Here is a 72,089-nt window from a genome sequence, read left to right as displayed (position 1 = left end):
TTCCATCTACCTGTTCCTGAGTTACATCCTTTTATAGTAAACCAGTAATCTAGTCAGTAAAATGTCTCTCTGAGCTCTGTGAGCACTCCAGCAAGTTAGTTGAACACAAGGAGGATGTCATGGAAACTTCCTATCCATAGCCAGTCAGTCAGAAGCACAGGTAACAACCTGGCCTTGTGATTGGCATCTGAAGCTGAGGGCAGTCTTATAGGACTGAACCCGTAACTCGTGGGATCTGACTCTATTGCCAGGTAGATAGTGTCAGGATTGAGCTGAATTGTAGGACACCCAGCTGGTGCTGGAGAATTGCTTGGATGTGGGGAAACAATGCCCTCCCTACCACCACAGTGGAACTGAGGCAAGAGATAGATGGGCCCCAGGCTGAGCAGCTGGAGTTTGTCCCCTGTGTGGGGACAGGAGAGAGGAAGAGCTGAGCCCCATCCAGATAAAAGATAAAGAGACCACATATTTCTCATTCTTGAGGTCAAGGAGACCTTACTGACTAAGCATGCAGAGAAAGAGTCCTCGGGGGTCAAAAAGAGATGGGGTGCCACCCCATAGTAGGTGATATCAACCTACCCATGGACCTCTTCACTAGGATCCATCTTGCCTAAGAGATGCATGCGCACGCAGGGAAGGACCCTGAGATAAACCAGGCAAAGCAAGATGATTGGCCAGAGGAAACCCAGAAGAAATGCAGCATATAAGAGATTCAAGCTACCACGAGGGCACGACTCTTTCTCTGAGCTCACCTGTGTGAGTCTATTCACATGTACTCTTTTTCCTCCTAATAAACACTTCAGTTGTTTCACTACTTTCCCCCTCTTTGTGGAAATTCATTTCTACAAAGCCAACAGGCCAAGTTCTTGTCATTGGCCACTGGTCCCTGGTGGTTTAGTGGCTAGGATTCAGCACTCTCACTGCCACGGCCTGACTTCAATCTCTGGCCGGGGAACTGAAATCCTGCTTCAAGCCGTTGCAGGTCAAGGCCACCCAAGGTCAGACCCAGCCAGGTTAAATGACTTGCTCAAGGTCACACAGTCAGTGAAGTAAATAGATGAGAACCTAGATCTCCTGAGTCTGGATATCTAATGTGTGTCCTCCCTATTTGATCCCCATAACCTAAGAAGTAGGTCCTACATCTACTTAGATGTGAAAATGGGATTCAGAGAAGTTAAATGATTAGGCCTAAGGCATAAAGGGTAGAGCTGGATTTTACAATACAGGTTGTTTAAAATATTTTTCCTGCCAGTCTGGTGCACCATATGTTAAACCAGTGATTTGCTCATTTTTTTGGTTTATTATATTCTTTCAGAATCTGATGAATGCTATGGACCACCTCCCAGAAAAGTATACTATGTGCTTGCTGAGTGTTAAATATAATGGACATTCTGAAATTCATCCATGGGCAAAGGTCTAGGAAGAGGTTGTAGAGCCTAGTTTAGAAATAGTATCAGGCTTGTAAATATTTAGCAATCTACTCTCCTCATGTACTTCTGCCATAAATATTTGTTGATATTTTCATTTATTCTAACAAGATGAAAGTGAAATAATAATGTATTGTTTTTCTAATGACATAAGGACCTTTTTGCAAAATCAGGTAACAGTTTTCGAATACTGGAAACATATTTCTCAATTCTTTGTGCTATTCACAGTGTAATGGCAACAGTCTCAACTTACTTTTAAGTTTAATCTGCATTATTAACACTTCTCCTTCACTGTCTTGAGTCCAGACAATCAACAAAACAATAAATAAAGACCTGATTTGTAGCATTTGCCAATTTCTGTGGTACAAATACTCCCACCAGGTCAGATTTCAAGCTACCAATATATGTTATTGAATACAGAGTTGGGATGATATGTGTAGTAGCACGTTATTATATAGAATCTATATACAATATATTCTATAGTATTACATACAATAGACATAAATTCAAGAACAGATATTGTTAAAAAATAGTAATTAGAAATTGAGAGGTTTTTGTGTTTATTACCTTTGTTTTAAAATATAATTTATTATTATTATTATTATTTTTTTCTTTTTGCGGTATGTGGGCCTCTCACTGTTGTGGCCTCTCCCGTTGCGGAGCACAGGCTCCGGATGCGCAGGCCCAGCGGCCATGGCTCACGGGCCCAGCCGCTCCGCGGCATATGGGATCCTCCCAGACCGGGGCACGAACCCATATCCCCTGCATCGGCAGGCGGACTCTTAACCACTGGCGCCACCAGGGAGGCCCTAAAATATAATTTATTTAATAAATTAATATAATTTTTAATTATGGCTGCATTTGACAACTTGCTTATACAATTCCTGACAGTATAACAATGGGCTCTTTCATGCCAGGTGTGAGCTTGCATACAACTGGTGAAAACCCACCATATTGTACTATTTTGCCTCCTATCTACTATGCTTATTGTGACTTGCTTAGCTTCCTTAGGACTTGGAAGCCTCCTCCTGCAATTTTCAAGCCTACTTTTTTCTTTTTTTGCTATCAAAATTACCAAACTAAAAAGAAAGGCAATATTGCTGAACCACTTCTCTCCACCTATGATGTCCTTGGGAGGGTTAAATTCTCCATGTTCTTCAGTCTTTTTCCCCCACTTTCTGCTAATCATTTTATAATTAAATTTCACTGTGTTTCTGGCAAGTATAATTTGTGCTTTTCCCATTGACCTGCTACCTAGGGCCAGATTGAGAATACTCTGTGTTGTTCTATATAGACGTGAACTTTACATAATTTGGGGGAATATTTTAAGAAAATAGAACACAAAATACAAATTCAAATAAGGTACAGGTCTTTGGAAATTCCTCTGCCTAAATTCACTTGGTTTCTTAATAAATCCTCCTCTCTAGCTCCTAAATTCTGTCTTGAAAATGCATGGGTAGTTGGAGGGGTTTGTGTGTGTGTGTGTGCGCTTGCACGCACACACATGTACATTCATATCAACATGATGAGGAGCATCTAGAGTTGAATGTGAGCACTAGGGAACGTTTTGGCAGGGTTGGGTCCAAGGTAACTTCACTTTCATCTGGAATCTCCCTGTTAATTTACTGGGTGATCCTCAGCAAGTTATTTGACTCCTGGAAGTCTCAGCTTTCTCAATTGTAAAATGAAGGGATTGTACTGAGTCCCTGTCAGTTTTTAATGGCACATTAAATGTATTTTAAATTGTTAAGATATACGTGTTGGGGGAACAAGTATCTCAAAATAAATATTTGTAGAATAAAAGTAGGATCTGTTCATGCGTATCACAATGAAGGGTGGTCCACAGGTAAGCAAACCATTATTTCCCACTTTAATTATTGGAAGGAGTGACCTGTCAGAAGGAAGAGGGAGAACGGAATAAGAGATTGAGACTTTTTTGTGTAATTTGTGTTTAAGTTCAGGCATAGCCTTTTAAACCTTTAATGCAGCTCTCCAGCTGTTTAACCCTTTATGACAGCTACCCAACATCAGTAGCATTTTTATGCTAAATTATTTCTCCAGAAAAGGGGGTATGTCCTTCTCAGAAGAAATTTTCCAGTGGTAGTCCCCTGAATTAAGTTCTGTCTCCCTCTGCTGGGCCTCTGTGTTCAACCCCAAGACTATTTTTTTCTTGCTCCCTTTGATATGCTAAGTAAGGGTTTCATAGATTTCCCAACCTTACCCTCATTGGCTGCTATTTCTCATTCCACCTGCTTATTTTTTGCCAGAATTCTCTAAGTTCCTTCAGCTGCTGACACCTTTCCCAGCCCATCTCTCTCTTCCATGTTAGAGTCCCACCCACACCTTCAGTAATGACCCTATTGCCTTCATCCATGGGCTTCTCCTGTGTGGAGGGCACAAGAGTGAGCTTGGGATTGTGAAGGAAAATCAAAGTGGAGTGGGTATTGCTAAGAGAGCTCTCTAAAATGGAGCTGAGAGGCCAATGAGGAAGTGCAGTTTATGCATGTCTCAGCCCAGATAGAATCTGAACTTCCACCACTTACTGTCTCAACATAGGCATCCAGAACATCTGCCCAATGTTGCAGGAACTCAAGATATTTATTGGACCCTTACCCTAAATAACTTGTGACAGCCTATCCCTTAAAGATAAAATATGTTCTTTTTGTATCAAAGTCAGTCATAATTCTTGTAACTTTAACAACTGTATAGCTTTTGCCTTTATAAGCCCCTGACTCTATTTCTTCCCTGAATACTCTTTTGGTTTTACCCAAATCTGTGTCTCCCAAATTACAATTCCTAATACCCCACATAAAACTCTTTGTTCTTTGTAGCTTTGATATTGATTATTGTTTTACAGAATCCCAACTCACAATTTACCAAACATGTCACCTCAGCCTAATTATTTAATTTCTCTTTGTCTTGATTTCCTCATTCATCAAATACAGATAGTAAGGGTACTTAATCCATATGTTTCTTGTAAAGATTAAATCAGTCAATGTGCATTAAAGACATAGCAGAGTACTTGCAGACAGTAAAGAATAAGTAGATGTGAGATATTATATGTTTATACTATTATATGTCATATTATATTATATATTTCTGTGCACACTCCAAAGGCAGGGCTTGTAGGCAATACAAACACTCTTATTCCAACAGCACAGCTGACAAACTTTACTGAAGAGTTGAAATTTTTGGTAAAGTCAATTATTTCGCATTGTGTAAAAACCCCTCTCCTATCTATTTCCCTTCAAAAATCAAAGTTTTCTGAATTTATACCTATATTTCTATAACATTTTATAATTGAACTTATTCTTGGTTATTACTAAACATTGTCAGTTTTACCTCTTGCTTTCCTATCTGGATGTCTTTTACTTTCTTTTTTCTTGCCTTGTTGCACCAAATGGGACCTTCAGTACAATGTTGAGTAGGAGTGATGAGGTGACCATTCTTACTTTGTTCCTGATCTTAGGAAAAAACTTAATATTTCACCACTAAATGATAGTATCTGTAATTTTTTTGTAGATGTCTGTGATGGTTAATTTTATGTGTCAACTTCACTATGCTAAGGGATGTACAGATAGCTGGTAAACATTATTTCTGGGTATGTATGTAAGAGTATCTCCAGAAGAGATTACCATTTGGATCAGGAGACTGAGAAAAGAAGATCATCCTCAACAATGCTGGTGGGCATCATCCAATCTGTTGAGTGTGTGAATTGAACAAAAAGGCGGCCTGTTTACTTGACCTGAGACATGCATCTTCTGCCCTCATACATTGTCACTCCTGGTTTGTGGGCTTTTGGATTCAGACCAGAACTCATTTACACCATTGGCTCCCAATTTTCAGGACTTTGAACTTGAAAAGAATTACACCATTTTCTCAGTTCATAAGCTTGCAGACAGCAGATTGTAGAACTTCTTAGCCTCCATAATTGTTTGAGCCAATTCCTATGAATAAATCTCTTCTTATATCTATCTGTATCTATATCTAATCTATCTATCTATCTATATACTATTGGTTTTTTTTCTCTTAGAGAACTCTAAGCCAATGTCCTTCATCAAATTGAGGATGTACCCTTATACTCCTAATTTTCTGAGAGTTGTTTTTGTCATGAATGGATTTCAAATTTTGACAAATGTTTTTTCATCCTCAGTTTTTTATGGTTACAAAATAATCCTAATTAATGAACATATACGTTGTTCACAGATTTGCTGTTACAAACAAAACTGTGATAAGCAGCACCATATTAATATCTCTAAGATAAATTTCCAGGAGCAGGAATATTGGAATGGGTGTTTATTTATAATTTTGATAAGTATAAACAATTGCCTTTCATAGGGATTGTACAAATGTACATTCCCTCCACCAATGTAAAAGAGTTCTCATTTCCTTTCAGGGCTGCTAACAGAGGGTAATTTTATTTTATTTTAATTTATTTTATTATATTTCATTTTTGGCTGCACTGGGTCTTCGTTGCTGCTTGTGGGCTTTCTCTAGTTGCCGCGAGCGGGGGCTACTCTCTGTTGTGGTGTGCGGGCTTCTCATTGCGCTGGCTTTAATGGAGGGTAATTTTATTTTTAATTAAGTTATTTTTTAAGATTTATTTATTTAATTTATTTATTTTTGGCTGCGTCAGGTCTTAGTTGCAGCACGCGGGATCTTCATTGAGGCATGCGGGATCTTTCGTTGTGGTGCGCGGGCTCTTCATTGTGGTACACGGCTTCTCTCCAGTTGTGGTGTGCGGGTATTCTCTTCTCTAGTTGTGGTGCACAGGCTCAAGGACACATGGGCTCTGTAGTTGTGGCACACGGGTTTCAGAGCACGTGGGCTCTGTAGTTTGCAGCACGCGGGCTCTAGTTGAGGCTCAGTAGTTGTGGCACACAGGCTTAGTTGCCCTGCGGCATGTGGGATCTTAGTTCCCTGACCGGGGATTGAATCCACATCCCCTGCATTGTAAGGCAGATTATTTATCACTGGCACCAGGGAAGTCCCAAGAGAGGGTAATTTTAAACTTCAGGATTTTCCCAATCTAAATTGGTAAAAAGTGGCTTTTCAGTAAATTTATAAATTGCATCTCTTCTTATGAGTGACAGTAACTATCTTCTATTTAAGGGGCTTTTTATATTTACTCTTCCCATCTTTTGCTCTTTTTTTTTTTTTACTCTTGTGTGTGTGTGTGTATGTGTGTGTGTTTATGATTTTCTTATTGATTTTTAGGAAATCGTTTATTATGTATCAATGTTTTTTAACCAATTTATTCTCTTTTGACTTGGCTTTTGATATGTGTGTAAAAGCTATATTTTAACTTAAGTGAGTCACATTATTTCCATTATTTTTTTCTGATGAGCCTTTAGAAATGGGCCTTATGAGAAAATCTGGGAAACACTGTAATTTTATCAATTCTTTTGAAAAATCATCTTGTATAAAGATGTCCACAGTAGTAAATCTTACAATAATAGTGTGCTGATTCCTGCTAATTTTTTTTTCACAGAAAGTACTCAATATAACTTGTTTCTTTTCATTGGTGTGGATAGAAGGTACAATCCTCACTCACTCACATCATACCTTTAGTATTAGAGGAGCAGTAAAGGTGAAGAAACAGAGTGACACTATTTGATGCATATGGAGTTCTGATGTCCCCTTGGACTCATGGTCACCTTGAAATGATTAGTGGCTTGGTTTCAAATAGAATGTTCCATACTTCTGAGGGTATTCTCATCATTGGTATCTTAGCCCAAATCACATGTGGTAGTAGGAGAGTCCCAGGGCCTCATTTTACAACCCAGACTCTCCAACTTGGGGATTTCTGAAAGCCTAATATTTTAGCCCTTACTTGGATATCAAAGTGCTGAGTTCACAGTGATAAACTCAACCAACTCTTTATTTAACTTATACTGTCATTACCTTCAATGTATGACACTATCTCATATGATGCTGGCACATACAATGGAAACAAAAGTTACTTTTTCTTTCAAAATTAATACTAAAGATATAGTGTTATGACATTAATATCTTCCTTCCTTCTCTCTAACTTCCGTTTTCTATTGCTTTTTTTAACCTCAACTCAACTCACCCATTTTTTCCTTAGCTTTTTTTGGATCAGTGTCTCAGTTCCTTTTTTCTTCTTCTTAGGACATACAGGAAAATCTCTTCCTAGAGCTAATTATGTTCATGTTTGTTACACTATTGAGAAATTTATTTTAATACATCAAAAAAATATTTTTAGAACATCCCAGGAAGAATGAGAATGCTGGTCAATTTCAATTACACCCACTGCTTGAGGAAATCTACAGAGGTGGAGATACGGAGAGTAAAGTGAAGAATTTTATTCATTTATGCTTTTTGTCAAAGTTTTAAAAGTACTTAATCATGATAGTCATCATTCATTTATTGATGTTTCTATTTAACAAAGAATTGTTAAAATAAATTCATGCAAAATTATTTTCATACTCTGAGTTTTTAAAAAAGTAGATGGTTGATATAATCATTATCATCAAAGACAACTGGTGTACATCTGAGAAGGCAAGACACACAGTAATGTAAATCAATTTCTGGAAAAATAGAATGGTGGAGGCAATACAGAGCCAAAGCACAATATACCATAGCAGTATTTTTCCAGCCCCCTACTTCATATTTAGGTACTTACAGCATCTTTAAACCTTTTCTAACTAATTTTAGTGAGGAGCAGGACAATAAGTAAAGTCAGTGTTTGCATGTATAGTGTCTTTGCGTGAATTACCCAAAGATGCCCACTTTGGTAAATAAATTACAAAAAGGCATTTACTTCTGAGTACGTAAAGCATATAAAGATCCATGTCATGCATAGATTTTCCTATCTACTCCCATATGCCTGCTCAAAGGGCCATAAGTACCTTGACCCTAGCATATTACAAAATGTCTGCAAGTAGTAGATGCCTAATACAACTTGTTAATTTGAATTGACCCTATACTTTTCTTCCTCAGTCCCTCCAGCTGTTAATAATATTACTTGTCACAACCCACTGCCAATGCATTAAGGGCCAGAGATGTCAAGGTTTTCTGACTGACTGAGTCCCCAGTGAAGCCAGAACAGCTTACAAAAATCACAAGAGACCCAATGCATTAATACATTGCTGAGAAAATGTTGGATCAAAGCTGCCACCAGACCCCAGGCCATGGATGTTAAATCTAGCCATCCACAGATTGGTCCCTTCTCCCTAAGTCTCAGGCATTTCTCCATAGAAGCTGTGACAATAAGAGAAACAGGCACAGGGCAGAACTCAAAGTTGTCTCTCTCCTCCATCCTGGCCCCTTGTATGTGGATTGTTCTTTTGTACTTAGAAGAAGATTTAGAAGAATATTTTCCTGCCAACAAATTTCTGGTGACCCATCCACAAGTGCCCCGGATATGTTCAAACAGGCTTAAAACTTAGAGGAAAAACAACGACTTTGAAGTTAGACATGGGTTTGAATGCCCTCTTTTCTACTTACTAGCTATGAGCCTTTAATTTCCAAGCTACTTAATTTCTCTGCACCTCAATTCGTTCATCAATAAAGAGAAGATAAAAATACCATTCCCAGTAGGCTGTGGGGAGAATATAGCAAATGTAAATATAAACAAATGCCTAACACAGTGCCTGGCACAGAGTTGATGAAGAGAAAATAACAGCTATTATTTATTAAAGCAACATCTGAGCAAATACATGCTACTATTGTGCTGACATATCCTAATGGTCATACAGCAGTGAAAGAAGAGGGGTTGAGGAAGGGAGTTCAGAACAGTGAATATAGTCATTAAAGGTATAGAGAAGATAGGGTGGTTATTCTAGGCAGGGAAGACCACATGAGCAAAAACGTAGAGTCCTAACCACTGGACCACCAGGGAATTCCCTAGAACTTCTTTTTCTTAAACATCTTTATTGGAGTATAATTGCTTAACAATGGTGTGTTAGTTTCTGCTTTATAACAAAGTGAATCAGCTATACATATACATATATCCCCATATCTCTTCCCTATTGCGTCTCCCTCGTATCCTCCCTATGCCACCCCTCTAGGTGGTCACAAAGCACCGAGCCGAACTCCTTCTGCTATGCAGCTGCTTCCAACTAGCTATCTATTTTACATTTGGTAGTGTATATATGTCCATGCCACTCTCTCACTTTATCCAAGCTTACCCTTCCCACTCCCCGTGTCCTCAAGTCCATTCTCTAGGTCTGTGTCTTTATTCCTGTCCTGCCCCTAGATGTTCAGAACCATTTTTCTCTTGTTTTTAGATTCCACATATATGTGTTAGCATACAGTATTTGTTTTTCTCTTTCTGACTTACTTCACTCTATATGACAGACTCTAGGTCCATCCACCTCACTACAAATAACTCAATTTCGTTTCCTTTTATGGCTGAGTAATATTCCATTATATATATGTGCCACATCTTCTTTATCCATTCATCTGTTGATGGACACTTAGATTCCTTCCATATCCTGCCTATTGTAAACAGAGCTGCAATGAACATTTTGGTACATGACTGTTTTTGAATTATGGTTTTTTCAGGGTATATGCCCAGTAGTGGGATTGCTGGATCATATGGTAGTTGTATTTTTAGTTTTTTAAGGAACCTCCATACTGTTCTCCATAGTGGCTGTATCAATTTACATTCCCACCAACAGTAGAAGAGGGTTCCCTTTTCTCCACACCATCTCCAGCATTTATTGTTTGTAGATTTTTTGATGATGGCCATTCTGACTGGTGTGAGGTGATACCTCATTGCAGTTTGGGTTTGCATTTCTTTAATTATTAGTGATGTTGAACATCCTTTCATGTGTTTGTTGGCAATCTGCATATCTTCTTTGGAGAAATGTCTATTTAGGTCTTCTGCCCGTTTTTGATTGGGTTGTGTGTTTTTTTGATATTGAGCTGCATGAGTTGTTTGTAAATTTTGGAAATTAATCCTTTGTCAGTTGCTTCATTTGCAAATATTTTCTCCCATTCTGAGGGGTGTCTTTTTGTCTTGTTTATGGTTTCCTTTGCTGTGCAAAAGCTTTGAAGTTTCATTAGGTCCCATTTGTTAATTTTTGTTTTTGTTTCCATTTCTTTAGGAGATGGGTCACAAAGGACCTTGATGTGATTTATGTCATACAGTGCTCTGCCTATGTTTTCCTCTAAGAGTTTTATAGTGTCTGGCCTTACATTTAGGTCTCTAATCCATTTTGAGTTTATTTTTGTATATGGTATTAGGGAATGTTCTAATTTCATCTTTTCCATGTAGCTGTCCAGTTTTCTCAGCACCACTTATTTAAGAGGCTGTCTTTTCTCCATTGTATATTCTTGCCTCCTTTATCAAAAATAAGGTGACCATGGGTGTGTGGGTATATCTCTGGGCTTTCTATCCTGTTCCATTGATCTATATTTCTGTTTTTGTGCCAGTACCATACTGCCTTGATTACTGTAGCTTTGTAGTATAGTCTGAAGTCAGGGAGCCTGATCCCTCCAGCTCCGTTTTTCTCTCTCAGGATTGCTTTGGCTGTTCAGGGTCTTTTGTGTTTCCATGCAAATTGTGAAATTTTTTGCTCTAGTTCTGTGAAAAATGCCATTGGTACTTTGATAGGGATTGCATTGAATCTGTAGATTGCTTTGGGTAGTATAGTCATTTTCACAATGTTGATTATTCCAATCCAAGAACATTGTATATCTCTCCATCTCTTTGTATCATCTTTAATTTCTTTCATCAGTGTCTTATAGTTTTCTGCAGACTGGTCTTTTGTCTCCATAGGTAGGTATATTCCTAGGTATTTTATTCTATTTGTTGCAATGGTAAATGGGAGTGTTTCCTTAATTTCTCTTTCAGATTTTTCATCATTATTGTATAGGAATGCAAGAGATTTCTGTGCATTAATTCTCTATCCTGCTACTTTACCAAATTCATTGATTAGCTCTAGTAGTTTTCTGGTAGCATCTTTAGGATTCTGTATGTATACTATCATGTCATGTGCAAACAGTTACAGTTTTACTTCTTCTTTTCTGATTTGGATTCCTTTTATTTCTTTTTCTTCTCCGATTGCTGTGGCTAATACTTCCAAAACTAGGTTGAATAATAGTGGTGAAAGAGGGCAACCTTGTTTTGTTCCTAATCTTAGAGGAAATGGTTTCAGTTTTTCACCATTGAGAATGATGTTGGCTGTGGGTTTGTCATATATGGCCTTTATTATGTTGAGGTAAGTTGCCTCTATGCCTACTTTCTGAAGGAGTTTTATCATAAATGGGTGTTGAATTTTGTTGAAAGCTTTTACTGCATCTGTTGGCATGGTCATATATTTTTTCACCTTCAATTTTTTTATATGGTGTATCACATTGATTGGTTTGTATGTATTGAAGAATCCTTGCATTCCTGGGATAAACCCCAGCTGATCATGGTGTATGATCTTTTTAATGTGCTGTTGGATTCTGTTTGCTAGTATTTTGTTGTGGATTTTTGCATCAATGTTGATCAGTGACATTAGCATGTAGTTTTCTTTTGTTGTCACATCTTTGTCTGGTTTTGGTATCAGGGTGATGGTGGCCTTGTAGAATGAGTTTGGGAGTGTTCCTCCCTCTGCTATACTTTGTAAGAGTTTGAGAAGGATAGGTGTTAACTCTTCTCTAAATGTTTGATAGAATTCACCTGTGAAGCCATCTGGTCCTGGGATTTTTTTTTGTTGGCAGATTTTTAATCACAGTCTCAATTTCAGTGCTTGTGATTGTTCTGTTTATGTTTCCTATTTCTTCCTGGTTCAGTCTTGGAACATTGTGCTTTTCTAAGACTTTGTCCATTTATTCCAGGTTGTCCATTTTATTGGCATAGAGTTGCTTGTAGTAATCTCTCATGATCCTTTGTATTTCTGCAGTGTCAGTTGTTACTTCTCCTATTTCATTTATAATTCTATGGATTTGAGTCTTCTCCCTTTTTTTCTTGAGGAGTCTGGCTAATGGTTCATCAATTTTGTTTATCTTCTCAAAGAACCAACTTTTACTTTTATTGATCTTTGCTATTGTTTCCTTCATTTCTTTTTCAGTTATTTCTGATCGATCTTTATGCTTTCTTTCTTTCTGCTAACTTTGGGGTTTTTTTGTTGTTTTTCTTCTTCTTTCTCTAATTGCTTTACGTGTAAGTTTAGGTTGTTTATTTGAGATGTTTCTTGTTTCTTGAGGTAGGATTGTAATGCTCTAAGCTTCTGTCTTAGAACTGCTTTTGCTGCATCCCATAGGTTTTGGGTCATCGTGTTTCACTGTCATTTGTTTCTAGGTATTTTTTGATTTCCTCCTTGATTTCTTCAGTGACCTCTTTGTTATTAAGTTTTGTATTGTTTAGCCTCCGTGTATTTGTAATTTTTTACAGATATTTTCCTGTAATTGATATCTAGTCTCATAGCATTGTGGTCAGAAAAGATACTTGGTATGATTTCCATTTTCTTAAATTTACCAAGGCTTCATTTGTGAGCCAAGATATGATCTATCCTGGAGAATGTTCCATAAGCACTTGAGAATAATGTGTATTCTGTTGTTTTTGGATGGAATGTCCTATACATATCAATTAAGTCCATCGTGTTTAATGTATCATTTAAAGTTTATGTTGCCTTATTTATTTTCATTTTGGATGATCTCTCCATTGGTAAAAGTGGGGTGTTAAAGTGCCCTATTATGATTGTGTTACTGTTGATTTCCCCTTTTATGGCTGTTAGCATTTGCCTTATATATTGAGGTGCTCCTATGTTGGGTACATAAATATTTTCAATTGTTGTATCAAGGGATTGATCCCTTGATCATTATGATCCCTTGATCATTATGTAGTATCCCTCTTTGTCTCTTGTAGTGTCTTTATTTTAAAGTTTATTTTGTCTGATATGAGAATTGCTACTCTAGCTTTCTTTTGATTTCCATTTGCATGGAATATCTTTTTCCATCCTCTCACTTTCAGTCTGTATGTGTCCCCAGGTCTGAAGTTGGTGTCTTGTAGACAGCGTATATATGGGTCCTGTTTTTGCATGCATTCAGCAGTCTAGGTCCTTTGGTTGGAGCATTTAATCCATTTACATTTAAGGTCGTTATTAATATGTATGTTCCTATTACCATTTTCTTAATTGTTTTGGGTTTGTTATTGTAGGTCTTTTCCTTCTCTTGTGTTTCTTGCCTAGAGGAGTTCCTTTAGCATTTGTGGTAAAGCTGGTTTGGTGGTGCTGAATTCTCTTAGCTTTTGCTTGTCTGTAAAGGTTTTAATTTCTCCATCAAATCTGAATGAGATCCTTGTTGTGTAGAGTAATCTTGGTTGTAGGATTTTCCCTTTCATCACTTTAAATATGTCCTGCCAGTCCCTTCTGGCTTGCAGAGTTTCTGCTGAAAGATCACCTGTTAACCTTATGGGTATTCCCTTGTATGTTATTTGTTGTTTTTCCCTTGCTGCTTTTGATATTTTTTCTTTGTATTTAATTTTTGATAGTTTGAGTAGTATGTGTCTTGACATGTTTCTCCTTGGTTTTATCCTGTATGGGCCTTTCTGTGCTTCCTGGACTTGACTGACTCTTTCCTTTCCCATATTAGGGAAGTTTTCAACTATAATCTTTCAGATATTTTCTCAGTCCCTTTTCTTTTTCTCTTCTTCTCTGGGACCCCTATAATTCAAATGTTGGTGTGTTTAATGTTGTCCCAGAGGTCTCTGAGACTGTCCTCAATTCTTTTCATTCTTTTGTCTTTATTCTGCTCTGTGGAGGTTATTTCCACTATTTTATCTTCCAGCTCACTTATCCCTTCTTCTGCCTCTGTTATTCAGCTATTGATTCCTTCTAGAGAATTTTTAATTTAATTTATTCTGTTGTCCATCATTGTTTGTTTGCTCTTTAGTTCTTCTAGGTCCTTGTTAAACGTTTCTTGTATCTTCTCCATCTATTTCCAATATTTTGGATCATCTTTATTATCATCACTCTAAATTATTTTTCAGGTCGACTGCCTATTTCCTCTTCATCTGTTTATTCTGGTGGGTTTTTGCCTTGCTCCTTCATCTGCTGTGTGTTTCTCTGTCTTCTCATTTTGCTTAACTTACTGTGTTTGGGGTCTCCTTTTCACAGGCTGCAGGTTTGTAGTTCCCATTGTTTTTGTTGTCTGCCCACAGTGGCTAAGGTTGGTTCAGTGGGTTGTGTAGGCTTCCTGATGGAGGGCACTGGTGCCTGTGTTCTGGTGGGTGAGGCTGGATCTTGTCTTTCTGGTGGGCAGGACTGTGTCTGGTGGTGTGTTTTGGGGTGTCTGTGACCTTATATGATTTTAGGCAGCCTCTCTGCTAATGGGTGGGGTTGTGTTCCTGTTTGCTAGTTGTTTGGCATAAGGTGTCCAGCACTGTAGCTTGCTGGTCGTTGAGTGGAGCTGGGTCTTAGGGTTGACATGGAGATCTCTGGGAGAGCTTTTGCTGTTTGATATTATGTGGATCTGGGAGGTCTCTGGTGTCCAATGTCCTCAACTCAGCTCCCCCCCTTCACAGGCAAAGGCCTGACACCCGGCTGCAGCACAAAGACCTTGTCTGCCACACAGCTCAGAAGAAAAGGGAGATAGAAAGAAAGAAAGGAAAGAAAGAAAAGAAAAGAAATGAAAGTTATTAAAATAAAAGTTATTAAAATTTTAAAAAATGAAAAAGTAATTAAGAAAAACTAAAGAAGGAGAAAAGAAAGCAGCCAAACCAAAAACTAAATCCACCTATGATAACAAGCACTAAAAACTATACTAAAAACAAAACAAACAAAAAAACAACAAAGAAAAAGGACAGACAGAACTCTAGGACAAATGGTAAAAGCAAAGATATACAGACAAAATCACACAAAGAAGCATATACATACAAACTCACAAAAAGAGAAAAACGAAAAAAAAAATATACATCTATCTATATATAAAAAAAGGAAGAGAGCCACCAAATCAATAAACAAATCTACCAATGATTATAAACTCTAAATCCTAAACTAAGATAAACATAAAACCAGAAACAAATTAGATGCAGAAAGCAAACCCCAAGTGTACAGTTGCTCCCAATCTGGGGATGATTCATTGTCTATTCTTGTATTCCCGAGAGGCAGAGTACATCAAGTTGATTGTGGGGATTTAATCTGCTGCTCCTGAGGCTGCTGGGAGAGATTTCCCTTTCTCTTCTTTGTCTGCACAGCTCCTGGGCTTCAGCTTTGGATTCAGCCCCGCCTCTGGGTGTAGGTCGCCTGAGGACGTCTTTTCTTCGCTCAGACAGGATGGGGTTAAAGTAACAGCTGATTAGGTGGCTCTGGCTCACTCAGGCCGGGGGGAGGAAGGGGTACAGGATGCGGGACAATCCTGCAGCGGCAGAGGCTGGCATGACGTTGCAACAGCCTGAGGCATGAAGTGTGTTCTCCTGGGGAAGTTGTCCTTGAATCCCGGGTGCCTGGCAGTGGCGGGCTGCACAGGCTCCCGGGAGGGGATGTGTGGATAGTGACCTGTGCTTGCACACGGGCTTCTTAGTGGCTGCAGCAGCAGCCTTAGCAACTCATGCCCGTCTCTGGGGTCCACGCTGATAGCGGTGCCTCACGCCCGTCTCTGGAGCTTGTTCAGGCAGTGCCCTGAATCTCCTCTCCTCACGCACCCCAAAACAATGGTCTCTTTCCTCTTTGGCAGCTCCAGACTTTTCCCCAGACTCCCTCCAGGCTAGCCGGGGCGCACTAACCCCCTGCAGGCTGTGTTCACGCCGCCAACCCCAGTCCTCTCCCTGCGCTCTGACCGAAGCCCGAGCCTCAGCTCCCAGCCCCGCCCGCCCCGGCGGGTGAGCAGACAAGCCTCTCGGGCTGGTGAGTGCTGGTCGGCACCGATCCTCTGTGCGGGAATCTCTCTGCTTTGCCCTCTGCATCCCTGTTGCTGCACTCTTCTCCACTGCTCCGAAGCTCCCCCGCCTCCGCCACCAGCAGTCACCGCCCGCGAAGGGGCTTCTAGTGTGTGGAAACCTTTCCTCCTTCACGGCTCCCTCCCACTGGTGCAGGTCCCATCGCTATTCTTTTGTCTCTGTTTATTCTTTTTTCTTTTGCCCTACCCAGGTATGTGGGGAGGTCTGAGGTCTTCTGCCAGCGTTCAGTAGGTGTTCTGTAGGAGTTGTTCCACATGTAGATGTATTGCTGATGTATTTGTGGGGAGGAAGGTGATCTCCATGTCTTACTCCTCTGCCATCTTGAAAGTCTCTAGAACTTTTTATAACTGAAAATTTCTGCATGAAGTTATTTAATAGGCAATTAGATATGTACAAGTCTGGAATTTAGAAGAGAGGTTCAGACTGAAGATGTAAATTTTTGATTCAGGTAAATGGTGTTTAAAGCCATGGAACTAAATAGAATCATCTTGAAGACAGGGTCAAAGACTAAGCACTGGGGCCATTAAACTTTTACAGGTCAAGAAGATGAATAGGAACTAACAAAGGAAATTGAGAAGGAATAGCTACTCAGAGGGAAGGATAGCAAATGGTGGAGTTTGGGAGATCAATGGGAGTGTTCTGAAGAAAGAGCAACCAGCTAGATCAAATTATGCCAGGAAGTCAAGTAAGAGGAGAAAGGAGAATTGACTATTGGGTTTAGCATCATGGTCGTTGCCAATAACCTTAACAAAAGTAAGTTTCGTAGAGTGATAGTGACAGCTTCATTAGACTTTGAGATTGGAGAGGGAAAGTAGAAACAGTGAGTAGAGACACATCATGCAATTTTGCTGTAAAGAACATATAAATGGAATGGTAGTTGGAAATGAATGTGGGATCAAGGGGCTTTTGCTTTGTTTTTAAGTAGAAACTATTACAGCATGCTGGCATGCTGATAGAGTGATTCATTAGGGAAGTGTTGGGGAGTGGGAAATTTCCCCCTTTACCTCTCCTGAATTCTTGTGGCAGGACTAATAATAAAACTGACACAAGACAGATTAACAGGAGAAAAAGAACCAAATGTTAATTCACGCACATGGAGGTCTCCTAGAAATAGAACCTAAGAGCAAACAGCTTTTATACTTTTTAGACAAAGAAATAATAAACTGGTGAAAAATTGACAGGACAAAGAAACTTAGGTTTGGAGTACTCAGTTGGTGAAGAATCTAAACAGAATTTAGGCTTAGGGTAGTAAATTTAAGAAGTAAAAGGTTTATACAGGCTTCTTGGCCTGAATTTCCTATCTCTGGTGAGAAGGGTATCCTAATACCTCCAGATGCAGGGAGAGTGCCTTTTGCATGAATGACTTATTTCCTGCTTTCCTGCTTTTGGGGAGACAGAAAGGAGTGTCAGAGTGTCACTCTTCCATTGGCCATTTCTTAAGTAACTTAATTCAAAATAATCAATATGCTACTGAGGCACATTTTAGGGTGGCCTACCCTGGACCCCAACGGAAGTAAAAATTGAGAGGCAGGGTTGAACAGGGACAACTTTAGAACAATGTCTGAGTAGGAAAGAAGGAATTTCTTCTCCTGTACAATCAATCTGTGCAGGAACTGGCCTTAGATAGGAACAGGGAAAACATTTTTTTATCTGAAGGGAAAGCATAGTATATGGAGCAGGGAAGTTTGTACCTTTAGGAGTGGAGCACATAGACATCCTTTTTATGATTGCCTCTGCATTCTCAGTAAAATCAGGAGCTAAGCCATCCTCTGAGACTGAGGAGTGATAAGGAGTTATCGGAAGTTGGAGGTGAAATAATCATCTGGGAGAGTAAAAGAATGTTTATACATGTAGGAGGATTGCTGGGCAGTTCTAAGGTACCATCTGAACAAGGTGCTGACAGATTTAAAGTGAGACAGTCAGTAGGATGTGTGTGTGCGCATGTGTACGCATTGGTGTGTTTCCAGTCACATTCTGTTGTTCAGATGCAGTCAGTGATGATTTGGATTTGTTCAAGGTTTGTGTTTTGCCCTGGAAAGTTTAATTCAGGGAGAGGGGAGCAAGGGCTTTGGGAGTTTGGGCAGTGGAGTAATAATGACCTTGGGCTTTGAAATCTAAGCTGAGTAAGAATCAAAGTGAGGATATGTAAGGAAGCAAGAGATGGAAAAATCAATGAATTGAAGGTTCTGGGCCATTTAAGGAATTGTTGGATTAAATTAATTAACAAGTAGTAGTGGTAGTAGTAGTGGTCAAAGAGGAGAGAAATTGAAATGGAGTTCATGAGTTATTAGTAATGACATAATGTAGTATATAACTCAGGAAGTCTATGTAAAAGTAGATTGAGAGACAAGATTATGGGAGGAGAGGACGTAAAGAAATTATGAGCCCATAATACTGGAAGCATCATCTGTATATGTCCCAGCTATCTATTTTTATATAACACATCTCCTCAAAACTTAGATAAAACAATGTATTATTATTATTTTTTTTTATTTTGTCTGTGTTGGGTCTTCATTGCTGAGCACGGGCTTTCTCTAGTTGCAGCGAGCGGGGGCTACTCTGCTACGGTGCATGGGCTTCTCATCTGTGGTGGCTTTTATTGTGGAGCAGGGGCTCTAGGCACACCAGCTTCAGTAGTTGTGGCACACGGGCTCAGTAGTTGTGGCACATGGGCTTAGTTGCTCCACAACATGTGGGATCTTCCTGGACCATGGCTCAAACCCATGTCCCCTGCATTGGCAGGCAGATTCTTAACCACTGTGCCAGCAGGGAAGTCCCAACAATATATTACCTCTCACAGTACTGTGGTTAGTTCCAGGTAATAGCTGGGATTACAGTCTTCTAAACACTCAACTGGGTGGAAATCCAAAATGGCTCATTCATATGGCTGACAGTTGATGTTGGCTGCTTGCCAGGAGCTCAGCTAGGCTGTTGACCAGAGTGCCAACATATGGTCTCTCCATTAACTTGGACTTCTTACATCACATGTGTTGTGTTCCAAAAGCAATTGTCCCAAGAGTGAGTGTTCCAAGAGGCAGGAAGCAGAAAATACAAAGCCAGTGAAGGGTTACACCCAAACTGTCACAGTGTTATTTCTACCATATTGTGTTAGTAGAAGCAATCTCAGGGCCCACACAGATTCAAGGAGGTGTGGGGAATAGATTCTAACCCTTGAAAGTGGTGGCAAGGTAACATTGCAGAAGAACATGTGGAATGGAAGATATTGTTGTGGCCATCTTTGGAAAATAAAATTTGCCATAGCATGGATACTGAAATCAATAATAATAATAATAGGACTAGTGTTGGAGGGAGAGAGAGTGAGCCAGGTGTTAAAATGCTGATTAGGAAGAACAAAGAGCTATTTTGTTGTAGATACCCACAACAAGGTGAAATAGAAGATAATGAGTTTGTTGGTATGAGCTTTAGCAAACTTGGGGTTTGAGGAAAAAGGAAGGGATAATGGTATAAAAATGGCAAGGAGGAACAAGAAGGATATCTACCTCACTCTCAGGTCAAGTGATAAAAGAGGAAAGGACTATCTACCCTTAAAGAAGGCTACAGGAAAGAGGTATTCTCAAGGGACAGCCAATCTCAGAGAAAGAAGGTAAAGATTATGTTCAGACAAGAAGATGTGTATACAATGGATTTTGCTGATGACGAATGAAGAATGCCAGAAGATGGGGAATTCCCTGGAGGTCGAGTGGTTAGGATTCCATGCTTCCACTGCACGGGTTCGATCCTTGGTCAGGGAACTGGAAATTGTGGAAGGGTGTGTGGGGTTGGAGAAGGGTGGGAGACAGAGTTAGGTTAGGGAGTATACAGAATCACAAGGGAATGAGAGTCAGGAGATGATAAATAACCTAGGAATCTTGAGATTCATTGGTGAGTAAGGAAAACAAAGTTACTGAGCATGATGGGATTAAGGCATGATGGTCTCTCTAAGACAAGTTGTTACGTTAAAGTTGCAAGAATTGGGGACGGTATCCTTGGAGCAAAGAGGGTGTTGTGAGACCCTTCTTCAGTTAAAGACCACTTTAGCCCCAGGAGTATGGGGATCTCTATAAGAAATAAAATGACTTTTAATATGTCCACGGGTAAATATTATATAGCTTCTTTTCTCTTTTATTTTTGACAGAGTATTGAAGTATAATTGACGTTAATAAACTACAGTTCTTAAGTGTACAATTTAATAAGGGTTGTTGTAGTGTGACCATCACCAAAGTCAAGATAATGTACATATCCACAAACCCAGATATTTACTCAGGTCCCTTTATAATCTCTCTCTCCAGTCCTCCCTCCCTTCATTCTTCAGGCAATCACTAATCTGCTTTCTGCCATTACAGATTAACTTTAAATTACAAGAATTTTATGTAAATGAAATAATACAGTATGCACTCTTATTTTGTGTGTCCTTTCACACAGCATAATTATTTTGAGATTCATCCATGTTGTTAGGTGTATCAGTAGTCCACAATACGTTTATATATTCACACGTTGATAGTTACGTGGGTGGTTTCCAGATTATAGTGATTACAAATATATCTGTTATGAACATTCATGTACAAGTTTGTATGGACATATGCTCTGATTTATTTTTGGTCAATACCCAGGAATGTATAGGCTGACTCATATGGTAGATGTTTGTTTAACATTTTAAGAATCTGCCAAACTATTTTCCAAAATGAGTATATTATTTACATTCCCACTAGTAAAGTATGAGTGTTCTAGTTGCTCAGTATTGTTATTATTCTCTCTGATGACGTCTGCTTTTTATTGGGGGATGTGTTTATGACATCTACAGTTAATGTTATTATTGACGTAGTTAGTTTTAAGTGTATTCTCTTGCTAATTGTTTTCTCTATGTCCCATATGTTATTTGTATCCCTTTTCTTCTTTTTCTCTCTTCTTTTGGATTAAGTTTATTACAACATTTTATCTCCCTTTTCTGATCTATTAGCTGTTTTGTAACTTTATTCCTTGCTTTACTATTCATGGTGTAAACCTTTAACTTATGACAGTTTTTGTTCTAATGATGTTATATAATACAACTTCACTTATAGCATTATAGCCTTACAATTGAATATTTTCATTTCTCCCCTCCCAGCCTCTGGACTATTGTCAACTATTTATTTCTACATATGTGATAAACCCACAATTCTTTATTGTTACTTTTGATTTAACCAGATGATTGTTTAAATACATTTAAATAACAGGAAAAAAAGTCTTATTTATTTACCCAAACAGTTACAATTTCTAGTGGTCTTCATTATGTTGTGTAGATCCTTATTTCCATTTGGTACTATTTTCTTTCCACCTAAGGAATATTTAAGATTTCTTTAACATTTCTTGTAGTGTGCACCTGCTGTTAATGAATTATTTTAACTTTTGTATGTCTGAAAAACTCTTTTTTCTCCACTTTTGTTTTTGAAAGACACTTTTACTGGGTATAGAATTCTAAGCAACAGGTTTTTTTCTTTGAGTACTTAAAGACGTTGTTCACTTGTATTCTCATGCATTTTTTTCAACAAGAAGTATTCTTCCATCTTTATATTTCTCCCTCTGTGCATATATAATCTTTTTTCTCTAGCTACTTTTAAATTTTTCTTTCTCACTTCTTTTGAGAAACTTAACTACAATGTACTTTGGTGTAGTTTTCTTGTTTCTGGGTTTCATTAAATTTCTTGGATGTATGGATCTATAGTTTTCATCAGATTTGAAAATGTTCTACCATTTTTTCATTTTATATATTTTCTGTTCCTTAAGAACCCCTGCTTTGGGCCTCCCTGGTGGCGCAAGTGGTTGAGAGTCCGCCTGCCGATGCAGGGGATGCGGGTTCGTGCCCCGGTCTGGGAGGATCCCATGTGCCGCGGAGCGGCTGGGCCCGTGAGCCATGGCCGCTGAGCCTGCGCGTCCGGAGCCTGCGCGTCCGGAGCCTGTGCTCCGCAACGGGGGAGGCCACAACAGTGAGAGGCCCGCATACCGCAAAAAAAAAAAAAAAAAAAAAAAAAAAAAAAAAAAAAAAAAAGAACCCCTGCTTTCATTCAAAGTCACCAATTACGCATATAATAGGACACTTCAAGTTATCCCACAACTCACTGATGCTTTGTTTAATTTTTGGTACTTTTTACTCTCTTTTTCATTTTGTACAGTATATCTTCCCATCCCTCAATCTTTTCTTCTGCAATGCTTAGGCTGTCATTGATTCCATCCAGTTTATTTTTCATCTCAAATATTATAGTTTTCATCTCAAACATTATAGTTTTCATCCTTAGATGTTTGATTATTTTAAAAAAGCTTCCATGTTTCTACACTTAACATACTCAATCTTACCTGTAGCTCTTTGACCACATAAAATGTAGTCATTATAACTGTTTTTTTGTTTGTCTGTTTTGTTGGTTTTTTTTGCAGTATGTGGGCCTCTCACTGTTGTGGCCTCTCCCGTTGCAGAGCACAGGCTCTGGATGCGCAGGCTCAGCGGCCATGGCTCACGGGCCCAGCCGCTCTGCGGCATGTGGGATCTTCCCGGACCAGGGCACGAACCCGTGTCCCCTGCATCGGCAGGCGGACTCTCAACCACTGTGCCACCAGGGAAGCCCTGTAACTGTTTTAATGTCCTAAACTACTGATTCTATCATCTGGGTTGGTTTTGATTAGTTGATTTTTTTTTCTTTTTAGTTACGGGTCATGTTTTTCTGCCGTTTGCATTCTTGATAATTTTGATCAGGTACATTTGTGAATTTTGCCTTGATGGATGCTTAAAATTCTTATAAATATTCTTTAGCCTTGTTCTGGGATGCAGGTTCTTAGAAACAATTTTAGCCTTTGGGTCTTGCTTTTAAGCTGTGTTGACAGGACCAGTGAAGTGTTTATTTTAGAGCTATTTTTGTTGAACTACCAAGGCAAAGCCCTTTTGTGTATTCTACTTGATAACTCACTAATTATGAGGTTTTTCTAGTCTGTAAATTGGAGATAGGCACTATTTTATTTCTGTGAGAACTATATAGGTACTATTTTCTCTATTCCTTTTGGATGGTTCTTCCCTGAACCTTTGGTAGTTCATTATCTCCACTCCCACACACACATATATGCACAGTGATCAGTACTCAGCCAAAGACTCAAGGGGGACCCTCAGCTGAACTCCAGAGTTCATTATGAAATGATAACTATGATAAGTCTAGTAATCATCTGTTCTCATGCAAAGTTACAATATTATTTATTGTATTCCTTAATCATTTGACACTTAAAGAGTGGAAATGAGAACAATCAGGTGCAGATACTGCATTTCTGAAGTTAAGTGGGCACAGTTTGAATGCTAATAAGGTAGGTTAGAAGCTTGGGTTATCCCAGAAGTAGCTGATAAGCATACCTTATTGGATGGTGTCATTCAGATATAATAATTCTGTGTTCCAAAAGACTTTCCCTAATGAACAAAACAGAGGCTGTGTCTAGAACATTAGTAACTAACTGTCTAAATTTCCTAAGAGGTCATTACAGATTTTATAAAACCGTACTTTAGTTTACCTAGAAAAACAAAATGTATAATCCATAACACTTCAAATGAAGAACGTGTGGACGAAGAAGCCAAACTAATCGCAAGCTATTCTGAGTCCCAGAAGGGCAATCCCTGCTCTAGAAATTGATGCAGGAGTACTAAGAAGTACTGATTGCTCTAAGAACCAATCCTTACTTAGTTACATGGATGGGCTGTACGTTGTTCTTTTTTCTTTTAATTAAGTAATTTATTTATTTATTTATTTATCTATCTTTGGCTGTGTTGGGTCTTCATTGCTGCACACGGGCTTTCTCTAGTTGCAGCGAGCAGTGGCTCCTCTTTTTTGCAGTGTGCGGGCTTCTTACTGCGGCAGCTTCTCTTGTTGAGGAGCAAGAGCTCTAGGTACACGGGCTCAGTAGTTGTGGCTCGTGGGCTCTACAGCGCAGTCTCAGTAGTTGTGGTGCATGGGCTTAGTTGCTCCACGGCATGTGGGATCTTCCCAGACCAGGGTTCGAACCAATGTCCCCTGCATTGGCAGGCAGATTCTTAAGCACTGAGCCACCAGGGAAGTCCCCTTTGTTTTAAGTCCTTACTGAATTTTGTTACAATATTGCTTCTGTTTTTTTTTTTTTTTTTTTGCGGTACACGGGCCTCTCACTGTTGTGGCCTCTTCCGTTGCGGAGCACAGGCTCCGGACACGCAGGCTCAGCGGCCATGGCTCACGGGCCCAGCCACTCCACAGCATGTGGGATCTTCCCGGACCAGGGCACGAACCCGTGTCCCCTGCATCGCCAGGTGGACTCTCAACCACTGCGCCACCAGGGAGGCCCTATTGCTTCTGTATTATGTTTTGGTTCTTTGGCCGCGAGGCACGTGGGATCTTAGCTCCCTGACCAGGGATCAAACCCACATTCCCTGCATTGGAAGGTGAAGTCTTAACCACTGGACTACCAGGGATGACCCTGTATGTTGTTCTTTCTCATTATCAAGACAATTCAAAGAAAAGGTCTAAAAATGCACCCTCTCATCCTAAATAATTCATTTTATTGCACAAATGCCACTGACTTTGTAGCTAATGATCAGACCTCAGAAATAGAAACACTATTCCAGAAAATGGTGAAAGATATTTTTATATTAATCTAACATTTTACTTGTGAAAAAGTATCTGGTAGACAATGAAAGTCCTGTGTACTTTTTTAGGAAAAATTCTGTATCATTTTTCTCTATAATTTAAAGGATTTCTAAGGCTTTGTACACATGTAAATATAAAAAATATATATATAATATGCACTGTAATTTTTAGAAGCTATATTTTTTACTAAACATAGGATTACTCAGTAAAAATTTGCTCAATGAATCTGCCCTAAGAATAAATTTCTTTTTGGAGGGGTTTAAATGATACAAAATAATGACTTAGTATTGTAATAAAATTTCATCAATTTTATTAAAAGCAGATTCCATTTCTTCACATAGTTAAGTAAGTTTTGTGTTTTTTTAAAGCCCATTTTATTGTATTACTTCATAAGAGTAAGTTGGCTCAGTGAGGCTGTCACTGATAAAGACATGTACAAAGTTAGCACCAAACAGCTATAAATGCAGATAGCCACAATGACCTTTCCAATATGTACAAACTCCCTTTACACATACACACATATATTTACAGCTAATAAATAACATTTAAAGCCAAAGCATTGCTGATATATATAGTGAAGTCTGTAGAAGCCAGAGTTCCCAGGGGCATACACTGATTTGATTCATATTTTCTTAAGTTGATGCACCCTTGCTCAAAACCCAAATCCAGAGAATTAATGAATTAACAATAAAGGGTGATGCCAACAACATGTCACACAACATTTTATTTTTAGAGAGAATTCATTCCAAGCTGGCTGATGTCAATCACAACATTTGTCCTATTTTGTACAGGCAAAACCATATTTCTCAGATGAAGGGCTTAAATGCTGGCACCACTGGAACAATTACTAATCCATTATGTTCCAATACATCTCTTGATCATTTACTTTCCAAGCCACGCTGAGAAATAATCATACATGTGGGGCTTCATACGTGAATATGTGTTCAGACACCCACACACATTCACAGTTTGGATTCCCAGCAATAGCCTCTGAGATATTTGACTTCTTTATCATTTTATAATAATATATAGAAAAGCATTCTGAAAATATGAGATCTAGTTTATAAATAATTGTTCACTCACTCTTGACTAGTTGTTAAAAACAACAACTCTCACGATATTCCATGTGATTATAACAATGGAGGATCCTTTTAACTGCCCACGATGGTTTTAAGCACTGCCTATGAATATATCCTGTAACTCTTCTATTTCTTTACTTAGTAAAAACAATCTTTGTCTAAAATTTGTAAGAGTTTGCATGATGCAAAATTTGACCTTGAGCACATATTTTCTTATCAAAATTAGGGAAGAAAGAGACATGCTCAAAGTCTGACTGAAGCATGGCTGAAATAAGCCTAAAATTAAATAGTAACCATCGTATATTAAAGGACTTCAAATCAATGAATATAATTTTGAAAATCTGATAATAAAATTATTGTTTCACTTTCTTTCTCTGTAGTTAAAATTATGTGTCAGTGGATGATAACAGGCTCATTTTAAACGCCTATCCAGGGAAATTTGTTAAAATATAATCTTGAGACAAAGCAAGAAAAGGAAGGGGAAAGACTAAGCAATAAACAGTAAAGCCTATTAAGATTTAATTGATCTCAATATTATATGTCCTTTAATTTGTAACTTATTTATGATGCAACCAACCACAGGGAGTATTTAAAGCGTTCGTGCTTTATCAACTCTATTCTCCATTCCTCTCTCCAAGTCACTAGTTCCTGGTTAAGTCCTGGGCTACATCCCAATGGCAAGAGGAGAATAATTCCAAGAAAGCAGGTATTTTGACTGAAAAGTAAATGGGTCCAACTCATGCCACAAAAAATCACTTTCTATATTTAGACTTGGAGAAAACTTTGAAAAGGTTATCAGTCTAGAAAATGTAGAATTCCAATTAAAATGTGAGGTTCTAATCAATTTTAGGCTATGGCTAAACTTACTATATGAAGAGGTCTGATTATTTTACCATGAGCCCAAACAATTCTTATTTCTTTCTCAAAGGACAGAAGGCAGTGCTTTTCATATCTGCTATTTTTAATGTTGAAAGATGTGCTATTTGGCCACTCTACTCATCAAATTGAATTAGCCACTTTTCAGTATTTGAGACTGTCTCCTAAAATAACTAACAAGGCTATAGAGCTGGGATTAATACTCAGGAAAATCCACCTTTAACCACCCAAAGCACTGGGCGTCTTTTGTAAAAGTTACTTCATTCTTCATAGAATTCATAGGCTGTTCTTTCTTCTGTAGATTTGCCCAGTTTCTGAGAGAAAACAGAGGAAGAATGGCAATTTATTACCTGCTTAGTGTTTTATAACCCTCCTCCCCTCCCCCCACTACCTTCATGGTGAAAAAGTAGTCACCTGGAAGTTCAGAACAAAGGTTGTGAGAATAAACTGAATCAGAGGAAGTGGCAGGCTCATAAGAATAAAAGACACTCTAATATTTACTTAGCCATGTCCTGATAAGGAGTATCATTTTCAGAAGACTGAACCAAATGATTTCAAAATTTAGGAAGATTGCTTACTTCTAAAACTTGTTAAATAAAATACCTATTTTTTTTTCTTGAGAGTTCTAAACAGTTATATCAGAAAGAGAAGATTTTATTTGATTGATTAATTTAGTCACAGAGGCGACAAACTGCAGACGGTTATTAGTCTGATTCATAATTACCTCCTAGATAAAGATCAGATGTAAAAAAAAAAAGCTCTCTAAATATCTGTTGTTCCAGTAGTCTTATAATCAGATGAGGAATGTATCATAACTATCTCAGATAAAGTCTTATAACTTATATAAGTAATATGACCAATATGACCAGAAATTCTTTATAAACAGCTGGAGTTATTTCCTAATTTTTCGAGTTTTGTTTTTAAATTCACATTATATATTTAGAGTTGTGGATGATTTGGAGAGAATGTATGCAGAGGTGTGTTTGTGTATGTTTATAGGTAATGTAAAAGCAATGTATGAAACTTCATATAGGAGTTCCTTTCAAAGAGTTAAAGCAAGTGTGAAATTGCCTCAGATTTGTGATGAGGAAAAACAAAGCAATGAAGCTCTTAGTAGAAGTCTCCACTTAGACAAAAATTCAGTTATTCTCCCTGGCTCAATACCAGTAACTATTCTCCATTTCAAGTTTATCTTGAGTGCTCTTACATTAATGTTTTCAATCCAGATGGCTTCATCTTGTCACTCAAAGTACATATGTCATAATGCCATTATGTAAAAAAATAAAAGAATGTAAATATTGCATGTGCATAGAGAAAGTCTGAAAGGATATAAATTAAAATGTTAATTGGGGGTTGTCCCTGGGTGATAGTTATAATGATTTTATTATCTTTTTGCCTATTTTTTCTAATCTATTCAAAATCCATAATTATCCATGGATAAACTATCTTATAAAATGGAAATTAAAAATAATAGAGATATTCCACATTAGGGTCTTTAATATGCTTTTTTTGATTAGAAAATTCTTATTCTGTGCTTTGGTCTATAAATGTAACCGGGAGAAGACAAACCGAAAGCAATTGGCTTTTCTATTTCCAAATGATGTTGTGACTAACATTTCCCATTGTTTCTTATGTCACTGGCTTCTATGATATGATCTAAGCTTTCCCCCTTTATACCTATAAGCCTTCGGCACTTGGCTTCTGGCAGGGGAATGAGTGGAGGAATGAAAGTGGCACACTTTGGGAATTCAGGAGGGGATGGGGAAGGTCACATGTTCAGTCTCTACTTAGTACTGACACTCTGGCATGATTCAGCTGACAGCTGCCATGTGGATTAGCCTTAAAGGTCAGGTAGAAAAGAGCCAGGCAGTTGTTTTGAGATGGAAAAGAGAACCATCTCCTAAACTCTAAGTCCACTAGCTTTCTGTTTTGGGGGGTTTTGAGATGGATGCTTGGTGGCTGCCCCCTTTGGCTCTCTGTCCTGGAATCTGCTGGCACTCGGAGAATCAAGGACTCGGGCTGCAGCTGATGTTTTGCTCCCCTGGGTACATCCTGGGAGGAGCTGCACCCACAGCCGCAATCACGGCTTCTAACTTGTGTTGTATTCACTGCACACAGGGTCTGTAAATGGGGCAGTACAGGAAAAAGCAGAGGTGAAGATTCTGTGGTAGTTCAAGATGTAAAATAAAATCTAAAAAGTGCACCTGGGGTGAAGGTCAGAGTTGACAGAAAGAACAGAAAGAAAAAGAAAATAGAGGAAGTACGCCAAACGCAAATGCACTGGTCTAATGTGTATGCAGGAGGCCTGAGAAAGGCCACCTGAAGGCTCTGATCACAAGTCTCAGTCCAAGCCTTTAGTTCACGGGTGAAGGGTAATGCATGAAGCAACATCCTTCAGAGAGCAAGTTCAAGATACCCAGAGAGCCTTAGCCCATGATGCTCACCAGCCAGACTTTCTATTCAGAGACTTGTCATGGCATTTCACAAATATCACAGGTGACTTTCCTTTCTGCAGATGAGACATTTTCTCCCTGGAACAGAAGATCACCCTGTGGAAGAAAATGGACGTGAACACACCATATTGGAACAATAAAAATGACTGTTCAAAAATAAATGGTTCAGGGCTTCCCTGGTGGCGCAGTGGTTGAGAGTCCGCCTGCCGATGCAGGGGACACGGGTTCGTGCCCCGGTCCGGGAAGATCCCACATGCCATGGAGCGGCTGGGCCCGTGAGCCATGGCCGCTGAGCCTGTGCATCCGGAGCCTGTGCTCCGCAACGGGAGAGGCCACAACAGTGAGAGGCCCGCGTACCAAAAAAATTTAAAAAAATAAATGGTTCAGTCAGCGCTGTTTGAATCCTACATAATCGTTCTGATTGTTTTGATATTTCCAATAATTACCTGTTTATATTCAGGCCATTCAGGTCAGCAACACATCCAAATCAGAGGGTTATCTGAGGGCTTAACCCACTGTCTGGCAGTAAAGCTAGTTCATCAGTACAGACAGGCACACAGACAGCCTGGAGCAGGCTTAAAATCACAAGATTTTCACCAAAAAATGATACAAGATCAATTTTACCACTTCTTAGTGTCTGCATTAGGGAATTCACAAACTAGCCTTCAACTGGCCCTGCTGGGAAAACAAATACTCTGTATAGCCTCTCCATTCACAACATCTTTTCCCCCTCTTTGGTTATGAAAGAAAATGACAAAAGAGAAATACATTATCAACCCTTATTTATTTATTCATTCATTCATTTATTGGTCATGCCTCGTGGCTTAGGGGATCTTAGTTCCCCAGCCAGGGATTGAACCCAGGCCCTCCACAGTGAAAGCACTGAGTCCTAACCACTGGACCACCAGAGAATTCCTTATAAATCCTAATTTAAAGAGTCATTTTATTTACAATAATAGTACACTACAGTTTGCAAAATCCCTGTACATTTAGTATAAAACTTTTAAATCTTACGGGGCTCTCTATGCAATTCATTTTATCTATGTGGAGTGGGGTTGGGAAGAGAGGATGAGATTATCTTGGAATCTTGTCCTTCTTGAAGAGGTTAGTTTTAATCTTTGAATGTCCAAGTGGCATCTCTGAGGTTCTCTGCATAACTGTTTTGTGCTTGCAAGAATCAGTGCTAAATGAGAAGCTGAGATTCCTGAATTCTAATCTCAACTCTCACTCAATGACTATGGCAATTCAGAGTTTAGGTTTTCTTTCCATGAAATGCAGAGATACCATTACTTCCCTAGTATGACAATAAAATAACACTCCTAAAAAATGATAGGTGTAATTATCTAGGTAATGTAGTTTTAAAGACAAAGCTTACTAAAGTTTCACCTGAACACTGGAGGCTCCATAAATACTATTTCTAGGTAATAACAGTAGAGTGAATGAAAATGAATGGAGAGGGGCGGAGTCAAGATGGCGAACTACGAGGACGTGGAATTCACATCTCCTCACAACTAGGGCACCTACCAGGCACCGGTGGGACATGTAAGGGGACGGGAGGAATCCCCAGTGACCAGGTAGGACACGGAGAATGGGGGGAGTCAAGGGGGATGAGAAGCAGAGGTGGGATGGGACTGGCGCCCCTGAGGGGTGGCTGGGGGAGGGGAAGGGATCCCATGCTGGAAGGGGGAAATGGGGGAACCACGGGGGGGCAGAAGATCAAAAGTGAGCGTGGCCAGGTTTCCCCTGCCCACTTGGACCCCGAGGAACCGGCTGAGATCCCGGGCCTGATCCGCTACCCACCAAGGCCCCCTCCAGCAGCCCTGAGGAAGTGGGAGGGTGAGAAGGGGGAGCAAAAGCAAAGGCCGGATCTCCGGCACCCCTGAGGGGCGGCTGGCGGAGGGGAGGAGTTCTTACACCGGCGGACCCACCCACGATTAGGGGTCCAGTGGGGTGGGGGAGACCCTGGGGGAGACGGTGTTCGTGGGACAGGAAGGAACAGAAGGGAACGTAGCCAGTGCTTTCCCTGTCCACTTAGGCACTGGGAAGCCTGTTGGGCTTGCGGGCCTAATCCTCTGCCCTTGGAGCCTCCCTCCTGCCGCCAGAACCTGAGCCCCACCCCTACACCCCCAACCAGGGCCCCACCTCTACACTCCGAGACCCCCTCCAATGCACTCAGCCTAAACCCCACCCACACACGCTCACTCAGGGCCTTACCTCCAAACTCCAGAACCCCACACTCCAGAGGCCCTCCTTCCAACGTGCTGCCTCTCCCCTTCTGCACACGTCCTAGGCAGAGGCCCCGCCCCACGCTTGAACATCACCCAGCCTAGGTCCTGCCCCACGCTCAAGCGTCAGTCCCCCACCCGCCTAGGTACCACCCTACCCCAAACCCCGCCCCTGCCTAAGTTCCACCCCCTGCCTAAATTCCACCCACATAGCCAAGGCTTTTTTTTTTTTTTTCTGTGTGGTTTTATTTTACCTTGTTGCAGTAGTTTCAATTATAGTTTTATTTTTCCTAATATATTTTTTATCTTTCTAATTTTATTTTGTTTTTATCCTTTGATATGGTACTGCTCCTTTTTTTCTTTCTGATTTCTTTTTTTTTTTTAACCACGCCACAAAGCTTGTGAGATCTTGGTTCCCAGGCTGGAGGTCAGGCCTGAGCTCCTATGCTGGGAGCTTCAAGTCCAAACCGCTGGACTAACAGATAACCTCAGACCCCAGGGAATATTGATTGGAGTGAGGCCTCCCAGATCTCCTCATCTCAGCAACAAGACCAGGCTCTATCCAACTGCCTTCAAACTCCAGTGCTGGAGGTCTCAGACCAAACAACCAGTAAGACAGGAATACAGCACCACCCAACAAAAAGATTAAAAAAATTAAAAAAAAGAAATGACAAAAAAATGTTACAGACAAAGGACCAAGGTAAAAGCCTATAAGACCAAATAAATGAAGATGAAATAGGCAATCTACCTGAAAAAGACTTCAGAGTAATGATAGTAAAGATGATCCAAAATCTTGGAAACAGAATGGAAAAAATACAAGAAACATTTAACAAGGATCTAGAAGAACTAAAGAGCAAAGAGTGATGAACCACACAATTACTGAAATTAAAAATACTCTAGAAGGAATCAATAGCAGAATAACTAACACAGAAGAATAGATAAGTGAGCTGGAAGATAAAATGGTGGAAATAACTGCCAGAGAGCAGAATAAAGAAAAAACAATGAAAAGAATTGAGGACAGTCTCAGAGACCTCTGGGACAACATTAAATGCACCAACATTTGAATTATAGGGGTCCCAGAAGAAGAAGAGAAAAAGAAAGGGGCTGAGAAAATATTTGAAGAGATTATACTTGAAAACTTCCCTAACATGGGAAAGGAAATAGTCAATCAAGTCCAGGAAGCACAGAGAGTACCATACAGAATAAATCCAAAGAGAAACACACCGAGACACATATTAATGAAACCATCAAAAATTAAATACACAGAAAAAAAAATTAAAAGCAGCAAGGGTTAGTGTTAGCATACAAGGCAATCCACATAGGGTTAACAGCTGATTTTTCAGCAGAAACTCTACAAACCAGAAGGGAGTGGCAGGACATATTTAAAGTGATGAAAGGGAAAAACCTACAACCAAGATTACTCTATCCAGCAAAGATATTATTCAGATTTGATGGAGAAATTAAAACCTTTACAGACAAGTTAAGAGAATTCAGCACCACCAAACCAGCTTTACGACAAATGCTAAAGGAACTTCTCTAGGCAGGAAACAGAAGAGAAGGAAAAGACCTACAAAAACAAACCCAAAACAATTAAGAAAATGGTAATAGGAACATACATATCGATAATTACCTTACACATAAATGGATTAAATGTTCCAACTAAAAGACAAAGATTGGCTGAATGGATACAAAAACAAAACCCATATACATGCTGTCTACAAGACACCCACTTCAGACATAGGAACACATACAGACTGAAAGTGAGAGGGTGGAAAAAGATATTCCATGCAAATGGAAATCAAAAGAAAGCTGGAGTAGCAATTCTCATATCAGACAAAATAGACTTTATAACAAAGACTATTACTAGAGACAAAGAAGTACACTACATAATGATCAAGGTATTAATCCAAGAAGAAGATATAACAATTATAAATATTTATGCACCCAACATAGGAGCACCTTAATACATAAGACAAATGCTGAAAACCATGAAAGGAGAAATCAACAGTAACACAATAATAGTAGGGGACTTTTAACACCTCACTTTCACCGATGGGCAGATCATCCAAAATGAAAATAAATAAGGAAACACAAGATTTAAATGATACATTAAGCAAGATATTCTTAATTGATATCTATAGGACATTCCATCCAAAAACAACAGAATACACTTTCTTCTCAAGTGCTCATGGAACATTCTCCAAGATAGACCATATTTTGGGTCAAAAATCAAGCCTTGGTAAATTTAAGAAAATTGAAACCGTATCAAGTATCTTTTCTGACAACAACGCTATGAAACTAGATATCAATTACAGGAAAAAAAACTAAAAATTACAAACACATGGAGGCTAAACAATATGCTACTAAATAACCAAGAGATCACTGAAGAAATCAAACAGGAAATTAAAAAATACCTAGAAACAAATGATAATGAAAACAAGATGACCCAAAACCAATGGGATGCAGCAAAAGCAGTTCTAAGAGGGAAGTTTATAGCAATACAATCCTAGCTCAAGAAATAAGAAACATCTCAAATAAACAACCTAACCTTACACCTAAAGCAATTAGAGAAAGAAGAACAAAAATCCCCAAGGTTAGCAGAAGGAAAGAAATCATAAAGATCAGATCAGAAACAGATGAAAAAGAAATGAAGGCAACACTAGCAAAGATCAATAAAACTAAAAGTCATTTCTTTGAGAAGATAAACAAAGTTGTTAAACCATTAGCCAGACTTATCAAGAAAAAAAGGGAGAAGACTCAAACCAACAGAATTAGAAATGAAAAGGGAGAAGTAACAACTGACACTGCAGAAATACAAAGGATCATGAGAGATTACTACAAGCAACGATACGCCAATAAAATGGACAACCAGAAAGAAATGGACAATTTCTTAGAAAAGCACAACCTTCTGAGACTGAACCAGAAAGAAGTAGAAAATATAAACAGACCAATCACAAACACTGAAATTGAAACTGTGATTAAAAATCTGCCAACAATCAAAACCCCAGGACCAGATGGCTTCACAGGTGAATTCTATCAAATATTTAGAGAAGAGTTAACACCTATCCTTCTCAAACTCTTCCAAAATATAGCAGAGGGAGGAACACTCCCAAACTCATTCTACGAGGCCACCATCACCCTGATACCAAAACCAGACAAGGATGTCACAAAGAAAGAAATCTACAGGCCAATATCACTGATGAACACAGATGCAAAAATCCACAACAAAATACTAGCAAACAGAACCCAACAGCACATTAAAAGGATCATACACCATGATCAACTGGGGTTTTTCCCAGGAATGCAAGGATTCTTCAATATATGCCTATCAATCAATGTGATACACCATATTAACAAATTGAAGAATAAAAACTACATCATCAACTCAATAGATGCAGAAAAAGCTTTTGACAAAATTCAACACTCATTTATGATAAAAACCCTCCAGAAAGTAGGTTTAGAGGGAACTTACCTCAACATAATAAAGGCCATGACAAACCAGAGCCAACATCATTCTCAATGGTGAAAAACTGAAACCATTTCCTCTAAGATCAGGAACAAGACAAGGTTGCCCACTCTCACCACTATTATTCAACCTAGTTTTGGAAGTTTTAGCCACAGCAATCAGAGAAGAAAAAGAAATAAAAGGAATCTAAATCAGAAAAGATGTGAAACTGTCACTGTTTGCAGATGACATGATACTATACATAGAGCATTCTAAAGATGCTACCAGAGTACTACTAGAGCTAATGAATGAATTTGTAGAGCAGCAGGATACAAAATTAATGCACAGAAATCTCTTGCATTCCTATACACTAATGATGAAAAATCTGAAAGAGAAATTAAGGAAACACTCCCATTTACCATTGCAACAAATAGAATAAAATACCTAGGAATAAACCTGCCTAAGGAGACAAAAGACCTGTCTGCGGAAAACTATAAGACACTGATGAAAGAAATTAAAGATGATACAAAGAGATGGAGAGATATACCATGTTCTTGGATTGGAAGAATCAACATTATGAAAATGACTCTACTACCCAAAGCAATCTACAGATTCAATGCAATGCCTATCAAATTGCCAGTGACGTTTTTCACAGAACTAGAACAAGAAATTTTACAATTTGTATGGAAACACAAAAGACCCTGAATAGCCAAAGCAATTGTGAGAAAGAAAAACAGAGCTGGAGGAATCAGGCTCCCTGACTTCAGACTATACTAGAAAGCTATAGTAATCAAGACAGTATGGTACTGGCACAAAAACAGAAATATAGATCAATGGAACAGGATAGAAAGCCCAGAGATACACCCACGCACAAATGGTCACCTTATCTTTGATAAAAGAGGCAAGAGTATACAATGGAGGAAAGACTACCTCTTCAATAAGTGGTGCTGGGAAAACTGGACAGCTACATGTAAAAGAATGAAATTAGAGCACTCCCTAACACCGTACACAAAAATAAGCTCAAAATGGATTAGAGACCTAAATGTAAGGCCAGACACTATAAAACTCTTAGAGGAAAAGAAAACATAGGCAGAATACTCCATGACATAAATCACAGCAAGATCTTTTTGACCCACCTCCTAGAGAAATGGAAATAAAAACAAAAATAAACAATTGTGACCTAATGAAACTTAAAAGCTTTTGCACAGCAAAGGAAACTGTAAACAAGACCAAAAGACAACTGTCAGAATGGGATATATTTGCAAACGAAACAACTGACAAAGGATTAATCTCCAAAATGTACAAGCAGCTCATGCAGCTCAATGTCAAATAAACAAACAACCCAATCCAAAAGTGGGCAGGAGACCTAAATAGACATTTCTCCAAAGAAGATATACAGATTGCCAACAATCACATGAAAAGATGCTCAACATCACTAATCATTAGAGAAATGCAAATCAAAACTACAGTGAGGTTCACCTCACACCGGTCAGAATTGCCATCATCAAAAAATCTACAAACAGTAAATGCTGGAGAGGGTGTGGAGAAAAGGAAACCCTCTTGCACTGTTGGTGGGAACGTAAGTTGATACAGCCATTATGGAGAACAGTACGGAGTTTCCTTAAAAAACTAAAACTAGAAGTACTATATGACCCAGCAGGTCCACTACTGGGCATATACCCTGAGAAAATCATAATTCAAAAAGAGTCATGTAGGGCTTCCCTGGTGGTGCAGTGGTTGAGAGTCCGCCTGTTGATGCAGGGGACACGGGTTCGTGCCCTGGTCCGGAAGGATCCCACATGCCACGGAGCGGCTAGGCCCGTGAGCCATGGCTGCTGAGCCTGTGCGTCTGGAGCTTGTGCTCCACAACGGGAGAGGCCACAACAGTGAGAGGCCCGCGTATCACAAAAAAAAAAAAAAAAAAAAAGAGTCATGTACCACAATGTTCATTGCAGCACTATTTACAATAGCCAGGGCATGAAAGCAACCTAAGTGTCCATTGACAGATGAATGGATAAAGAAGATGTGGTACATATATACAATGGAATATTACTCAGCCATAAAAGGAAACGAAATTGAGTTATTTTAGTGAGGTGGATGGACCTAGAGTCTGTCATATAGAGTGAAGTAAGTCAGAAAGAGAAAAACATACCGTATGCTAGCACATATATATGGAATCTAAAAAAAGAAGAAAAAAATGGTTCTGAAGAGCCTAGGGGCAGGACAGGAATAAATACACAGACGCAGAGAATGGACTTGAGGACACACGGAGGGGGAAGGGTAAGTTGGGAGGAAGTGAGAGAGTAACATTAACATATATACACTACCAAATGTAAAATAGCTAGTGGGAAGCAGCCGCATAGCACAGGGAGATCAGCTCGGTGCTTTGCGACCACCTAGAGGGGTAGGATAAGGAGGGTGGGAGGGAGACACAAGAGGGAGGGGATATGGGGATATATGTATGCATATAGCTGATTCACTTAGTTATACAGAAGAAACTAACACAACACTGTAAAGCAATTATACTCCAATAAAGATGTTAAAGGAAAAAAGAAGAAAAAAAAAAACATGTGAGCTACCTTTGTAGTCTAGAGATTAAAGCAAAATAACCATTAAAAAATTGAATGGAGAAAAATAAATTTAATTACTTTTTTTGAGTCTCTCCTGCCTTTACTCTGATCTTCTCAATAGCAAAGCCGGGGCTGCTCCACCAGTTGGACCAGCTGAAGTATGAATCGCTGATCCATTTGAGTTTCAACATTAGCAATTCTCCAATATCCACCTCAGTGTAAATTAGAAAGGAGTATGTTTTATTTGTGGAAACTTCAGGCCTGAATAAAAAATCAACATATTTGGTTAGTTCTGGAAAGCAGGGTTTGTTTGTTTGTTTTTTCCTTTTTCTTCCTCCTAAAATATAAATAGCTTTACTGTTCGGGGAATATTTTTCAAATGCAAAAAATGTCCAACAAAATACTCAAGATGCATGTCAATGGCATTTAGTGTATTTTAAACGATACCTATACTAATGTGGACCTTTAATGTATTCCAACTTTTATCCTAACAATATGAACTATGTAATATAATTCTTAAGAGAAAAAAGTTCATAAGTCCACCATTTAGAGATATTATTTTCATTTGCATATATTCCCTTTCAATTTGTATTGATATGTGAACGTGTCCTTTGTTACAGTCATAGTGTACATAATACAATTCTCTATTCTTTCTTTGTTCACTTCATGTTTTACCTTTCACTTTTTGCTATGTTTTACCTAGTTTTCTATAATTACAGTTTTCAGAGGCTAGATTGATTTTCTTGATTTGTTAAACCACAATTCACTTAGCCATTGCCTCAGTTTTGGACACTTGCTTTGCTTCTAATTTATGCTACTATATGTATCACTGCAATGAACATCTTTTGCCATATAGCTTTTAAAAAAATTTTCTGTTAAATAAGTGTTTTTCTAGGTGTCCTATGCCTCTTCTCTTCCTCAGACTAATGATTAGAGCAGGTAGCAGTGCCATGATAAACCCACATGCTGGAGGTCATGTTCCGTGGCTACTCACAGGGTGAAAGGGATGTTCTCACTCTCGGCCACAGTGCCATACAGAGAGATCTCGAAGGCCTGGTTGGTGTGTGTATCACTCTCAGTCCCAGAAAAATGTATCTTTACTTGGTAATGGAAGACTGTAGAGAGAAAAGCAGAAAAACCTCTGATCAGTCTTTATGGAACACTACAGCCCAAGTAAGCAGGCAATTCTGAACGACAGACAGTATCTTACTAATGATCAACAGGAAGTGCTCATACATGACTATAATTATGTGTGGCTTGGAAAGATTTCTTCATGTCTGTACAGTGCTCACTACTAGAAAATTCAGAATTTGAATTCTACTCCCTTGTATTAAGTGTGGTTGTAGTGGATAGGAAGAATCCAGGTGTGTCTGAATTGCTAAAGCCGACCCAGAAAGTAGTCAACTTTGGTGGGGTACTAGGAAGATCAAACCAAGAGGCCAAAATTCCCATGAAGCTTTCTCTATGAACTCCACCTTTCCTTGGCTGTTTTGTCCCTTAGCATCTGGAACAAGCATATTTGGTATTTTTTACTGTCACTGTATGTGACCGTGTTTCTTCATGTTTCTTGGGTATGTCTGACCTCCCTACCCTGTATGTAGGCTCCTTCAGTTCAGAGGGTCACGTGTACCTTCTATTCTCCACTGTCTAGCACACAGTCAGTAAATAATAGGCTCACAATAACATTATTTCATTAAATCACCAGTGAGGCTGTAAAGACAGCCAGTTCCTAAAGTGTTCTGTATTAGGGAGAGCCTCCAGAAGCAGGTACTTAAACTTCCACACCTCCTCCTACTCTCCCCATCTCTACTAAAAACCCTAAGTAGATGGGATGCAGGAGAGGTTAAAGGGTAGGAAAGGCAGCAGGCTTGCAACACAGCTGTAAAGGATGAAGAGAAAGAGTTTGGGTTAAATGGAGCCCTTGCAGGCATCGCCACAGACCAGAGCAAGGGAAGTCTGACTGCCGAAGTGTCCCCGGAGAACACTGAGGCAGGATGCTGGGGATGAGTGAGCCCTGCCCAATTCTTCAGAATATTATGGTGTCCTCTATACCTGACACACACTTCCTCATTCTGAAAAGTCAAGGAAACTAAGGATTCCCTCATTGCTTAGAAGGTTTCCTTGAATTACAGATGCTCCAAACCTCTGGACCACCAAATGCACCTCTAGATTCTAACAAACCACCTTAAAAATGGGTGCCTCTATCAGATATATTTTACCCTGGGAAACTGTTCTTCAATGCCATCTCTTCCCTCATACTTCCACCTGGACTCCACATAAACTAGCCTTTCTGATATTAGTCCCTCTCGCTAGATTTATCTGATTATCTCCTCTTCCTGTCTCCCTTCAATCCCTGCAGGTCTTGCTCTGAACAAGCTGCCAAGTTTGAAATTCAACTGTAAACAAATTCATGACAAAAAGGGAATATCTTAGAAAGCTTGGTATAGACTTCCCTCCCAGGAATAGTTATATTTTCAAATACAGGTTGTTCTTGTCTTCACTGAAAGCAGACTTCAGGAGTTTGCAAACTTTTTCTACAAGGTGCCAGACAGTAAATATTTTAGGCTTTGTGGGACCGAATAGTCTCTGTCCCAACTACTCAGCTCTGCTGTGGAGGCATGAAAGCAGCCTTAGTCAGTACAGAAATGAATTAGTGTGGCTATATTCTAATAACACTTTATTTACAAAAGCAGGTGGTGGGTTGGATTTGGCCCATGGGCCATAGTTTGCTGACCCTGGATGAATGGTTTCAGATTAACTTGGAGCCTGGTTCTAATGCAGTGGCCCATGCTAATGGTCACAAGTACAAAGGATGGTGGGTGGCAAGCAGGGCTGCTGCATAGGGCAGTGCAGTTGTGCCCTGGGCCTTACTGGCAATGGGAATTAGGAGCTTCAGTAAGATGGATTAGTAAAACTCTTTCTCTACCAACAGAAACACAAGTGAAGGATCAGAGTTTAGCAACATCGTTTTATCATCTCTGTTGCAATGGACAGAAACAGTACATGTGATGCAACAAGCATGATAAGAAAAATAGGATCAAATCAATTTTCCTATTTACAAGAGTCTCCAGCCTACCTTTGTAGGGCATCTGAGAACGAGTCTTCAGGTACATTTTGCTGCTTCTTTTGGCTCTGACTTTATTGACCTCATAGCCCAAGTTGTTGCAACGGTTCTTTCTGCAACTCAGGCAGAGCCCTTTTTCAAAGGCTTCCTTGGAATTGCACCGGTAGGCCTTACTTGGATTTTCTTCATTCAACAGAGAGTCAATGAAGAGATGAATGGAACGCTCGTGGGAGCACTTCACTAGCTGGTCCACATCTGGGGAAAAAGAGACACAAAGAACATTTCAACTCTGTGACAGTCCACAATGAGTGTTTCGTCTTGCATGTCTAGAATAGTTGAGGTGTGGTGTTAGAATAAAATGACCTCCTTGATCGTAGGTCCTATTTAAGGAGGTACTCTTGGTGGCAGCTTCTCACCTACCCCAAAGAGTGCCAAAGTTGCAAATTTATAGGGGACTTTTGATATTTTTGCTGTCTCCATTTGTGAGTATGTTCATGAAGCTATAATAAGAGACATCCAAGATAGAAGTTGATTTCCCCCAGTTTATCACAACTTTCTCTTATATTGAAAGCATATAATACTTCTAAATGCTTCTAGAAACATAACTCTAGAAACCACATCATAAAGGGCAGGCATAATTGTTAAATTAATAGTATTTTATCATAGATATTGATACTATGTATAATTGAGGGGTGTGTCACTGCTAATGATTTTTACATTAAATGAATTATAGAAATAATCAGCAATGTCATAAACATGCAGCTATTACCATAAGCTTTATAACAACTGAAGTTAGTAACATTATGCTATAAATCCTATAATGTATGCCCAAAACACCTGAGCATATTGACTACAGGTAGGTCCCATTGTCCACAAGGTATGCAAAGGTCTCTTAAAACAAATCATAAAATTAACACAGCTAACATGGTTATTAAAGTAAATATTAAAAACTAATATTAAATTGTATTTTCTTCTTAAAAATTTGGAATATTTATTCTCAGGGAATGGTGATTTGTTTCTGATTTGTACATCTCTTTAAAAGGCTGACAAAAGAAATTTGGACTAATTAACATGTCCTTTACTTTTAGTAAAATTCAAAATAACTCTATTTGTTTTGCAACTGTATTCAAAGTTTAACGTGTGGCCACATAACACTTTCAAAGGCAGGGCAGTTCTCTTTCCTAAATCTCACCATTTTTTTAACTTTTATTACTGCAAGTGCAGTAGTTTACAATATAAGTGTAGTTTACAATATAAGATGAAATGTCTGTCTGACCACAGGAAGTACTGAGGCTCTGAGGTGGTCGTGCTAAATGTGACAGACTTCTTCAAAAACATATCTTTGCTAAATGTGTGTATTCAAACTACGTACTTGTGGAGAATGGGTAGGACACTTGGTCAGTAAGAGTTAAGGCGAAAACTTGCATTTAATTAACTTCTAAATTATATTTACCTCCAAGGCCTCTCTCTGCAATCACACGGATAGCTTCTGCAATGTTACATCCTGGTTGGAAAGTTCCTCCATTAGGATAAATGTCAACATGCCCTACTGGTTTCTGGATTCCAATACTTCGGCCAGGTGACCCTCTGGTGAATGTGTGTAAGACATCTACAAAATCTGCATCATCCGGAGAAAGGCGACCTGGGGCTTCTGCATACTCAAAGTTAGGTCCAGCTGGATCTAGGCCTTAGTGGGAAAACAAAAAGTCCTCAGAGATTTTTAAATTCCCATTAGTTTTAGTCTCCTCCAGTATCACCTTATCATTCCATTGCTCATCATTTGAATGCAAATGGCAGCCACATAGATTCTTATGAGCACCTCCTGTTCTATAGTGATTGGATTTTTAAATTACTGAGATTCATAAAAGCAGCTTAACTCCTTCTCAAATAAAATTTGAGTTTTTCAAACTAGCCATTAAATAACAATTTTCACTCAGGATGACTTGATTCCCTTTTGTATCAATAAATTATTTCTAAGCCTGGTTAGAAGACCTTTAAATAGTGCTGGGCTCTTTCTTCCTCTCTACACAGGCCAAACAACCACTTGCTATTGGCCCAGATGACAAGACTCCTTTTTCCAAATGGCCTCTAGTGTTGGTCCTTTTCCATTTTTCCCAGTATTGATGTGAGAGGTGACATAAGTGTGTGCAATAAACTATCAAAGCATAGAGCAGAGGGAGGAGGGAAATGGGTTTCTCAGAGACACCACTGGACTCTCTGTACTTAACTCTGCACCATTTCTCTTCTACTGCCATTAGACAGTAAGCTCATGAGAGCAAGCGTCTGTATTTTATCTCACTCCAGAAAAAGAGCCCTCCCGTGAGATAACCAAATGGCCAGGCGTACCCAGAAGACTACCACTCACATATGGTGGTTTGACAGACAGTCTGATTCTCTTTCAGAACATGACAGGCATCTCAAGTCTTTTGTTATAAGAAAAATGGCACTGCTTTCTTACCGGTAATTCTGTTGACCTTCTTATTGGTCAGACTTCCTGCAATGCCAGCAACATGGGCTCCAAGGCTGTATCCCAAGAGATGCACATTGTCCAGAGGATAATTAAATTCATCCTTTGGAAGAAGAAAAGAAAAAGTTATTTGCTATTTTACAGTTCCTTGCAAAATATCAATGCTAAAAGAAATAAAAGTTTAATAGTATTCCCGCCAAATAAATAAATAAATAAATAAAATATATTGTTTTGAAAATATAGGCAATACTGAAAATTAATTCTACTTATTTTAATTTCTTGTTACAGATGAGAGGAACATATACTATAGTGTTGAGATTTTCTCTTTTCCTAATAACATATTTAAATTAGAAAGTTTTCCCATACATCTGAAATAGAAATGTATGGAAACATGAATTTCCATACATCTGAAAATATAAGTATATGTGTATATTTATATATAGATATTTGTATATATATTGAATAGATACATACATATACAAATATATATTTAACTCATTATTCTCTACTCTAAATACGCTGTATCACTTTATTCTTTAAGGTTAGCCAAGCAATGACTTAAAATCAGAAAATATTACAGGGGAAGGGACCACAGACACATTGAGTCCAGTCTCCTCATTCAACAGATGAGAAGTCTGAGGTCCAGGAAGGTGATCTGATTTGTCCAAATTCACTCTCCTGGTTAGCAAAACAGTCAAGAAAAGAGCTTTTATCTTTTAATGAGCAGCCAATAAACAGCTTATTTTTTACCTCCAAGCATCTGACTTAAATAATTTGGTCCTGTGAGAGTATTAGCTTCCTTTCAACCCCGAGATACTTTCCAAAGGTGATTTTCAGAGAATGGCCTCAGAGCGTCAGAGGGAGTAAAATTCCTGACTCTCAGCACCTCATATCCTACAGACTTTTCCTGCCATTTTTCCCTAGTTCATCTATCACTCCCCTAACCCTCAACAAAAATCTGGATCCTTAATCCACACTAAGGAATAAGTACTATTAATATTTTTGTCCAAGAGATTGGTATTCTAACAGGTCAAACCCTGGATAAAATTTCCATGTGCCAGCCAACTGGGAGGGAAGGATTTGGCTGAACATGACATCTTCCCTCTGCCCTGAAATAACAAGCTTTTGCCCGTCCTGCCCACTTAGTTCTTGGTCTCAGCAAATCCATTCACCATGAAAATATCAAAGGACAGGGCAGGGCAGGGCAGGACTACGCCTTAGGGGCTTTATAGCTTTATCATTCTTATCATGATGTTTTTAGCCAGAAAATAATGCCCAGGCTTATTCTGAAGATATGAGTTGACCCAGAAAATATCTATATCTAAGTGAAAAAGAGCAACGACCGGTCGTTAATTCAGCTGTAGCCAAGAGATCTGTTTTGGACATACAAGGCTCCTTCCCCCAGTCTTACCGCCATCCAGTTGATGAACTTGGCCACATCCTGTCCCACCAGCTTGGTGTACCCCGCAGACACAGGATAATGCTGCTGGGCCCGTGACAGCCAGTCCACCACGATAACGTTGGAGTCCGGTTCCCTCTTGTACAGGGCAGCCACGAGTTTGGGCACCCAACTCTCATACATTCCTGTCACCTGAAGAGGATGATACCAGCATTCTTAAAATATCCACCTACAACTTGTTATAGACATGTCAGCCCAATACACCTACATTAAATGGACAAAAGAAACAAACCCACAGGAAGCCCATTGGCTCAGACACAAAACTCAAACCACAAGAGTATTCAGAGTCTTCTGCCTGACCTTTCTGAGGCAAATTTGTGTGCCCCAAAGAAGGACTGTGTTGAGCTCAGGAATGGCAGATTGAGGTTTACCAAAGCGTTCAATTTTAAAAGCATATTTTATAAATTCAGTAAAACTTCAATAATTTATAGTATTGAAAGGAAAGATCAATCTGAATGAGTTAAAAATTTGCAGCAGAATTACAGACGATTTTAAAAGAAATTTAGTTTAAATAATTTCAATTAGGCTAATAAGTTAATTTGGGAGATGTGAATGCCCTTTATTCTTATAAAGGGTCATTTACGTACAACATTTGATGTGATAATGAAAAAAATAGTTTTAAACATACTAATCTATTCCAACAGAAGGTAACTTTGTTTAGCAATCTCTTAATACATAAGAAAATGATTAGTTTCAGTTCAGACTTTTTCACAATTCTCTCAAATTCTTGATTATCACAGTGCAAATTAATGAGGCTTAATAATTGCATTTCCCAAATTATTAGATTGGTCTTGTTTTGGAGATAAGCAGACTGCCAACTGTAATTCTTTGCTTCTTGTTGATAAAAACCCCCAAATTCAAAATCAAAAGACTTATGCTATCAAAGAAGAGACATTGGACATCTTTGCAAAGATGCTTACTTTAAAATAATCAAAACACATTAAAAAACTGCAGATGATAAAATTCCATGCCATCCTACCAGGAGCCTGTACACAGCAACAACCTGCTTTAAATCCGCAAATCTATCCACCCCTAATATTACCTGAGAGCAGATCATACTGTAGCCACAGTAGAGGTTACTTAACTATGTACCCAACAGGAAAAGATTCTGAAATCCATGTTTAAGGCAGCTTATAAGGGGAAGCTTGTAAAACCTATATTCTTCTTAGAGTAATGCCAATAGACAAAAATAAGACTCTTGAATTCCCAAACCAAGGGACTTCATTTAAAACTTTGATCTTAGATGGTGGGTTCTTTTAAATCTATGCTTCCATTTTGTTTAGTCTACTTTCTAGGCTAAAACATTAAAACATGAGCTCTCTCTTCACTCCTGACACTAACTGCACCATTTTTCTCCAAATTGTTGTGCTCTGTGGAAGGAAAAAGCAAGCCTGGGACTCAGGAGATCTTGGTTCCAATCCCAGCTCTTCCACTGTTTACTTCTGTGAACACAGGCACTGTATTAACCTTACTAGGCTACCTATAAAACAAAGGGGTCAGAATCAGATGATCCAGAAGTTTCTCTCCACCTCCAAAATTTCTTCTTGTGACCATTTTGGTTCCCAATCTACTTGCAGTGATAAAATGCCAGCTCTATAATCTATTTCCAGCATGAGGAGAAAACAAAAAAGAAAAGGCACATAGGTGATGTGAGCCCATTAGGAACATGTTTAAATCTTCTTTGAACATGTCTCAGTGAGGCTGCTTCAAGCCTGGGTCTTTGGAGGAACCAGCTGGAATACCCACCCAGCAAAAAACCCTAAGGAATTGGTCCTGCCTCCCTTTCTCCTCTCTTAGAGGTTGAAGGCTGGCCACCCTTTGCAGCTGCCTTTTGAGAGAGGATGATGTCATTTCTTCAGAATGCAATGTTAATCACTCCTCCTTTCAGCCAGGGGTGAGGATCTCCAACACCACAATGAGAACCCTGGACTTAAACACAAGCAGGTGGCCAAGCTCCAGGGCAGCTGTGTCTGACTGCCTTCTGGGATGCGTCCTGTGCACACTGCATGCTAAGCATTCTTTCAGGTTCGTCAAAGCTGCAGAACAAAGCTGCAGAACCTCCTCACTTCCCCTAGTCCTACGCCCTTGAGTCGCTGAGCAGCTTACCTCAGATAGGCAGGAAAATCTCATTTGCTCTCAGCCCCTATTTTAAGTTTTTCTGTACTACCAGTGTTTCTAAATTAGGTAATCTGTCAAAGGGCAAGGAACCCAACGTACTCCTACGGTGACTGATACTTTTAGTAACTGCCTAACAACCAATCTAATTCTATCTTTTTTTAATTTAACATAAGACACTGTTATAAGTAACCCCAACAAAGGGTGGAAAAAAGCACCCACCTTCTTCAATTCTGAAAAGGTATTATTTCCTAATTTTTTCTTCTGTGCTTCCTTAAATCAGTACCAATTTTTAAAAGCTTTGATTCTCAGGCATACAGCTGAACTTGAAGCTTTCCTTGCCACCTGCCCCAGGTGGTCCCACTGAACCAGCCAGGGAGTTGACTGAACTGGCTGAGATCGGTTATCCAGCACGGCTGGATGAGTTATTGCACAGACCGACCAGCTCTGTACGATGAAACTCAGTCCCACAGCCAGTGGCCCAGCCTCTGAGCCCAGGCACTCAAAAAAGTCAGGACATATGATGTGAAGAATATAAGTGGGCTTATTGGGCAGTAGGGCTAAGGATAGAAATTGGTGCTATCTACTGATACTAGGTGAGTCGTGTCATCTTAATGTGAGAAGGAAATGTTTTTCAAATATTCTTAAATTATAAAATTCTCTCAGGGATAAGATTGAGATGCCTGAGATATTCAATTTATTTCTGTCATATAAATGTTTATTAAGCTTAAACTTTTTTGAAAAGTATTAACAGCCAAGACTACATACAACTAAAATGTTTCTAAAATCACCAAAGATATGTTTTCCTATTTAAACCTCTTAAAATATAAAAAGATCTATGTTAGGAATTTGAATATGTAATTTTATCATAAGATATGTAATTTACTGTGTTACCTCTAGTAAATAGATGTATTTTATTAAAATAAACATCCCTGTGAATTCTGTTACTAGTTGCCTTCATCTCTATAAAAGTTATAGCAATTGTCCTTCACTGTCAATGACAAAGGCACTTATGTAGGAAAAGAAATCAGGACTGATTCTCATGAGAATTTAGTGTCGATTACCTTATTCACAAGCTCTGACACAATGGAAAGATAATATCTCTTTAACCATCAATTTTATATAAGTCCTTTTTAATAAACAGTAACATCTGCTCACTAAGGAATGAAAATATTGAAAACAAGCTAAAGTAGTTAAGTAAGAACTATACCATATAAAGTGACTAATTAGCATATTTATTCATATTCTTATCATGTCGCTGACAGTTCCCTGGCTAGCCCTCTTTCATCTCAAGTAAAGCTCCCAAAAGTTTACAATTGGAGAATATTGAAAGCGGAGGGACGTCTAGTCTAATCTCATTGTTTTACAGATCAGTAAACTGAGGCCCAGGGATGAGAGGTACCTGGATCCACATCACAGAGCTGGAGAATGGCAAAGCAGAACCAGAACCAGCACCTCCTCCCTCCACTCCAGCCGTCTCCCCCCCCTTACAGGTTATCTTCCTTAGGAAAGGAGTTTGGCGATGTGCTGGATGAATCAGGATCATGCCAGTTTTCCATTGTCTCCTCTAAATGGTAACCTATATTCTTCTCTATACTTGAGCAAAGGCCCAGGGGAATGGCTGGTTTGAGGTCACAGCTAGGTACCATGGTAAAATGAAGGCTGGCACTATCCAGAGGAAGTATCCATGAACCTTTGGCTTTAGATTCCTCAATCCCCACCCCGAGCCAGAATTGTCTTTACTCAAGTTTAAAGCAAAGCCATCACTGGGTTCCCATCACTGGGCTTCCAACAACTGGGGCAAGCCAATCAGAATGCTTGGTTCATGCCACTCAGCTCCTTCCTATGGAGTCTTTCTTACCGTCCAGCCATGGAGCACCATAAAGGTTTTGCTGCTGTGGTTAAAGTTACAGTTAGCCACAGATTCTGTCACTCCAGGAATGAGGTGGCAAGTGTCCTCAGCTGTGTCTTCGGGGGTCCTGAGAGCAAATTTACTTTCGATATCTATAAAATCTTTTCCTCCTGTAATTCCTGAAAAGGAAAAATTGGATAAGAGGTTAATTAGAGGGTTGTTTTACTTGCCGGACTGATATGTTTTAGATTCACAAGCAAATACCACCAATGCTATTTTTGTTTCTAAAGTTTAAAAAAAACCCCAAAACTGAATGTGGATTGAAAGAGAATGACTGATCCTCCAGTGGTGCTCAAAGTTGACAGAGACAGCCTTAAAATAACTGAGTTAAGTAATACTGACCTCTCCTGTGTCTTCCATCCTTTTCTTCAGCTCTTTTTCAGTCAAGGGGTGTATGTGTGTGTGTGGTGTATACAGTTTCAAGTAAGAGAACTGCTATTTGGGAATTCCTTAATTAATCTTCTCTCAAAATATGAATTTAAGTGAGTTAGCCAAGGTTATGCTGCCAATGGTGGGAGAGAGAGTAGGGACCAGAACCCAGGTCTCTTGGTTGTAGTTCTTCTAGAGAACACTGGCTCAGGGCACTTGTGTTGTATAATTCCACTTACTTCATATATGATTTCACCCTCTTTAAATCTCTGATTACATCAAAAGATTGTCTTCCCACAAAATATGATACAATAAGGTTTGTTTGAAGGAAGGTTGTTTCCTTTTCACTAACATTACTTTTTTTAATTTTAGCAAGAAGAAAAGTTGGAAGCATGAGGAAGTCTTTGTATGGAATCATTCCCACCAGCATGGCAAGATGCATCACTTTAAAATGTTTTTAAAAATCCTTTAACAGGTTGTTCAGAAATATCTGTGCTCTGTGTGAGTTATGGTTAATTCTTTCCCCCAGTATTTCTTTTCTCAATTTTGTCTTTACAGTCTTCCACACAAAGTCCTTGCCTAAAGTACTATAGCAAAGGTGGTTTTGGAAAGAATCCACTTTGGTTCTTCATAGTTAATCCCAAAGTGAGTCAGGAGAGAAAGAGAACGTTGGCCTATTTTTTGACTCTCTGGACAATACTTCTAAATGTTGATAAATCTTCACATGGTATTTGTAGGTAGTACATATAATATCACAGTGAACACTTTAAGTAAATTGTATTGCAAATAAAATCAAACTCTTTTATAAAGCAAGCACACCAAAGGGAAGTTATATTAGGAAGTTATCTAATTTCTGGTCAAGTAAAAAAGAAGTCAAAAAACCTATCCATTCACTACAAGAAGGTAGTAACTTATAGATTTTAGATTTGGCTTTTTTTTTTTTTTTTTTTTTTTTTTTGCTATACGCGGGCCTCTCACTGTTGTGGCCTCTCCCGTTGCAGAGCACAGGCTCCAGACGCACAGGCCCAGCAGCCATGGCTCACGGGCCCAGCCGCTCCGCGGCATGTGGGATCCTCCCAGACCGGGGCACGAACCCATATCCCCTGCATTGGCAGGCGTAGATTTGGCTATTTAAACATTTCAATAACTAATAACCAAAATAACTAAGGTTGCTTAGAAATACTTCTAATTTCTTAATCTAAACCTTCTTCCTTTTCACAAAAGTTGAAAATCCATAATTTCAAATAACATTGCAAAAGTCAGACCAAAAATTAAAATAAGAATGATATAGTACAGTGAAAGTACAGGCATTTGAATCAAACTTATCCTATAATTTTCTGAGGACTGACCAGCATTCTCCTTTTTAATTATTTCCCAAAATTCCTTATACAATATTGTGGTTGCTTGCAAGTGATTCATTATATGCAACAAGTTGATCTCTCACTCTCTCTCTCTATCACACACACACACACACACACACACACACACACACACACACACCTCTAGCACCTAAACATTCTAAGAAGATTTATTCAAATAAAAGACTGTGATAAGACTATTGATATTTAAAGCTTTTTTTTCATTTCCATATAGTAAAATTTCACTTGAAATCCATTCATCAATCAAGAATATTCTCTGCCTCTCAACTCATTTGAAGATGTGGGTCTTCCTTTTCCTTCCTAACCAGAAAGCACTCTGGTGGCCTAATAATTTATCTGATGGTTGAAAAAAATTATAGATTTTTAATCTGATTCCACTTTCAGATTCTGCCCAAGATGTTCTTTTACTGTTAGAAAGTGCTTTAGAAAATTGAAAACGAAATTAACTTTACCCTCTATATATTTGCTCTATATCAAATAACTCATGTTTCCTCTCATAACAGTCTTATTTTAACATGTTCGATCAGCAAGCTTTTTAAAGCAGAAATACTCTGAACAATCTGGCAGACAGATCTTGCCCACTACCTATTTGCCAAACTGATATTTAAGATTATTGTCTTGCATAACTCCAGAGGATACCAGTCACTTTTATTCTATTTTTTCCTAGAATTGTGCAACACGGTATCTCTGGTGTTGCTGGTGGTTTCGAAATGACTAAGAATATTCTTTGAAATTGTTAAGGCAGGATTCCAGTTTCCCACAAGCAACCTTTTCTGTTGGGTACATCAGAAGGAAAATGATAGGAAATTCATACATTCTCAAGCAAATTTGTATTTGGAAACTTTTGTTTCACTTTTCATGGAATTTTTTTTTTCATTTTAAGTTACAGAAAACATAAGGAAGCCTTTGACAAGAAAATAATACCACTCTATATGCCACGTGATGTTTTCAATTCTGTGTTTGTTCTTTACATGAAATCATAAATGTTACTGGTGTTTAGTCAGTCTTTCCCTCTCTTTGGCGTTCTGACAGGTATTTCCACACTACTGGTGTTTCCAACCCCTCAAGGATGTCTTGGCATCTAAAGATGAGTGTGCTTTCCAAACATCCACCAGCCCTCACACAACTGACTTAGGCCAGGAAGAGTTAGGGAGAAGGATGGACCCTGATTTATGGGTCATCCATTCATTATGGGTCATTATGAGTATGTTTAGTTGACTTAATATATACACTGGGATTGCTCCTGGCTGGCAGATGAACTGATTTGGCTCAACTGTTGCTAAAAAATTATTGTTTTTCGTACATGGAAATGATATTAGGGACTCTGCCCTTAGCCCTTTAAGGGGAGAAGAACCTTTCACCAGATCCCCTTAGAAATTAAAGCCACCTTTGAATAGTGTGTGTAAGGGGGGAGGTGCATAGGTTTAATCGTTTATAAGGGCCCCTATTCTGAATTTGGCTTATCATATCAGTAACATCACACCATCAGACCTGTCCTTATCAAGCACTAAGGGGAAAGATTTTGGGGCACCAGGAAAGTTACAAGTTAACGCATTTCTTGACTATATCATCTTTATCCCTAAATTCCTAAATAGATAGCTAAAAATCTATGTGTATAAACAAAGACAAGGAGCTATCTTAATATGCATAATAGCTCACAGGAATGAAATTAGGCTGAGAAGTCAAAGCACTTTAAAGATACATTTATAGAGGGTACATTATAGGAGGAACCCTGAGCATCCCAGGAAAGAGACTCTAAAGGCAGTTCACAGTTATCAGATAAATAAGATTAACAATTATATGAAGACATGAGATACAAGAGCTCAATTATAATGCAATTCTCTTAGAAGTTTCTACTTCCTTTCTTTTTCTTTCCTCTCTCTCTCTCACACACAAACACACACTCCTAAAGAACTTCATCAGTAATTCACCTCCTCTCTGAGGCTGATGCTCACAGTTATTGACGCAGCTTCTGTAGAATGCCAAAAAACAAGTGAAAAAAACAAAAAACCAATAGGCGGGGGGTGGGTGGGGGGAATCAGTGCTGTTATCTGAGTGAATTAATTGAGGTTTTCAGATATTCCAATGTAAACAATGTGCTTGACTTACCTAACAAGCTGATTTACTTTTCATTTTTATAGAAAAAAAGGGTTTGCTAAAACAGTGGCCGTAAAATGTGCAGCCCAATTTCTCTTCCCAGAATAAAGCCCAAAAGGAGGGCTGAGCTAAAAATACACTGCCTGAAAGAAAGTGAAAATTTCCCATTGTCAGTCTTCCCCAGTGGCTGACTCCCACCTTTCCGTACAGCTATTAATCAATCACTCTCTTGCTGATCTCTGCTCCCCTTGCAGGTGGTACCTGCTACTTTGCTGTCATCACCCAACATGTTTAACTCAGAGGTTAGCCTAAAAATTCACTATGGCCAGTCAAATAGAACTGCAGCTACTGAGCTCTTCAAATTTCCTAATGGGGCCACGCAGAGACTGTGGTGCCTCCAAGAGCAAAGAGCTGAGGGCAGTGCCTGTATTCTCATATTTTTCCTAGAAATCAAGAATGAATAAGTAAAGTCAGAGCCCAGAGGGGGTGCTGCTTGCCATTCCCTCACACTTGTACCTTTCTACTCTGAATTTCTTACATTCCTACCTAAATTCATTTGGAGGATAAAGGGGGCAGAAATTTGCTGTATTGGAAGAGGCACAATATAAAGGCGGGGGGGGGGGGGAGTGGGGCAGTAGAGTGAGTGGGAGGGAAGGATGAGAAGGATTAATTTCAAGTCCACTTCAAAATGCTTCCTCCCTTACAAAGCATTTACAGCCATGAAAAGCACGTGCTGATTAAAATCCAATTTAATTCATTAATCACTTGTATCCATTTACATCAAAGAGTAAAGAGTTAGAGGGGTCTAAGAGACCTTTTTTTTTTTTTTTTTTTTTTTTTGCGGTATGCGGGCCTCTCACTGTTGTGGCCCCTCCCGTTGCGGAGCACAGGCTCCGGACACGCAGGCCCAGCGGCCATGGCTCACGGGCCCAGCCGCTCCACGGCATATGGGATCCTCCCAGACCGGGGCACGAACCCGTATCCCCTGCATCGGCAGGCGGACTCCCAACCACTGCGCCACCAGGGAGGCCCTAAGAGACCTTTTTTAAGAATTTTTTATTTGAGTATAATTGCTTTACACTGTTGTGTTAGTTTCTGCTGTACAGCAAAGTCAATCAGTTATATGTATACATATACCCCCTTTTTTTAGATTTCTCTTCCATCTAGGTCACCACAGAGCATTGAGCAGACTTCCTTGTGCTATACAGTAGGTCCTCATCGGTTATCTATTTTATACATAGTAATGTATGTATGTCAGTCCCAAGCTCCCAATTCATCCCATCCCCCCTTCCCCCCTTGGTATCCATAAGTTTGTTCTCTACATCTGGAGGGATCTAAGAGAATTTTGAGTCTGATCCAAACTCCTCATTTTAGAGTTGAGGAAGCAAAACTCAGAGAGGTGACCACTGACTAGCCCAGGAATTTAGGGTCCTGAATCTCTCAGGGAGTCTTGAAAAAAACTCAATCTGTGGATGACACTTATTTGTGTGTGTTTTTTAGTCTAAGTAACATTACTCTGTAGTGTACTTTCCGAAATAAGAATTTGGAGTTTGTTCCAACCATTTTCTTGGACCGTGTAAAACACTATCCAGCGGCACATGCTACTTCATAAGATGTTTAAGACTTTCTAATTGAACCTCCATTGTTCCCAAACTGACCTGACATTAAAGATACTTTTCTTATCAGCTTTGATGGAATCTACTTTCTTTTATTAATCTATCAAAAATATTATTTCACAACTTAGTGCTGAAATAAAACAAGCGTTTAGCAGCAAAGTCAGAGACAAACTCGACTACAACTTGAACCACTGCAGACCACCTCGCCTGAAAGCACAACCAAAGGACACCGCCCTAACTGCAAGTCCACGAAGGAAGAAAAAAGAAAATGTTGCCTCCTTTCATGACTTGCTTCAGTTGCCTTTTCAGTTGCTGCTGTGTGTTAACTGAACCAAGGTTCAAGTTACACAGGCTGCCTCTACTGTGGCAGGTCTCTGGCTGGGCGCACATCTTCCCTGCAATAAAGAAATGCACATCCGGCCTCGAAGCCTCAACCCTGGGGAGAGAGGTAACTGGGGTTCAGCCAGTGGCCTCCCGGCGGCGCCCAAGAAACCCCAAGTGCTCGCGACTGCACCGCGGGGCAGGGCGCCCGGAGCCGAGCTCAGCTCGCAGGACAGTAAGTGTAGCCAAGTGCAAGCCTGGCAACCCCCAAGTCAGCGGCCACAGACTGCTGGTCGCTCTGCCACGTTTTTCAGGAGGGTCAACCCTTCGCTAAGTTTTCTGGACGCTAAGAAAAGCCGAGCGTACAAGAGACGAAGCTAAACAGCTTCCCCGGCGCCCCATCACTTGCAGGACGCTGCGTCCCCAGGACTCCGCGTCCCGCGTCCTCTCCCACCTCCACGTGCAGAGCAAGAATGTCCTGTACTCCTAAGTGGCGGTCAACCCCACCCCCACCCCACCCGCGGCCACGGGCCAGCTTCTCCAGGAGAAGGGGCCACTTTCTAACCGCGCTCTCAATGACAGGGACTGAGCCGCGGCCAAGGCCAAGCCAGGGTCACCTTGGCTCCCTTGCCTTTCATTCCAGGGCCCCGCCGAGCGAAAAGGTTGCTGCGGGTCACCGCCATCTGAGCCCTTTCTCCCGCCCCCCTGGTCCCGCCCCTCACACTCTCCCCCCACTTCCTTCCCTGCTAAGCCCAGGCGGCCGGGAACTCAGCCTCAGCCAGAGTGCAGGGGACAGCGCGAGAACGCGGGAAAGAGAGAAAGAAGTGGGAGCCGCCCCAGAGAGATAGGAGGAAAAATTCCCTCCGTGGCCCTTCCAGATCCTTTCTGGGGCAAGCGCTCGGGTTAGGAGAGTCCCCGGCGCGCATCCCAACCCCTTCCTACTTCCTCCTTCCCATCTTCACAACGTGTGCAAGTGGCCGCTGAGCAGATTCTGCAAGTGGAGGGGAGTCTGCGCGCAAAACTTACTGTTGGCGGTGGCCACCCCTCCGCGGGAGACGGTCAGACTCTGAAGCCACACGCTCAGAGCCAGCAGAAGCAGGGCTTTGCTCTCCATCTCGGGGAGGGCCCCTCTGGGGGAGTTACAGGGCACCCGGCTGGAGCGGGGACAGACGGATGGACGGGCTGAGCCTGAGGCGGGAACAGGCTGGAGCAGCGGTCTGGCGCAGGGCAAGTCACCCTTTAAAGAGGAGGCAGGGCAGCTAGAAGTGGCAGGTTTCCTCGGAGGAGGAGGAGGAAAAGGAGGAGGAGAAATTGAGTCTGGCACTGTTTCCACTCCACGGCTGCTTATGTGATTGGAAATATGCAAATAAACCTCATCACCTATTGGCTATAAAATCATAAGCTGGGGGGAGGGTCCTAAATTCACTTCCAAATATTTGAGCAAATTGTAATGCGGATCAACCCTTCCAGCAAGAAGAGGGGGAAAGGGCAGAAAGGAAATTTTACTTTCTCTATGAGGCCTATTTGCTTTTCCTAAGGGGTCTGGCTCTCCTGGGTGCCCGGCACAAGCACCAAACGCAGGTTTATGTGAAATACTCTGGAATCACCAGTTTTCCAAGGAAAGGAAGTTAAGTTGTTAAACTACATTTGGTCAACACTGAAACCCACTCCTCTTTTGATGGATCCTGTTTGTAACTTGCAGTGGTTTTTTTTCCTTTGGTTGGTTTTTTTTTTTTTTGCGGTACGCGGGCCTCTCACTGTTGTGGCCTCTCCTGTTGCAGAGCACAGGCTCCGGACGCGCAGGCTCAGTGGCCATGGCTCACGGGCCCAGCCGCTCCGCGGCATGTGGGATCCTCCCGGACCGGGGCACGAACCCGTGTCCCCTGCATCGTCAGGCGGACTCTCAACCACTGCGCCACCAGGGAAGCCCTTTTTGTTTGTTTTGTTTTTTGTTTATTCCCCCCCCCAAATTCTCCTGGACAATGTCAGTCTAAGGACCCATGAACACACGTTGTTCTGCAGCTTGAACTTGCACAATCTGATATTTTAACATTGGCAAAATGGCAAGTGGTTGTGGAAAGTCCTCTTGCTCTAACTAGTTTCTAATTTTTGCCTCATGAAAATTATACCCAGTCCTCAAACTCATCAAGGAATGCAAAGATTACATTTTATCCTCAGAGGCAGAATTTTGAGGCCAAATAGTCTAAAACTGTATTGTTATGCTAAATGAAAGAAGCCAGTCACAAAAGACACACATCCTATGATTCCATTGATATAAAATATCCACAAGTAGGCAAATCTTAGAGAGTAGATTAGTGGTTGCCTGGTGCTGGGGAATAGGGGAGGGAGGAGAATGGAGATGTTTTGGGGGGGATGGTGATGAAAATGTTCTAAAATTACATTATGGTGATGGTTGTACAACTGGAGAGATAAATTTTAAAAATTGACTTGTACACTTTAAATGGGCAAACTTTATGGTACGTAAATTATATCTTAATAAAGCTATTAAAAAGATGTATTGAGGTATACAAGTAAAATAATAAGAATAATAAAATCACTTTGGATATTGCATTTTTTTGCCAAAATGCTGAGAATACTTTCAAATATCTTTTTAAATGTAAAGAATTTGAATTAGCCAGGAGGGATAATTAACTCTATACTCTCCACTTTACATCTCAGTAATGGGCTCATAAACCAAAACCTCCAATTCACTGTCTATATTGGATTATTTCTCTGAATACCTTTGATACTTCCTTCTACTCATCCCTCCTTCCTTCCCTGTCTCTCTGCCTCTCCTCCCTCACAGACACACAACACAATCTACATTTGTATGTTAGAAAGATGAAAGGCCATACAATTTAAACTACTCTCATATTTTCAGTTTTTCTCAAAAACAAAATACCTGATAATACCTAAATAATTCAGTTTGTTATTCTACAGAATAGAGTTCTGTCTTTAAGCTACTGTGTTAAATGTCACAGCACAATTTGTCTTGTATTGCAAATATTAAACAATATATCGTGCACATGCAGACTACACTACAATACATGTAAAGGAATGTTGAAATGTGCCAAGAATTAAACCCTCAGAAGAGTTTCAGAAGTAGCAGAACAGACCAAGCAGCAGATGAATAATTATGATGTGGCAGTCCTCCAAAAATTCTATAGTAAATTCTAATTTTAAAAAATGACACAAGATGAGTACATTTGCATTGCCTGTGCGCAAGGTATAAATAATATATAAACAAAAGTGCAAAAATGTCTACTATCTTATATAGAATACACAAGCAGTCTATTTTCACACATAAATATCATTTGTTAAGACGACCAAACCAACCACTGCACTGCTGTGCCTTTCAGAGAACTGCAAGAAGATTTTATGTAATTGCTAAAGGGAAGTGTGATGCTTATAACATATGTTTAAAATGATTTTCCGGGTTAACAGACACAAAATCAGAGCAGTCAAGAGTTAGAGTAATTTTTTTTAAAAATATGAAACAGATTTTGGAGTGGTCTGTACTGTTACACTGCATGTCCATCAGAGTTGCAGAGTTGCAGGAAGAATTCACTCATAGCAGCTCAGCGTGGTAGAAAAGCAGACAGATTGGCTCCAATCCGGGGACAAGCAGTGAGCAGGTGGGTGTGGCGGCAAGGCACTCTCTTGATTGGCTGCTCTCAGAGCATCAGATGCCTGCGTTTTCTTGCAGAGGCTCATATGATCTCCAAGTACAGGCTTGCATGTGCGTTAGAGAAGTGCCTCGCCCAAATTTCAGCAAGGTTATTTGATCACGGATAGTGTGAGCCTTGACTTTTTCCATGATTGACATTTCCGTTGTAACAGACTTAAAAAGCTTCAGGTTAAAAGATACTAAGCTTTGTATAAACGTTTAACAAACAAGTACTCTTATGGTAGGACATTTGCTCCTGTTATAAGCTTAAAACTGTAAGTAAAAAGTTAAATGGGCATACCTGAAGAAACGACCAGAAACTCCAGAACTCCACATGTAAGGAAGTTTCTTTCTTCCTTCCTTCCTTTCTTTCTTTCTTTCTTTCTTGTCTATCTTCTGTCATTTAAATTGAGAGCCTGCTATTTGCACAGGCTGGGTGCTTTTCATCCCTTTTTGCATTTAATCATTTCAAAACTTAACGATATTCCCACTGTACAGCTGAGGGAATATGATACTCAAGGAAGATTAAACAACGGTAACTACAAATCATAAAGTATGGGTTTTTTTTTTTTTTTGGAGATCCAAAGGAAGAACAAAAAATGTATTTGATGTGTGATATTTTAATGTTGCTGTAATTGCAAACCAGAAAAGGCTGGGAAGCAGATATTTTTTTCTACATGCCTGGTTTAGTGCAGATTTTATTTTATGGCTGTTTTGCTAAATTAGTATGATGAAATGTCTAAGTGGGCTCTAAAAGAGCATCAGTACTGAAGTGAATATGGTCTCTATTGCAAAAATTATATTTAATGTAGAAAAAAGCATGGCTAATACAAATAAAATGTATAAATACAAAATCGTAATTATAAAACATTTAAATCTATTGACCTTAATAAAAGCAACACCAAGATGTTTACTAAATATTGCCATAAAAGTCTTTTCTGCTGCTACTCACCTATATCCCAGCATTAAAAGGAGGGAGGAGCCCAATCTGAATCTGAACAGAGGTGATATGACAGAGGGTGAGGATGAGGTTGAGGCTGTAGCTCTGGAATCTGGGGACTGAGGCAGTTGATAAGGGGAGATGTTGGTCTTGCAGACCTCTTCTTTTACTCATTACCCAGCAAAGCTATGTTGAAGAAATTCCAAGTAGCAGTTCAAGGGAAGATTAAACTCAGACAGAATATAGTTCTCCACTGGTACATTTGGGTGTTACCTTCTACAGAAGTTAAGGTACAAACAAATGTGATATTTTGCCAAATTGCTACTGTCTCCTTCCTCCACCAGGTCTAAATAAAGGGAGCAGGTTACTTTCTTTGCTTTGGTGGCAGAGAAATTGTGGAGTGTGGGGAGAACTGCTTCAGATGACAGAAGTATGGTGTGAAATAAGCCAGATACATTTTAAGGATGTTAGTTTTCTTGAGTTGGAGGTATTCGTCTCCTCCCCTCTTCCAAACACACAAGAAAACAAACCAAAAAAACGAAGAGAAAGAAAAAAATCATGTGATAATATCAACATTAAAAGATTTGTCTAGGGACTTCCCTGGTGGCGCAGTGGTTAAGAATCCACCTGCCAAGGCAGGGGACACGGGTTCGAACCCTGGTCCAGGAAGATCCCACATGCTGCAGAGCAACTAAGCCTGTGTGCCACAACTACTGAGCCTGTGCTCTAGATCCCACGAGCCACAACTAGTGAGCCCATGTGCTACAACTACTGAAGCCTGATCACCTAGAGCCCATGCTCCACAAGAGAAGCCACTGCAATGAGAAGCCTAGGCACCGCAACGAAGAGTAGCCCCTGCTCGCTGCAACTAGAGAAAGCCCATGCACAGCAAAGAAGACCCAATGCAGCCAAAAATAAATAAATAAATATAAATTTATTTTAAAAATAAATAAATAAAATAAGTTTTGTCTAAATAAAGTTAAGAAGAGAAATAAAAGATATGTGAGATAAATAAAAGATTGAATAATAAAGAAAATAAAGAGTACGTAAATTGTACGTGAGGTGAAGGAAGGTACTACTCTTTTCACCTCTGTGGTCCTTTCCACAGCGTCAATTTTTTAAAAAAGAGAGACTAAATGAAAAAGAAAAAGACAATATATTGCAATGGCATGTCCTAGAGTAAGGCTTTACAGTGAGGGGGGCATATCAGAACATGCCAGAGAGACAAATTCTGTCACAGAGGAACTACAACAGTTCGGGGGAGTGCAGAGAAGGATATAGGCCTTTCCTAGAAGACAGCTCATGAAAACTAAAAAGAATCTCACATACGTAACCCACAGATTTATAATCCATATTTGTTTATAAGTAGTTTTTATTTTCCCTTTTCCGAAAAAAAAACAAACTTAAAAACTTAAGTCCATGTAGGAAATCAAAGGAGGCCTATGAGACTTGAATATGGAAGACCACAAATGTTTTATGCAGAAGACTTCACATTTACCTTCTGACAAAGCATCAAAGCCCTAGAAGGAAATGAGCTGAGCTTGACTTAGGGTAGACATGTTTGAAGTGCCCCCTGCTGACTTCCTGGTGATACTGTAATGTTTCAAAAAAGCCATTTTAAGAGGTTTGACTTGGAATTGACTTGAGTTAACTTTAAGCTCATACTGTTATTTGGGGTTTTCTTGTTTCTTTTGTTAAATTATATGTAAGGTGCAGGAAGTTATTGCTCTTTTCACCTCTGTGGTACTTCCCACAGCGTCACACTGTGCAGTGAAGTTAGGAAGTTCTTAGTCAATAGTTGTTGGGTGAATTAATAACACTGAGTAAAAGATTATCTAGTGCTAAATAGGGGAGAAAGCAGGATATTTTTTTATTTCAAATTTTCACTAGATTTAGTAAGTAGGAAACTTGACTGCGCACGTGCACACACACACACATGCACACACACACATCCTCCTTACTATAATCTAGTTAGGCCAAATCTATCTGGGTTAGAGAAATGGAGGATAACTTCATTTGACTGGAACTTTTTGCTGGCCTCATATATTTCTCTTCTTCCTTTTAATTAGCTCTTGAGTTAAAAATGTAATATACTCTTGATCAAAATAAAACCACAAAAGACAAAATTTCAAGCACTATGAAAGTGTGTGCAGTCAAACAAAAGTCTTTCTCTCACCTCAGACTTCCAAGCCTCTACTCTCTCTCCAGGAGCAACTAGTTTCCTTTTATGTGTATCTTTCTAGAAAAGGCTATGTATTTGCCTGCATAAATGTGTTTGTAAACCTGTGTACATGTATGTGTATATTCATCCACACATGCACAACTTGCCTTTTTGCAGTAATGTCAACACACTGTAAGCACTATTTTACAATTTATTCTTTCACCTAATAATGTGACTTAGAGATGAAGTCCCCCCCCCTTTTTTCTTTCTTTTTATGGCCGTGTAAGTTGTACCTTCATTTATTAAACCAGACATCTATTAATAGTTATTTAGGTCTTTTGGTAATATAAACCAGGTTGTAACGAACAAAGACAAATTCTTTGAAAACATTGAGTCAAAAAGTATGGCTATTTATTATTTTAATAAGTAAAGATACTTGTTCTCTAATGAAATTGCACAAATTTACATTCCTACCTACAGTGTAGGAGAGTTGAGTGATTGTGGATATTCTGGCCGTTGCTGTGTATTACTGAACTATTTAATCTCTACCAACCACAAAGTGGAAAATGGTGTCTTATTTTAATTGTCATTTAAAATAATAATCGGGAATTCCCTGGCAGTCCTGTGATTAAGACTGCACTTCTACTGCAGGGGTCATGGGTTCCATCCCAGATCCCACAAGCCATGCTGCACGCCCAAAAATAAAAATAATAATAATAATAATAATAATAATATCAGCTAACTCTCATATAGCACTTGCTGTGTGTAATAGTTAATATCGTATATTACAAATATAATATATTACAGTAGCTTTATTAAGATAGGTCACATATCATATAATACATCCATTTAAGCTGTACAATTACATTGTGTTTAGTATGTTCAGAGTTGTGTAAACATAATCAATTTTAGAACATCTTAATCATGCTCAAAGAAGCTCTGTACCCATTAGCTGTCACTCCCCTCCCCACCCGAATGCAGAGCCAGCCCTAGATTACTTTCTGTCTCCATAGATTTACCTATTCTAAACATCTCATGTATATGGAATCATATAATATGTGGTTTTTGTGACCAGCTTTCTTCATTTAACATAATGTTTTCAAGGCTCAGCCATGTCGAAGCATGAATCAATATTTCATTCCTTTTTATTGCCAAATAATAAATGTATGTATGAATGTAATCCAGTTTATTTATCCATATATCAGTTGATGTATATTTGTGTTGTTCTCACTTTTTGCTTCTATGAATAATGCTGCTATGAACATTTGTGTACAAGTTTTTGTGTGAACAATATGTTTTTAATTCTCTTAGATACACCTGGAGGTGTAGGATTGCTGGGTCATATGGTAACTAACTCTGTGTTTAAGTCTCTGAGGAACTGCCAGATTATTATGTACCTCTTTCTTCATAGAGTTTCCAGATTTCTCTCTGAGGGTTTGTTGCCACTTCCTTGTGTTGCAAAATAGTGCTCATTTCTTGATTATTACATAATATATATATTTATATATATGTAATAGGATATTATTTACTGTCTGTCTATTGCATGAGATTGTGGTCTTGCATAGCTGGGGATGAAATCTTATTCATACCCTCTGTCTCCTAATACCAAGCATAGAACTGGGTACCAGAGTAGGTACTCAAACATTCATGTGAACAAATGATTGAATAGAAGAAGAAAGGAAAAGTTGAAAAGGTGAAAATTAGCATATACTGCAATGTGTTTACATTTATCTCAAAACTTATTTTCTATTTTCCTTGGCAAAATAGTTAAATAAAAGAGCCAGAATTAAAAGGATCAATTGAAACCTTAAGTCTTAAAGAAGTTTATGTATGAATTGAATATGGTGGTGTGGGATATTCACAAATGAAGTAAAAGTAAATGCAGGAAATCAGAACCAAATCAAGAGGATCCAGATCTCAGCTTGCATTGTCATAAACATTTGTGATTATATGGTCATGCTTTCTTACTATTATTATATGATTTAGATATGTCATAGAAACTTATATAATTTTATAGGTGATTTTTTTCTCCTACTTGAATGGATATTTTAGTGTAAAACTAATGGCCATTTTCATGAATATTTTGTCATCAATGATAAAGTTAGAGTACTATTTTATCAAAAAATATCTGTATGTTGTCCAATACCTTTCATTCAAGATATTTAAATAGGCTAATAATAACAGAAAGTGTCACATATGAACAGTCTTCACAGTTGTAAAGGCTAAGGCATTATACTCAGAATTGAGAATTTGCCTGGATCTAGCCTGATTCTCAAAGAACCACCTGGGAAAACCAGCACACAAACTGATCTTCAAGATTATTTCTAAAAACTCTGCTCTCTGACTTCACACATCAATTACTATATTTCCTATCACTACACAGAAATTTGATTGAGCCTTGTGTAAATTTCTACACAGCCGTCTCAAGCCTACTGCACATACCCTACCCTAGATGCATTCTTTGGACCATTTCAGGCTATAGAAAGTCAACCCAGTTGACTTATTACCTAATAGTAATGCAATAAATCTGCCAAGACCTTGAGTCTACATTATTAACAGCTTTCTCTAGAGGTCTTGAAACCAATGTCTGCTTGACTGGCCAGGAAAAAATAAGCAGTCTCATCAGTTCAGTCTTGCCTGAATAAGGAAGGCTTTTCTACCTCAAACTTCAGCTCTGGCAGCTTCTCCAAGGAAAGTAAACCTCATTAGAATTTGATCCTAATCAAGATTAGAAGATTGAGAATAGGTGGCAAGATCCACACTGAAAGGGGAGGCGACCACAAAAGTTGGAGTTCTGGGCCTATTCCTGGTTGCTAGGACCCTGGCCCCAGGGATCTCATTGACATCAGCAGTTTCAGATACATAGAGATGGAATACTCTGTTCACTTAAGCACTGTAAATCCTTATCTGTAAAGTGCTAAAGCTGGCTTATATCAGCTCACTAAAGCTGATTATCTTTAGGAATTTTGCAAGCAGATTGATGACATTTGTAGCTTGAAATAAGCCGCTGAGGTAGTATTTACACCATGAAAATTGGCAAACAGTACAAACTAAGGCTTTTCCCTCAAGAGAGCTGGCTGTTAAATATTTACCAGTATACCATTTATCCCTACCCTATAACAAACTACATATAAATCAGTGGTTCTCACCCGGGAGTGATTTTTGCCCACAGGTGACTTTGGCAATGTCTGGAGACATTTTTGATTGTCATAAGTGGGAGCAGGGGAGAGTTGCTACTGTCATCTAGTGGGTAGAAGCCAGCGCGATGCAGCTAAACATCTTAATAGAACCCTACATAACAGAGAATTATCCAGCCCCAAATGTCAATAGTTTTGAGGTTGAGAAACCTTGAGGAAGTAAAGCTTCCTGATAGCCAATATTCATTAAGACTAAAATGGATTTCTAGTAGCAGAACTGACCAGAATATCCCTATAAGTACTCTCTTTCCCCATTAAAATGCTCACGTGATCACCTTACAACCATTGCTAACACTCATGTATTAAAAATTAATGTTACAGGCGCTTGACACCTGTACTGTTTTTGCCTCTATCTACTCATATTGGAGTCCTACACAGCTTCCAATGATTGCTCTTTCTACCTATCCCAGTGACATTCTGCTACATTCAACCAACCCCTACCCACCTATCCAACTACCTTCTTTTAAAAAAAAACTGCTTTGGGCCTCCCTGGTGGCGCAGTGGTTGAGAGTCCGCCTGCCGATGCAGGGGATACGGGTTCGTGCCCCGGTCTGGGAGGATCCCATATGCCGCGGAGCGGCTGGGCCCGTGAGCCATGGCCGCTGGGCCTGCGCATCCGGAGCCTGTGCTCCGCAACGGGAGAGGCCACAACAGTGAGAGGCCCGCATACCGCAAAAAGAAAAAAAAAAAAAAACTGCTTTATTGAGATATTATTCACATGTCATACAATTCACCCATTTAAAGTGTACAATTGGCTTTTAGTATACTCACAGGGTTCTGCAACCATCAACACAATCAGTTTTAGAACATTTTCATTACCTCAAAAACAAACCCTAAACCTATAACCAGTCGACCCCAATTTCCCCTAAGCTCCCCAGCCCTAGACAGCCACTAATTTACTTTCTGTTTGTATAGATTTGCTCTTCTGAATATTTAATATGAATAGAATTATATAATATGTGGTCTTTTGTAATCATGTTGAATCATATGTCAGTATTTCATTCCTTTTAATGACAAATAATATTCCATTGTGTGGATGTGCCACATTTTATTTATCTATTTATCAGTCGATGGACATTTGGGTTGTTCTCACTTCTGGGCTATTTTGTATAATTCTGCTATGAACATTAGTGGATACAGATTTTTGTGTGGATATATGTTTTTACCTAGGAGTAGAATAACTGAGTCCTATGGTCACCCTATGTCTAGTCATTTGAGGAACTGCCAGGCTGTTTTCCAAGCTAGGTGCACAATTTTATATTCCAATCAATAATGTATGAGGATTCCAATTTCTCCACATACTCACAAACACTTTTTATTATCTCTCTTTCTGATTACAGGCATCCTATTTGGTGCAAAGTGGTATCCCATTGTGCTTTTTTTTTTTAACTTTTTTTTTTTTTTTTTGGCTGTACGCGGGCCTCTCACCACCGCGGCCTCTCCCGCTGCGGAGCGCAGGCTCCGGATGCGCAGGCCCAGCGGCCATGGCTCACGGGCCCAGTTGCTCCGCGGCATGTGGGATCTTCCCGGACCGGGACATGAACCCGTGTCCCCTGCATCGGCAGGCAGACTCTCAACCACTGCGCCACCAGGGAAGCCCCCAGTTGTGCTTTTGATTTACGTTTATAGCCTACTAGTCGATGATATTGAGCATCTTTTTTTGTGTGTGTATGGACCATTTGTATATCTTCTTTGGAGAAATGTGTATTCAGATCTATTGTCCATTTTTTAGTTAGGTTATTTGTCTTTTATTATTGAGTTGTAAAAGTTTTTTCTGTATTCTTTTACACACTTTTTTCCCAGTTCTATGGATTGTCTCCTCACATTCTTGATGGTGTTCTTTGATGCACAAAGCTTTTTTAAAAATTTTGTTGAAGTCCAATTTATGTATATTTTCTTTTATAATGTGTGCTTTTGGTAGCATATCTAAGACACCATTGCCTACTTCAAGGTCATGAAGCTTTACCCCTGTATCCTTTTAAGAGTTTTATAGTTTGTGTTTACATTTATTTTTTTAAAATTTTTTTCTTAACATTCTTTTTTTTTTTTTTTTTCATTTTGGCTATGCAGCATGACATGCAGGATCTTAGTTCCTCGACGAGAGATCGGACCCACATCCCCTCAGTGGAAGCGCGGAGTCTTAACCACTGGACCACCAGGGAAGTACCAGAGCTTACATTTAGATCTGTAATCCATTTTGAATTTACTTTTAAGTATGCTGTGATACACAGGGATCCAAGTTTATTCTTCTGCCCATGGATATCCAGTGTCCCAGCACCATTTGTTGAAAAGACTGGACTTTCCCCAACCTTGTCAAAAATCAATTGACCTTAAGTGTGAAGATTTATTTCTGGATTATTGATTCTATTCCATCAATTATATCTCTATCCTTGTGCCTGTACCACATTGTCTTGATTACCATAATTTTGTAGTAAGTTTGAGATCAGGAAATGTGGGTTCTCTTTGTTCTTTTAACATTAGTTAAAAGAACATTCCAGTTCTTTTAACATTGGTTTGGTTATATTCTGGATCCGTTGAATCTCCATATGTTATTGATTTCTAATTTCATCCCTTTGTGGTCAGAGTACATATTTTGTATACTTTAAATCCTTTTAAATTTACTGAGGCTTGTTTTATGGTCCAACATATGGGCTACCTTGTAGTATCGTCCATGTGCACTTAAGAAGAATGAATATTCTTATAATCATTGGGTGAAATGTTCAGGAGACGTCTGTATCATATATATTTTTAATTTTCTACATATTATGATATTTGACATCTGAAAAAACCTTTCTGGCTGGGAAGAGACTGAATAACTGCTTTTTGCAATGTTTTGAAGTGTATGTCTGCTGGCAACAAATTGTCTCTGTTCTTGCTTATCTTAAAAGGTCTTAATTTTGCCTTTATTTTAAAGGATATTTTTGTTGGATTCTAAGTTGATGATTTTCTTCCACAATTTTCAAGGTATTATTCCTCTTCCCCTCTCCTCATCTCCACTCTTTCTGACGAGAAACAAGCTGTCATTATTACGCTGTTCTTGCGCACATATCTTTTTTTTAGTTTTCAGCAGTTTGAATATGATGTTCCAAGGTACAATTTCTTTGACAGTATTTATTCTTCTTGGGGTTTGTTGGAATTTCTGCATATGTGAGTTGCTCTATCAATCAAATTTAGAAAATTTTTGATTAATATTCAAATACATTTTTCTGTTCATTTTCACTCATGTTTCCTCTTTGACTCTATTTATACTTACTTTAGACTACTTGATACTATCCCCTGAGATATTTCAAATATTTTATTTATCTTTTTATTTTTTGGCTGCATGGCATGTGGGATCTTAGTTCCCTGACCAGGGGTTGAACCCTCACTCCCTGTGTTGGAAGCATGGAGCCTTAACCACTGGACCACCAAGGAAGTCCTCAAATAATGTAAATCACTTTTCTCCCTGTGCTTTATTTTGAATGATCTTGACTAATTCGTTTTCAAGTTCACTTATCCTTTCTTCTTTATATAAAATATTTATTAATCTCATCCAATCAATTTTTTTATATAAGAGACTGGACTTTTCAGATCTAAAATTTTCATTTAGTTTTTTATTATAGTTATCCTGTCTCCCTGATACTCCTTACTCTTTTCTCATATATCCATCTTTCTCTGTAGATTTTTAAACATGTTTTTCATAGTTACTTGAAAGTCTTCATCTACTTATTCCAACATCTGGATTATCTGTGGGTCCATTTTTACATAGCTCTTTTATGCCTACCAGCTCTTGTCTCTGGGTTGTTTGGAATCTTGGCTCATGCATGTGCAATTCAGAAATCAGCAAAGGATTCTGAAAGAGATTTATATATTTTATTGATCACATTTCATAAAAAATTTTCTGTGAAATACATACATTTTTTTAATTAAGTTTTTCTTAACTTCTAGTGAAAATAAAACTCCACAGGATAAAATTTTATTTTGAATTGAGGTATAATTATAATTACAGAGTTAAGCAAATATATTACAAATGTTAATAAACAGTAAAATGTAAAAATAAAATTTCATTGGAAAACCAGTTTTTAGTGGATGGATTGGTGTTTTAAAATTGAATCTACGTATGTATGTGTTAGTTATTGCTAGAGTGATTCAGGGTTCACCTTCAATTTTACTTTTATTTTATATGTGTAAGCATTGGGAATCCTTTTTCATGTAAATAAATTGGTAGAAATGGAGAAAAAATTGTAATAATAATGTTACTCTGTTCTTATAACTATTCTGTAGTTACATGCAAACATTATATACTGATCTACCATTAGAAATAATTTTTAAGAAACATTTGCTTACAACTGAATTTTGTCCTCCTACTTTTTTTTTTAGAAAACAAAGAACTGGAATGATATTTTATGCAGAGTAGAGTCATTTGTTTTCTCAACAACAGATACCAATATTTTGAATTGTCCCATTGTTCAGTGTTCCTCTCCCTCCCTCCCCTGTAAGATTTTATGTCCCAGGGAAAAGTTCTCAATAAATGGTACCTTTTATTTGCAATATCTATTGGTCCCAGATACCCCTCAAGGCACTGACTAAACCCTTATAACTGTTACCTTCTTCATGTAACATTCCTTCACATTTCTAGCCCTCAATAAAACTCTTCAAGCACGACAAACTATTTAATATGACATTAGGGTAGACTACATACTATTCTATACCGTATCATTTCTGTGTATTAATCATGTGGCCAAAATCAGATTTTACCCTTTCTGAAGACAACAATTCTGATTTATAATTCTATTTACTTCACATCTACCTCACAGATGAACATTTAAATATATTTTCAATAAAGTGTGGGAGAAAAAATATTTCCTCCACTCTTCTAGGGTCTTCTGGATGGTCTAAGAACTAAATTAATATGAGACAGAGTAACAGGAAAAAATAAAATTTAATCATGTACCTACAAAATCTCTATAACTATATGAGGTTTGATATAGACAAAGGACTGTTAAAAGTATTCAGACATAGGGCTTCCCTGGTGGCGCAGTGGTTGAGAGTCTGCCTGCCAATGCGGGGGACACGGGTTCATGCTCCGGTCCGGGAAGACCCCACATGCCACAAAGCGGCTAGGCCCGTGAGCCATGGCCACTGAGCCTGCACGTCCGGAGCCTGTGATCCACAACGGGAGAGGCCACAACAGTGAGAGGCCTGCGTACTGCAAAAAAAAAAAAAAAGTATTCAGACATGTGTTAAAGAATGGTAAGATATACTTTATTCAGAGGGACTGTCATGATAGTGTGAATGAAAAATGTTTCCTGCCATATCAGTAAACAAACGATGTTGCAACCATCAAGCCACTGCAGCCACCCCTGACAGTGAGCCCTGAGGGAACTAAGGATGGAGACAAAGGGCCTGCCCACTGCCAAGCCCTCAGCCACTATAGCCACCCCCACAGGGCACCCTGAGGGGACTAAGGATGGGAAGAATAGGATACTGGCCCTAGATAGCTGAGCTGTATATCAAAGGAATGATTTCAATGAGCCCAGAATCTTGCATCTTCCCATATATAGAAAAGTGCTAAATTTCTTAAGATATCTTGTTTTCTTTAATTAACAGTAATATTTTGATGTTCTGACTACCTGGTCTTTGTTGCAAAAACCCCTATATATCCTGGCTCCTCCCTTACTTCTTTGGAGCAGTCCCTCAGAGCTATCTGAGAAGCTGCCTCTGGGCTTAAGGTCCTCAGAAAGTCCACTGAATAAAACACAGTTCTCAACTTTTAGGTTGTGCACTTTTTAAAAAGTTGACAATGGATATAGGGACTACTGTTGTGGAGTTTTGCATTAGGGGACAGAGATTGGGTTCAACTCAGAATATGACAAGGAACAGTGGGAATTTATAACCAAGAAGCAGAGTGCAAGTCAGTGGATGGAAAATTACTAAGAGGAAACATAAACTGACCTATTGAGATCTTTGCTGAAGGTAGGTCAGGGTAATCAAACATTACCTGAAGGATGGTAAGAGTGAAGAACCAGATTATATATTGAGTGTGATCAGATATTGAGGGTGATCAGATATTGAGGGTGGGGGATCCTGGATGAATTGACTTAGCAGGATTCTTGCTAAAATTGTGCTGTAGAGAACATGACCAATTGATAGGGACAGACTAGAATAATCAGATAGCTCAGAAATCCTATTAAGGAATTGTACATAGAGAGGGAACTTTAGGGGGCTTTGGGAGACCACAGTAAGTTAATAATTACTTAAGAAAGTAGGTTTGCTTAACCGCAAAAGCAAGCAGGCTTGCTTAGCAACAAAACCATGCAGAAGAAGCATGAGACATGCCTCAAAACAATCAAACAATGGTGACATGAGACCCACATCCTGCCCAGTGAGCTCAGTAAGTTAATGACCCCTAGGACATGCTCTCTGCACACATAAAAAACAATGATTTATGGAAAGGTGAATTTTCAAAGTGAAAGACCCTCATTGAACTGAGACCTGAAATAATTTTTCCATAGTGCCATGACAGTCCTGGCTTGACTAAGTAAGGACAAGAAAACTCCCCTGTCCAACCTGGAGGAGGAGTTGATGATGGAAGCATGATGTCTACTCAAGAATGAGGAAGGGGCCTCCCTGGTGGCGCAGTGGTTGAGAGTCCGCCTGCCGATGCAGGGGATACGGGTTCGTGCCCCGGTCTGGGAGGATCCCATATGCCGCGGAGCGGCTGGGCCCGTGGGCCATGGCCGCTGGGCCTGCGCATCCGGAGCCTGTGCTCCGCAACGGGAGAGGCCACAGCAGTGAGAGGCCCGCATACCGCAAAAAGAAAAAAAAAAAAAAAAAGAATGAGGAAGAAGTTGATTTTTCCCCCTCCCCACTTTTCCTTTGATTATAAGCCTGTAGCTAAGTTCTCAGGGCATGGCATCTTCTCACCTGCCAGCTTGTAAGCCTCCCAAGCATCCTATTCTAATAAATCACTTCTTATCTATCACTTTGCCTCTCACTGAATTCTTTCTGCACTGAGACATAAAGGACCAGAGCTCCTCAGAGCCCTCCAAGACGCCACCTAGTGCTTTCACAATGATGCTAAAAAAGAGCTCAGAGGAACCTGGCTAGAGTTTGGTCAAGGAGAAAATATTCATCAGGGTCTTTCTTGTGTGAAATAAAAGCCAAGAGAACTTTGGGTGGCTAGGGAGCTAGTGTGACAGACTAGAATCTCAAACTCAAGACCTCTTCTCCAAATGAGATATTTCATAAGAACTGGAGGGGTCAAGGAGGCTGGGGAGCTTGGGAAGCAAGCAGTATCTTCTGAAGTCTCATGGTGCTTAGGAGACAAATTCTTACTACAGAAAAACTTTCAACAGAACCCAAGAGGTCCTCACCTCAAGATATTTGCCATATTTCGAATTTTTTGAGCTGAAAGACAAGAAAAGTAAGCACAAAGCCCCTGATGAACAAAACGTAGGGAACTGAGGTTGTAAAAGATCTATCAGATTCTCAATCAAATGTGGAGGGGTGCCATGCTCTGGGAGAAGACTGAGGTGGAAAGGCAAGGTGAAATCCTCCATGGTCTACTAATATTTTGAAGACAATTTCTTGTCTTGTTCCAGTACTAGAGAGAAGGGTCTTGCATTACCCATGTGGCTACTCTCCCCCATGTGGCATCTGCTAGATTTTGAAGCTGCCTGGGTAGGATTTTAAAGAATTAAGCTTAAATCTCCAAAGGACAGAACAAGAATCACCTGCACTCTTCTGCAGAGACAGATATATGCCAGACTCTTAATTAAGAGCTTGAAAGA

The 72,089-nt window shown here is 39.3% G+C and overlaps 1 protein-coding gene across 1 annotated transcript; it reads right to left on the bottom strand.

Moving 5' to 3' along the window:
• Positions 1-25,228: 25,228 nt before the first annotated feature.
• On the bottom strand, positions 25,229-55,626 carry LPL (lipoprotein lipase). The gene is made up of 10 exons (XM_060102493.1): positions 55,379-55,626; positions 48,520-48,689; positions 44,496-44,675; positions 43,076-43,187; positions 42,071-42,304; positions 40,630-40,872; positions 38,548-38,668; positions 37,632-37,814; positions 29,305-29,409; positions 25,229-27,174 (listed from the first exon to the last, which is right to left on the bottom strand). Coding segments are annotated over exons 1-10 (1,437 nt in total). The 5' UTR covers positions 55,467-55,626; the 3' UTR covers positions 25,229-27,173.
• Between the last annotated feature and the right edge of the window lie 16,463 nt (positions 55,627-72,089).

This window comes from Mesoplodon densirostris, chromosome 6, assembly GCF_025265405.1.
Source record: "Mesoplodon densirostris isolate mMesDen1 chromosome 6, mMesDen1 primary haplotype, whole genome shotgun sequence".
NCBI classification, from domain to species: Eukaryota; Metazoa; Chordata; class Mammalia; order Artiodactyla; family Ziphiidae; genus Mesoplodon; species Mesoplodon densirostris.
Note: the sequence above shows the minus strand (reverse complement) of the source record. Positions and strands in the feature narration are given on the sequence as shown.

What these genes read in the sequence shown, in the direction of transcription:
- LPL (XM_060102493.1), bottom strand. Translation starts at nt 55,466, where the DNA reads ATGGAGAGCAAAGCCCTGCTTCTGCTGGCTCTGAGCGTGTGGCTTCAG. An exon ending in AGGGGTGGCCACCGCCAACA is followed by an intron (nt 48,690 to 55,378) that starts GTAAGTTTTGCG and finishes TTTCCTTTTCAG; the next exon opens with GAATTACAGGAGGAAAAGAT. An exon ending in GAAGGTCAACAGAATTACCG is followed by an intron (nt 42,305 to 43,075) that starts GTAAGAAAGCAG and finishes TTTCCCACTAAG; the next exon opens with GCCTAGATCCAGCTGGACCT.